At 39.3% G+C, this 65,672-nt stretch overlaps 1 protein-coding gene across 1 annotated transcript; it reads left to right on the forward strand.

Moving 5' to 3' along the window:
* Nucleotides 1-11,778: 11,778 nt before the first annotated feature.
* LOC102915984 (cysteine-rich secretory protein 1-like) lies at nt 11,779-32,887 on the forward strand. The gene is made up of 7 exons (XM_076556993.1): nt 11,779-11,850; nt 14,410-14,526; nt 16,214-16,301; nt 24,072-24,217; nt 25,776-25,870; nt 28,724-28,812; nt 32,255-32,887. The coding sequence occupies exons 1-7, from the start codon at nt 11,779-11,781 to the stop codon at nt 32,380-32,382; spliced, it is 735 nt and encodes a 244-aa protein (XP_076413108.1). The 3' UTR covers nt 32,383-32,887.
* The last annotated feature ends 32,785 nt before the right edge of the window (nt 32,888-65,672 follow it).

Raw genomic sequence — 65,672 nt, forward strand, 5'->3', positions numbered from 1 at the left:
GATTTGGGGGAGGTGGGGCTTGGGTTACAGGGTCTGATAAACTGATAAACTCTTTCAGTAAGGTAGCAGGATACAAGATTAACTAAAAAAAAAAAAAAAAAAAAAAAAAAGTAGCCCTCCTGTGTATAAATGAAAAAGGGGCTGAGAAAGAAATCAGAGAAACATCACCATTTACAATAGCCACAAATAATATAAAATACCTTTGGGTAACTCAAACTAAGCAAGTGAAAGACAAATATGATAAGAACTTTATCTGAAAGAAAAAAGTCTGAAGAAAGAAATTGAAGAAGATATCAAAACATGGAAAGATCTCCCATGCTCATGGATAGGCAAAATCAACATAGTAAAAATGGCAATCTTACCAAAAGCAATATACAGATTTAATGCAAACCCCATCAAAATACCAACACAATTCTTCACATCTAGAAAAGAACAATACTTAACTTTATATGGAAAAACAAAAACCTAGGATAGCTAAAAGAATCCTGTATAATAAAGCAACCTCTGGAGGATTCATGATTCCTGACCTCAAACTCTACTAAAGAGCTATGGTAATAAAAACAGCTTGGTCCTGGCATAAAAACCAACATGTGGATCAACGGAATTGAATTGAAGACCCTGACATTAATCCACACACCTATGGACATATGATTTTCAACAAAGAAACCAAAACTGTACCATGGAAAAAAGAAAGCATCTTCAATAAATGGTGCTGACATAACTGGATTTCAACATGCAAAAGATTGCAAATAGATCCCTATCTGTCACCATGCACAAAACTCAAGTCCAAGTGGATCAAAGACCTCAACATAAATCCAGTTACACTGAACTTGATAGAACAGAAAGTAGGAAGTAGTCTGGAACACACATTGTCACAGGAGACCACTTCCTAAATATAACACCAGTAGCACAGACACTGGGAACAACAATTAATAAACGGGACCTCCTGAAACTGAGAAGCTTTTGTAGAGCAAAGGACACAGTCTTCCCCAACCCCACATCTGACAGAGGGCTGATATCCAAAATATATAAAGAACTCAAACAGCTAGACATCAAAATACTGAACAATCCAATTTAAAAAATGGGCTACACAGCTTAACAGAGAATTCTCAATAGAAGAATCTCAAATGGCTGAAAGGCATTTAAGGAATTACTCAACATCCTTAGTCATCAGGGAAATGTAAATCAAAACAACTCTGAGATACCATCTTACACCTGTGAGAATGGCTAAGATCAAAAACACTGAAGACAGCTTATGTTGGAGAGGATGTAGAGCAAGGGGAACATTCCTCCACTGATGGTGGGAATGCAAACTTGCAAACTTCCAGCAACTCTGGAAATCAGTATGGCGGTTTCTCAGAAAATTGGGAATTAGTTTTCCTGAAGACCCAGTTATACCACTCTTGGGCATATACTCAAGGAATGCTCAATCTTACCACAAGAACACATGCTCAACTATGTTCATTTCAGCATTATTTGTAATATCCAGAACCTGGAAACAACCTAGATGCCCCTCAACTGAAGAATGGATAAAGAAAATTTGGCACATATACACAATGGAGTACTACTCAGAAGTAAAAAACAATGATATCATGAAATTTGCAGGCAAATGGATGGAACTAGAAAATATCACCTTGAGTGAAGTAACCCAGACTCAGAAGGACAAACATAGCATGTACTCATGCATAAGTGGATACTAAATGTGAGGGAAGTGATGGCCAGGCTGCAACCCACAGCTCCAGAGAGGCTAGCTAACAGGAAAAGACCCTAGGATGGACACATGGATGACCCAGTAAAGTAGAAGTAGATGAGATCTACATGGGTGGACTGGGTGTGGGGAGGGTGGCAGAGAGCGAGGAGTGGGGGATGAGACCATAGAGAAATGGAAGGGTCAAGCTGGAAAAGGGACAGAGTGGGAGGGCAGGGAGGAAGATACCATGATAGATGAGGACATCATGGGAATAGGAAGAGGCAGGATACTGGGGAGGCTCTCAGGAATCAACAATGTTGACTACACCTTGGTCTACTGGCAGTGATCTAGGGGGTGCCTGGACTGGTCTACTCTGGTGACTAGCCTTGCAAATAACCTAGCTGTCATCATAGAGCATTTGTCCAGTGACTGATGGAGGTAGATTCACGGCCAGGCACCAGGCTGAGCTCCAGAAATCCAATTGATGAGAGAGAGGAGAGATACTGCAGGTGTGGGATGTCCAGATCATGACAGGAGGATATGCAGAGATGACTGGCCACACTAGTAGAAGCCTATGAACTCTGGACTTGTGGCTGTGGATCCCCCATGGGACTGGACTAAGCCCTCTGGATATGGAAAATGGTTGTTTGGCTCGAACTGTTTTGGGGGGCACTCAGGCAGGGGGATCGGGATCTGTCCCTGGTCTATGCACAGGATTCTGGAACCCAGGGCCTGTGGTATGACACCTTGCACAGCCTTGCTGCAGTGGAAAGGGGCTTGGACCTGCCTAGGCTCAGTGTTCTGGGCTCTGCTGACTCCCCATGGGAGACCTCGATTTGAGGGATGTGGGGATGCGGGTGGCTTGGGAAAGAGAGCTAGGAGGTGGGAGGAGGGAAGAGGGGGATCTGTGGATAGTGTGTGGAGTGAGTAGAAAATTTCTTAATAAAGAAAAATGAAAAAAAGAAAAACTAATATCACTTTGATGCTTGAATGCACATGTGTTATTTCATGAACAAGAACATGCTTATATTTCATAACTTATTTAATGATCATAAAGTATTAAATTTAAGAAAATTCATAAAACAGGAATTGTAATCCAGAATATCTTTGCCTTTCAAAAAGTTTTCATCCACTTCTTGTGGGAATTTCTCACAAAAACAGCTACTCCCTATTGGTTAATAAAGTCATCTAATTCTCAAATAATTCACAGATGGATGGAGTACTTTTATTTAGGTAAAAAATAAAAGATGCATTAAACACAGAGAAAAAGGCCTTGAAGATACCTGATACATGGCAATGGATGAAATGCACTCTATCATCTTATCACAAGTAAACTAAACAGTATATCCCCACACATATATCAATGTGAACACCATTATAAACATTTCACCAATATTCATGCAAACTGAAATCTCGAGCTTATGACAATTTTGCACATCAGGGTGAGGATAGAGACTGTTCTTATCATGCTCTTGACATATTCTTCCATAGAAAGCTAGAGTCAGAGACAGCAAATCCAAAGGTAATGTAATTCAGGAATGTTATTTACTTACTTAGAGCTCACATTTCACTTATATATCTATTTTTATTTATTATTTGTTTGTGTTTTTTTGAGACAGTGTTTCTCTTTGTGTAGCTCTGGCTGTCCTGGAACTCACTCTTTAGACCTGGCTAGCCTCAAACTCACGGAGATCCACTTGCCTCTGCCTCCCTAGTGCTTGGATTAAAGGCATGTACCATTACCACCTGGCTCTCGCTTGTATATTAAAAAAATTCACATGAGGAGGTGATTAAAGAGAGTTAAGAAACCTGTGAACCTTTAATTTCTTATGGTCAAGTCTATCCTGAGCTTTAAAGGTTGTCTTATAAAAGTGTGCAATAGGTAACCATATTATTAAATACAATTAAAATATGTATTGTCTAGATTTTGTTCTCTGTTATATCTTTTTCACATAAATCCATGAACTTAAAGGTAAATAAGAAATTGAGAAAAGATGATTGAATTATGTATGGCATAATTTAATGCATATGACAGCATGAGCCTCCAGAAATGCCTCTCAGTGCTTTGTATGTACTACTTGTGATTGCTGAATTTATTCTTGCTTATTTATAAAAAAAATTTTCTTAACACCATTGCCTAGGAAATTTGTTGTTGTGAGTCCATCCTGCTTCATTTTTATGATGTGGAGACAAACTTAGAAATCACAAAGCCTTGTGTGGATCTACACACTCAAATGACAGCAATTTGATATGTTGTTCAATATTGTGATCAGTTTTGTTCTACCAGAAAATGAAAGCTAATACTAGGCTCCTTAAAAATACGAGAGGACTCTGGGGTTCTATGCCAATATAGTCTATAATGCATTATCACATTGAATTTACAAAGGCAAAGGACACAATTTTCTAAGGCAATATGGTCCAACAATTAGTAATGGATGCTTTGGATTTCTGTGAAGACATTGTGAATTCTCTGGAGATCATGAAAAGTATAATCTAATACTTATTCTCAAAGAAATTATTTTTTAATTATACATATATGTGTATATATTTGCTTATGTGTAGAGGTATATGCATGTGAATAAAGTGTTCAGGGAGACTAGATGGTGTCAATTACCCTGGAGCTGGAGTTGCAAGCAGTAGTGAGACAAATGACATGGGTGGAAGTGAACTCATTATTGTCTGTTAGAACTTAAGTTATTCTTAACCACTGAGTCGCATCTACAGCCCCCTTAAAAGAGAAAAAGAAATACAGCTCTGATAAGATGAAAATGAGTTGGTTATGAGTGTCTACTGACAAATATATAGATACCTTATAAAACTAGGTAAGCACTAAAGAGCTAGTAAACTTCTCTAATAATTTGTTTCTGATAGCCATATACAGAGTCACCATATGATGTCAAAATTTCAGTTAGATGATCAGCAATAAAATCTGCCAAGACAGATTTTGTGCCCTACCTTTTAAATCAAGATGTGCTTGTGTTGATGTTCTGGCTCTGATAGCCTGGGTACCCTTGGAGGCAAGGGATGAGAAGATGCAGAATCAATGACACAGATTCTGAGAGTTGCAAGCAAGTTCCTTTATTAAACAAAGGGTGAGGTATTCATGTGTGAGCTGCTTGGCAAGCTTTGCTTCTATGGCTATTTTGGCATTTCTTGACTTGCCTGGGTCTTAAGTCGGCAGTTGTCATCTTGGGGGTCCAGTTTTAGACTCCTCTGGGTCAGGGTACTACTATGCATGTCACAGATTTTTTTACTTAAAGCTTAGCCTACTCATCTGGCATGTGGGATTTATCTGCCTCATTTCACCCTTTTATTTTAAATTTTTTCAGGCAAGCAGTGGGAATTCGGGTCTTTGGTTCCAATCTTGTCGTCCTTACCTCAGAGGGCCCACAACATGACTGCTGTGCCTGTCTTAGGTTGGTCTGCCTAAGGGATTCTTAGCTATCTTTGACTACCAGCCCTCAGAGGGTGGCACCCCTGGAGTCTGCCATGTTTGTGCTGGACACGTGACCTATATTGGATGCTATAATTATGATCATCCCATGAGAACTTCCCATGTCACCCAGGGCCATAGGCTGTGCCATTCTTTATTGCATCAACAACATCTTTGTCTGCCTAAAAAAATAAAAGCTAACAATTTTTTTTAGCAATATCATCATATGGCATTCTGGTATTATAGGTACCCCCTGATTCGATTGGTGGGATTCTTTGATATCTCACTCACATAGCCTGGATTTCAATCAATGCTATTCTTTTCTGAAAAAGGTCATGGCTCTTAAAGTGGCAGGGCACAAATGCTAGCAAAGGAAATATGATCATAAGTGGTCCCAGCAGTGTGGAAATCAGCATGGTCAGCCAGGGTGATGAATAGAATAAAAAATCACACCAGCCCTGGTTCACCTCTCTTTCCCTTTTTCTCTTGTTGAGTCCTTCTCTTAGTTTTGCCATGGAATCTTTCACTACACCAGAGTGATCTATATAAAAGCACATTTCCTCTCCTAGGGCTACACATAAACTACCTTATTTGAAGGTGCATTGAATCCAACCCCTGCCTTTTTATGCAAGGGAGGATAAAGATTCCTGAAGGTGGGAGACAGAGCTCTCCAACCTTTCTATATCACATCAATGGCTGTGCTAGGGCTGACATAGTGTTGGTTTTGAGTAATTAATGAGGCTGTTCCTGTCCTGACTCCTGGCAGGCTGGATCCCAGGAAGATAGTGAGTGTAAGGGCTGTTAATGGCTTTCTTTTTATGCTGCTCCTTGAGGTCATGTTCCATCTATTGAGAAATTCCTCATTTGAGTGATAGAGGAGTCTGGGGACCAGTCATACTAGCATGCAGAACCCTTTTATATTTAGGAGCACTATAGTGTAAGCACAAGGTGTCAATCCTGTAGAATAGGCCCATCAGATATCATTGTGGGGAATAAGGTATTGCAAACTATTGGACAGTGCATGGGTCTGGTTGCAAATGTTTAGATGAGCAGAGAGAACTGTTCCCACACAAAGGCCTTACACATTACTTGCTGTAGAGTAAGGGATGCTCTGGAGTTCTAGCGAAAAGAGTTTGAATCAGTACTAGTAAAAGAGCCCACTGTTTCTATTCCCTAATAATACAGTGGGCCTGTATTATAACAGAGTCAGCAAAAGATGGTTATATTAGGTATAGATGAGTTTAAGACTCTGTACACTCTCTTTGCTGGTTAGCAGAGGGTCAGTATTAGGGGCTTCTGTAGAGATTCTTTCCAGGTTGGAGGTTTTGGGGGTTACTATGGTATAGTGGTAAGTATCATGTACGAGACAATGGTAGAATTCTCTCCTGCTGTGGTTAAAGATGTGGCAGTAGTACTTGGAGGCTGGGAGGTTCTTTTGAGGGGGGCAAGGTTGGTGTCAGGTCCAATTGTCATTCTTATGGGCTTTTGGAGGTGTATTATGGTAAACAATAGTCCAGGATTCTACCCTGAGCAATATAATCTGGTTGCCTGCCAACCAGTCTTGCCTTTTTCCCACCTCTGTGAATTTGATAACTAGTTGATAGCATTTTTCTTTTGAGTGGCACATGGGTGATAGGGGAACCTCTCCTTGTCATAACAGGGACCACAGTCCACTTGGTTCCCTCCAAAGTGCAGGTGCCAGTACCTGCTGTTTTCATGTTTCCTGCATGTTGTACAGTAGCTTGATGTTCAAGCTATCCCACCTGTGGACTCAAATCCACAGGCCTTGCAGAAATAGTTACTCATGCCACCACATTGTGTCATCTTTTTCCCTTGGTTTGTTAGTGCCCCAGACACACATAGAGCCCAAGACCTCTGGTTTTACTTCAACCCCTGGGGGGATTACAACCATATCCTGGAAATAGCTTTTGATTGGAGAGGTCCCAAGATTCTACTACCAAGTCACATATGTCTGCATAAAGAGAATCCAGTCCCTCCAGGCTGATGTAAAGATTTGGTTCTATTTGCTATGTCCCCTGTCTCTGTGTTGGTAATGAGCCATGTCTGTATGGTTGGAATATGGCAATTGCCCAAGGTTGTACCCATGATTACATGAATTATACCAAGGATATAGGCAAAGGTGTATCTTCCTGGTCAGGTATATTCTGGTCTGTGGCAGGCCTGACATCTCAGATAGGTACATATCAGTTTGGTACAATCCTGTGGAAAGACACAGCTGTAACCTTGCCTACTTGTCAACAAGGGGAGAGCTGGCTGCCAGATATTGGTGAAGGGGTCCCTTTATCTTATTATAAAGAGTAAGGTCTCCCTGTGGGTGGATTAGCAGTGTTTGTATGCTGGGCTAAGGCCTCCATCACCAAAGCCAAGATCTTTTTTAAAATAATCTCCACTATAGCCAAATGTGGGTCTCTCTTGAATTCTGGTGGTAATTTAGATAGCTCCTCATTAATTGAGCAGTATTTTTCTGTCCACAATTGCTTCTCATTGTGGGTTATAGGAGATCCTCATCATGTGCTAGATCCCTCAATCATGCAGAAATTTCTTGAATGATTGGGAGGTGTATGTGGGGCCATTATCTGTTTTAAGTACTCAGCATACTCCCATTACCATCATGGTTGTTTTTAGAGCTTTGATTTTCTGTGATGCCTTTTCTACCATTTGGCCTATTACGTAAACAAAGGTGGAGCAGGTATCAAAAATCACATGCATGTACCTAAGGTTGCCAAAGGGACAATAGTGAGTAATATCCATTTGCCATAGTGCATTAGTAACTAGGCCTCTGGGATTTACTCTCATTTTATTCAGGGGCCCCAAAGGTGCTAAGAGGTGCATGCAGAAAAAGTAAATGCTAGGTGCTTATAGCTTGACAGGGGCAAGTCAGGCAGAAGTTTATGGAAGTTGTGAAGTGACAGGTGGAATTGTTGGTATAAGCACCTGTCCTGTTCCAGCACTGGCAGCAACACTGTCATGTTCATTTTATCTACATAGTGGTTGCCAGCAGCCAGCATTTCTGGCAGTCTTGAGTGTGATCAAATATGGAATACATACCAGGGATGCCTCCTATTCTCCAGCATGTCTTGTATTGCTTTCATGGTCATGAAGGTGGGATTTCTAAGAGTTTTTAGTTTAGTATAGGACAATAGCTTCCATGCCTGGGTCATCTATTGGCTGTCTGAAAAAATGTTTATGGGCATTAACTGGCTCAACTCCAATACTTTAAGGATGGCCATGAGTTCTCCCATTCAGATGAAGCCTAGGTTGAGTTGGGTGTGAGTTATTTCTTTAGCATTAGGCATGGTTATTATTAAGCTGAAATTGTTCTTATTGGCATGTGTAAAAGCTATAGCCACTTGAGAAAGAGGGACATTTGAGAGATTAGCAGAGGTGTGACAAGACTGACAAATGTTCATCTTGGGGAAAGTCCATATGCAAGGTCCCTAGAAAACCCATCATTTTTTGGAAGGGAAGAGAGCCTACCCATAAGGGCTGAGTATTTTGGAGGAAGAAGGGGAGAACAAGCTTGTTTGGATTGTGGCCCACGCTACTCTAATCTCAATAATACCTATCTCAAAGACCATATCAAATTTTGAGGTGCGGCTATGGGATAGCTCAGAATATGATAGGTGTATACAGATTAGGGGGCCTAATTGCCACAGTGCTCCCAATATGATGCCCTTAGTTTAAAGGACTAGTGCTATCTGAAGAACATTTGGATCATGTCTCCTCAGGGAGGCATTATAGGCAAGTTCAATAGCCTTTTTAAGAGATCCCTGGCCCCCTTTGCCAATCATATTTTTGTAGAGGGGGAGGTATGCCCCTTGAGAAGGGAAAATAGTTGTTTCATGTCTTCATCAGGAATTGAGATAAAGTATTTGAGCCAATTTATTTGTTATCCCGGAAATGCTTTTGTATAAAGATGCAGGGATGGATTTCTTTATTCTAAAATTAGAAATAATGTTTGTGACTTATCAAAGTAGCTATATTAGAGGTATGATGACTAGAACTATGATTTAGGAGTGCAGGGATTTTTCTGTGTACTAATGCAAATATTATTAGATTATGAATAAGAAGGTAGCCTTACTAAAGATTTTAAATGGTCCAACTCAACATTATAGATCTGAACTTGAAATAAATGTGTTATTGGTGATGATCAGAATATATAACTGGTCCATAAAATACATCAAGGCAAGCAGAAAACAAAACATGTCATTTTTCTGATCATAGGTGAATATATTCAGGTAACTTGTAGGTTCTCTACATGTATAAAGTATTTGTATATCTTATATGACAAAGCAGTTTCCCTCATAGATATTTATGTTTGGGGCAGACAAGAAATGATTCTGGAGAAAATTAAGATATTATGATACTATTTAATATCAATTAATTTAAATTTTAATATCAATTAAAATATGACTTTGGAGAAGATTATAATTCCAAAAGGAATTTATTAATACTTTTCTTCATGTGTTTAAATGATGTACTCGACTAGTCAACATCTGAACCTACAGTACCTGCCAATCTGGCTAAACTTCTGATGTTGGATCAAAATCAAAGTTATAAGTGTCAATTCCGTGAGCTATTTGATAATAGACTACTTTGTGGTAAATTTCAGTCCTTGAGGTGAGGTGAGACAGCTCATTTTACAAAAGACAAGGGTAAGTGGCATAAGTGAGTAGTAGAAATTTCAAGTATTGTAGATCAGGCACAGCTCAGAATTTCAGTGCCAATGCTTAGCAAATTCAAAGAAGCAGGGGTATTCACTCTTATAAAATGGGGAGGGGGATGCTTCTCAGGAATTGACAAGGCTGTTTTTCTTACAGGATATTTATCCAGATTGTGTTCATAATGACTTCTAGCTGTTCTGTAGAATTTATGCTCTGTGCTGACTGCTTCAGAGCTCAGAAAAACACAACAAAGCAAACTGAGTGATGAGTGAATATGACACTGGAATTTAGAAACTATTACAATAGATACTCAGGAGAATGTGACTAGTTATCATGTGATTCTTCCAAGAATGCACTCACCTCAGGCATCTCTTCTGGGGTTTGATTAACATATTTCCTTGTCTGCATAATCCTCTAAGCACCACAGTCTCTGGCTCTTGGAATTGAAGGCTTTGATGCCACAGAGACGGTTCTTAGATTTCAATTGTGCTCCCAAAATTCTTACGACGTGTCAGTATTAAATCTCAAACACTGAGATTGCTCATGTGTAAAGTGGGCTATTGAGTCACAGCATCTCACTATTAGGTTTTTATGAGTTTTAAACGAAGCCCATAGAGAGTCACATAACAAGTGACACCAAACATAGCTTATGCTATTTTGTGTGTCTAAATTGCTGTGGCAAAGGGTGCTTTGGAATGTTTCATGGAAATTACCTATTTATGCATTGCATCCATCTGTATAGGTCTTTATTAATTGTAGAGTAAGAAAAACTTTTCTTACTGGTTAGGAGAAATCATTAAAAGCAAGGTGTAGATGCTGCCAGTTTGTCTCAGTAGAGAATGCACTTGCTATGTAAGCATGGACACCGTATTTTAAATCACCAGAATCCATTTAAAAGCCAGGTGAGTGTGGTTGTATGCTAAAAACTTCAGTGCAGGCAGAAGGTAGAGACAGAGAATACCCAGAGCAAGCTATGTAGCCAGACTAACTGAAATGGTGAGCTCGGGGTTCCCTCACACATGCTGTCTCAACTTATAAGGTCGGGAGCAATTGAAGACACCTAATGTCTGCCTCAGGTCTCCACATGCACGCATATATATAGACATGCATACCAGCACACATTCAAATACGTATGTTTGTGTGCATATGTGTTTTGCTTAATACCCTTATCAAGAGAATGTGTTCCAAATTATTTAAATGGTTTCCCTATTGTTGAACATGGCATTAGTTTATCATACACTTACCATTATATGTAAAATATGATGATGAAATTCCAAGATTATCAAGGTTCAGTCTTGGTATTATAGATCAGACTTTGAGAGTGAATGTGTTAATATGTTGGACACATGACCAAGTTAAGGACATTGATTTAAAAATATGACAGAGTTTTGGGTGGTAACGTACAGATATGTCTCAGCACTTGAGACTCTGAGGCAAAGTTGTAAGTTTGAAGCTAGACTGGGACACATAGTGAAATCTTGTCTCAAAAAGAAAAGAAAAACTTTTGAAGAATGAATAACAAAGAAACATCATATAACAGAGTAGGCAGAGCTTAAAATGTCCAACAAGGGTTAATCGCATCATAGTAGTGCCCCGCCATGGTAATAGTTGGGTGATTTTGCAAATCTTGAAAGGACAAACGAATAATTCCTAAATTCCTAGAATCTGAAGAGAGGACCTCCATGGATTAAAGTGTGACAAGGCAGGAGAATATAATCGTCCAGATTATTCATAGGTATATGCTTCGGGGAGTTTCAGTTAGGCACTTTGATTTATTCCTTATTGCACCAGCTGGCAAAGGCTTTTTGAGTTCATCACTTTGACAATATAAACAGTGTGTACTCCTTGTTACAGTGCTAGTAAATGTAGGAAATGGATCGCGTTACTTCCCCCATACCTTCTTTGTTACTCAGAACTCCTAGTAGTAAACATTCAATGCAGATCGTTTTTCTCTTCTTTGTTTTCTAGACATGACATTATTCCCATTGTTGTTGTTCCTGGCTGCTGTGTTATCCCCATCCCTTCTTCAAGATGACTATGAGGTATGGGTAAGGTTTAGTATCTTATCAGAACAACTGAGGCAACAATGAAGGCTAGAAAGCTATCAGATCACTCTTTAAAATTGTAAAAGCCCAGAGTGTAGAGTAAGTCACATTGATCCTCAGCAATTACCATCCCCCCCACACACACACACCAGAGCAGTTAAGTACATCTACTATGCAAACAATAAGTGTGTACATGAGCCAAATATTTATTATTGGTAATATGTTCTTATGCTTAGATAATCCCAGATAAGACTCAGTCATCTTTAATGATGGGGTGTGTAGTACCCACAAAGAATCTCTCCCCTTAGAAAGCTACTAAAAGTTAGAAACATTGGGCATTGCTGTCCCCCTCATACTCTTATTTGGCCTCTGCATTGAAGACTACTAGAATTCCCCCAGAGTAGGGGGTGCCAATAACTGGTAAGCCTGTTTTAGAAGATAAATTATATGTCTTTTGTTACCATAATCAAATTGGTAATCTGGAGACTATTATCTAGGTGTTTTTTCAAATTGTTTGCATTCTCATTTCTTTCTAAAAATGATTGTATTTTATACATTTTTGAACTATCTATTCTTCTTCCCTTCGTTCCTTCCCCCTCCCTTCTCTCTTTGGTCTATTGGTACATTTTTTCTTTTACAAATTTTTAAGATCCAAATAGCAGAGAGATTCAAGCCATGTTTTATGAATGAAGGTTTCTTTGAAAGTTACCATGGAGAACTGATTCATCTCTCGGTGTCATTTATTGTTGTTTCTCTTGGTTTTACTTTGTGGTATTGTAATTACTAGGGCTCATTTCTATCCAAAACAAACCCTTTAACATTTCATTGTCACATTTCAGTGTTTCTAGTAGGTTTTTCTTTATATCTGTACAACTTCCTATTAAGAGAATACAAGCACATTTACTGTTTTGTGGCTGTCAGAGATCTCTTGGCACAAGGCTTTTCATTAGTGCCTTCAGAACATAAAAAATTAGGGAAAGATGGGCATGTAGCAGCCACAGGCAATGCAGTGTGATCAGATCCATGGGTGTAATGTCTCCAGAGACTCGAGGGGAGTAAAAATGTAGGAAGGAGCAACAACTGATCCCAGCACTGAGATAAAATGTGAGAGTCAGTCCATCAATAGTTATGGTGTAATATCTTGCTCTGTAAGATAAAGCAGCACAGTCAGGAGTATGTTTATATAAGCAAGTGACTCTTATCTTGGCAATTCACAAAATAGCACTCCATCTACCTGTCCCACACAAATGCAAAGATGTATATTTAAATATGAGCATCTGAATTAACTTAGCAAGCTTATCACTGTCCAATGAAATGTAAAGTCAACTATGCTCAACTATTTTCAAACACCCATTGACTCTAAATTGAAGGATATTCTATTAGATAAACATGTCTTTGAAGTGATCACAAAAAACTGTTGCATATAAAATTCTCTAATGTACACATGTACTGGCTCTGGGCCTATACATTATGTCACAAGCTTCCAAACTCAGATGTCTGTTGCCTACTAAGGTCTGTAAGGAATTATGTGTCTTCATCCTTAGCATTTCCTTGCTACAGCCTAACTGAGTGTGAATGACTTAAGGCTCTCTAACATTCATGGATATTATTATAGATCTCTCTTAAATCAAAATTGACATTTGTAGCCTCAAAAGAGTTTTTACTTTGACATGCCATAAATTCATTCAATTCTCAAAATTTCTATTTAAAGTGTTTCTAATAAAAACTCATAGATTTTCTTAACATTTATTGTCAAGGCTTAATGAGTAACATGGGCATGAGTACTTTAAAAAATGACTTTCCATCTTCACTACAAAAATACAATTTTCCATGGCTGTCTTATTGTATCACAGCTTGAGCATTTAGTGTCTCAGGCTCTGGCAAAACAAATTTTCTTTCTCTATTAGTAGTAATGCTTTGTTAGTCACAATGGTTGCTATTCACAACCATATGCTGCGGAAAAATGAAAAAAATTTCAAAAGACAGAACTTGAAAGAAAACCTTCAGTTCATATTAAAATATTATCTCAAAGCAGACACAGTCATTCAAGGAAAACTGGGTTTTGTTTATCAAAATTTTGTATTTAAAAATTCATGTAGATGCCGGGTGGTGGTGGCGCACGCCTTTAATCCCAGCACTCGGGAGGCAGAGGCAGGCGGATCTCTGTGAGTTCGAGGCCAGCCTGGACTACCAAGTGAGTTCCAGGAAAGGCACAAAGCTACACAGAGAAACCCTGTCTCAAAAAACCAAAAAAAAAAAATCATGTAGATATACTCTGTCAGCATACAATGTCTAAACTATTGCCCTCAAATATATTTAAAATGTATATAAGCAATTGAAGAATGCTATCACAGAATCATTTGTGATTGTAAAATATTGTAAATATAATTACAGTACAAATTTGTATCACAATCATTGTGTATCTATTTAACAAAGTACTATGAAACTATTAAATTTTTTTAATTAAAAATGACCTTCATTCACTTTAGACAACTTATTCACATTTTTATGCAATCTTAACAAACACTAACATGACTTTAATTTTTTTCCCTTTAGAATAAAAATTTTGAGGATTTGTCTACCACTAAAGAGTCAGTCCAAGAAGAGATTGTAAACAAGCACAACCAACTGAGAAGAATGGTTTCTCCACCTGGTAGTGACTTACTAAAGATGGTGAGAGCTCACAACAGGACAGTTCATTTGGAGAGCTGTGTTTGGAGCTTGTAGATAGCATCTGGCTTCTCTTGTGTGCTTGAGGAGGGTTGGTCTCTATTCTAGCTTCTGTAGCTTGAGTTTTTTCGCCTTGCCCACAGTCAGGACAAATCTCTGTCACCCGCCAGTCCCACAGCCGCTCAGACCCAACCAAGTAAACACAGACACTTATATTGCTTTCAAACCGTATGGCCGTGGCAGGCTTCTTGCTAACTGTTCCTTTATCTTACTAACTGTGCTTTTATCTTAAATTGATCCATTTCCATACATCTATACCTTGCCATGTGGCTGGTGGCTTACTGGCGTCTTCACATGCTGCTGGTCATGGCGGCGGCTGCAGCCTCTCTGGTCATGGCGGCGGCTGCAGCGTCTCCTTCTGCCTTTCTGTCCTTTTATATCTCCTCTCTGTTAGTCCCGCTTATCTTTCCTGCCTAGCCACGGCCGATCAGGTTTTATTTATTAACCAATCAGAGCAACTTGACATACAGACCATCCCCCAGCACAGCCAAGTGCAGACCATCTCAAACACCTGCACTCAGGCCCATGGTCCTAATCATCCTCTATACGGACCTGCTGGGTAATGCCACAAAGAACCTGAGAATGGGCTCCCACAGGACATACAGAACATCCCACAGCAAGCTTCTCTTTTTTTAAAAAAAAAAAAAAGTATTCATTGTTTTGTATATGTGCATGGGAGGGTGTTCATATCTTATGTCATGCACATAGAGATCAAAATTTGTTCTCTACCTCTATGTCTTTAGCTGTTCAATGATCAGAGGAGAAATTATTAAATTTCTTTTAAATTTAATTGATATTAAATTACTGGTATTATGGAGCTATATCAATTATAGTGACTGAACTAAAATCAAATCTTTTGACTCTAGTCTCCAGTGAAAATTTACCATGTTATTTTGGCTTACTCTTTTCTCTCTTAATCTAGGGTCAGAAGATTTCTGCTTTAAGGTCCAATGACCCTTCATCTAAATAATCCACTGTCTGGATCCAACCCAAAGTCAATGTGTCTCTTAAATTAATTCAGTGAGGGAAAAAATGAAGCTAGGATTTATGAGGCAACTTCTTACAGCTGTAAAAATAGTCTTAGTACTTCAACATGGTTAGTGTTATTCGCTCTACAGCAATTACTCAGTCTTTAATGATTCCTGTTTTGATTTCAGTAAGTCATTAGACCATTAAAGGTTTTAGTATTTTTTGTGGTCTTGGGAAGACAGACTACTTGTATTTATTTGGTACAGAAAAGGCCAAAAAAAGTTGAAGTAATTTTGGACATAGGTTATGAAACTAGTAAGAAGATCAATGTTGGGGGTTGGAATGGGAAGTGGAAGGAAAGAGAACATGTGTGACATCAAATGGAGGCTGTGGGTGAGAGGACATGCATAAGAGGATGAGCTGGATCAGGAAGAGGGGGTGGAAATATGCAAAAAATAAACTTATTTATAAATGTCACCATGAAAGCTGATAATATGCATGCTAACATAAACATTTCAACATATACTATATTATATATTGATTATGATGAAAATCAGAAGGTGCCTACATATATTTTGCAATGATTTTCAGCCTGTCTGAAAAGATCATGTGAGTTTGACATTTTAGTTATTCCATGGCTCTTCTTTCTTTTTCCTTTTAGCAATGGAGCAATGATGCCAGAGTGAATGCACAGAGATGGGCAAGCCAGTGCACTTATGAACATAGTTCTCCAGATGTCAGGACCACCAGTATGTAAACTCAAAATTACTTACAAATGAATGGAGAGTCACATAGGAAAGCCCATTGTAGATGTAACTGTCTTATTAAATAAGAAACACAGAGCCAATACAGAGATGAAAGCCAAGAGGTCAGAGCAATAGCTAAGAGCTAAAAAACTTATCCTTCACTAACGTGGTGGTCCTACCTCTCTGAAAGAGACCTACTTCCTGTGTGTTTGTGCTTTTTATTGACTTTCTATTCTGCCTTCTCATTGGTTGTAAATCCAACCACATGACCTCCTCATCACTGCCCATCTGTACAGACCTCCAGGTCTTCTATGGTTGGTATTGAGATTAAAGGCATGTGTCTCCATGCTGGCTGTATCCTTGAACACACAGAGATCCACCTAGCTCTGCCTCCCAAGAGCTGGGATTAAAGGCCTGTGCCACCAACGCCTGGCTATGCTATGGCTTGCTATTAGCTCTGACCCCCAGGCAACTTTATTTATTAACATACAAATAAAATCACATTTCAGTACAAATGAAATATTACCATATTTCCCCTTTTCTATTTTAATAAAAAGAAAAAAGGGAAAAGCTTATAACTAACATAAGAAAAACTATACACAAAAGTATAATAACTATATACTATATATACAAGTAATAAATACCTAAAAAATGTCTAGTCCATTTGTATTTGACAAATTCAGAGAAAATAATTCCATTATCTATCCTATTTTGGTAAGTCCAAAATGTACATAATTCACTTTCTATCCTAACTAATCTTCAACTATAACTAACTAATCTTCAACTACCTCAGAGCTCCAAGAAGGAAAATATTATTACCTAATAAAAATTAAAAACAGGAAGTGCATGTAAGCAGCTTCCAAAAAAAATGTGAATTGACAGAAACAGCCAGCTGCCTTGACAGTCACCTGAGGTTTCTCCGCAGTGTTGGGGCATCATCTTCAGCCTATAGGCTTAGTGTATCTGACAGACTCATTTGTGAACCAGGATGTACACAAGGTTAACAGTTTGACCTCACATTTGCTTAGAGCAGTCCATGTACCAGAAACACCTGAATTACACTAGTGTCCTTCAGGGTTTTAGATTCAGGGTTTTAAATTCTGGAAATTGTTGATGTTTTTTGAATTCAGCTGTCCATTCTTCTTGGCTATGTGTGTGTGTGGCTTCATCTCAGCATCCCCTTCTTCTCCACATCCCTCTATTAAATTCCAGTTTACTATCGAGAGGCATGAGCTTTCAGCTGCTGTTCCATTGCACAACAGAAGCCATCGGCCCACTGCCTGTTCTGCTGCCTTCGAAGAAAAGGGCACTGTACCTTTTTCGGATTGCCAAGGCCACTTCAGGGATGGTGCCATATTGTCCTGGCCTCAGAAGATGCCTTTTGATAAAGCCATAACCACACTTGCTTTGACAAGAATCATTAGTCCTTTGTTTCATGTCCTGTCTGTCCATTTTGTTCTGTTGTCAGCAGTTGATTTGAGGATACTTTGTTGTCCAGTGGCTAACTTTTGCCACAATGAAAGTTAACTCCATATGCAGTTTCTTCAATGCCTGTATTTTTTCTGAAGTAGATTGGTGCTGCCAGGAGCCGACATGTCTCATAGTCATAAAAAAAGAAAATTTTTCTAAGTTATTAAAACATTTTAAATGCCATATTCTGTAGATCTCTGAAGGGTTTGAAGATGACCTGTCTATCTAAAATATATCTGCTCAATCTTGAAAACATACTAATATGACTACAAGTTCTATTATAATGTCTAACTACTAACTTTCATTTCTTTATATCCTAATAGTTGGTAATAATAACATTCAAGGATCAGAAAATTGCATTACATTGTTAAATGAATGGTATAGGTACAATTAGAAATATACATATAGCATTTTCTAACAATATCAATTTCAATATATATAATTTGTATATAATATAAAACAATCCAATCCAATATAAAGTATTTAAAACTACTAATTGTCTTTTTCTTTTTTTCTTAAACAAGAACCTTAAATCTAATCTCCTTTGCTTAGCCCTTTTCCTAACCCTTGACAACAACTTGTAACCAACCCCCCTAAACAATGAAAATTATCCCAAACCCAAAACCCAATAAAAGACCAAAAAACCACCCACCCCACACCACCTCTTTGGGAATGTGGGCGTCATATTCTTAAAATTGCTTCCTGCTGGGTATGGGCAAAGGTATCTTTATCCTGAAAAGAAAAATTTTAGGTTAATTGTCAAATTCTAGGAAAGGTAACTATATCCTTTGTTATCCAGTCTGTGTATAATGCCAGAGTTCAGGGTTTATCTCAAGTCCTTATTCAAGTAGTCTTTGAGACTGGATCATCTCAGCTAGTCATCTCAAAATTGCTCTGAGCGCCTTGTAGTTCAAAGCTGATCTGTGGATGATGTTTGTCAGCTTAATGATATTATTATTGTCCATGTGAAATTGTTGTTATTGTGGGGCTCCATCTTCTTCCTGGAGACTTCAGTTGATGTTAAGCCTGGCCGTGCTTTCCTGCAGAAGACTGATAAGAGACTTGAACACAAAGACATATATATGCAGCTAATTGAAGCCTTTTTTCTAGAATTAGTTAGTACTCTAAATGCAGCTAGCCTTTTTTCTAGAATTAGTTAGTACTCTATATGACCATTCATATCTTAACAAAGTTTAAAATGTGTGTGTGTATCTTGTAAATTTTGATATAAAATTTATACTTTAAGAAAAGTTTAAAGAATCAGAATACAATCAAAGAGTTGAGATTAGTAATAGAATAGTTCCTTAATTAATTTGGTTTTTCTCCTGTCCCATAGCAGAAGATGCCTCTTTTCCTCTGGCATGATACAAGGAGTTTGCATTTTCCTTTTAACAATGTGCTTGAGTTTAAAGAAGGAGAAAGCCATTCTCCAAATCCAAAGTCAGCTTTAAATTTTAATTGAACTGGGACAATTAAAAGACCAATGGTGTTAAATGTCCTTAGAGAATAGCAGAAACAAACATTTAGGAAGACATAAATTTTTTTTAGATGATATACTTATAGGCCATTTCACTCTGTTTCCTTGGATAGATGATTTGTCCCTTTTCTTCAGTTGTCTTATTTGTCCAGTGTTGTTCATATTTCTTAACCTTCATTCTCCTAAAAGACAAAAACAAAAACCTTTTCCCAAGACTAATTTTGGGGAGGTTCCTTTTTGGCAAGTTATTATCTGATTTAATGAAAAGGCATGTGTTACTGGTACAAGTTAGTTTAAATTGGATGTTCAGGCTGGTTGATGAACTATCACCTCTTCTACTTAAGAGGTCTCTCTTGTTCAAATCGAACTTTTATCAATTTTGATGGTACCCACAGCTTATCTTCTCCAGTAGAAACAAAAGCAAACCCTCGTCCCCAACATAACACATATCCTGGTTTCCTTTCTGAGGTCAGCGCATCCTTAAAATATATAGACTGATTTAATTCTGTAGTTTTTTCTATTATCCAATGTCTCTCTGCAGCTGTTGTTCCTTTCTCATTGGCACTGAGAAAATTCAAAGTTAATAGAGCATTATGCAGTCTATTTCTGGGGGTTTTGTTACCCATTTCTGTTTGTTTAGCATATCCTTCGGAGTTCTGTTTGATCTTTCTATAACTGCTTGACCTATAGGATTATGTGTATAACTGTAATATGCTTTATATTGTCATAAGCAAAACAGCTGTTTCATTTTAACAGAGACATATGCTGGAGCAATGTCAGTTTTAATTTCTGCAGGTATACCTATGATGGCCATAACTTCTAGCAAATGAGTGATTACAGAATCAGCTTTTTCAGAACTCAAAGCAGTTGCCCACTGAAATCCTGAATAAGTATCGATAGTATGGTGTACATATTTCAATTTTCCAAATTCTGCAAAGTGAAACATGTCCATCTGCCAGATTTCATTCCTCTAGTGCCCTTTGGGTTACATCCTGCTGGTAATGGCATTTGATTTTAGAAGGAACAAGTAGGACATTTCTTTACTATTTCTTTGACTTGTTGCCAGGTTATGGAAAAATCCTTTTTTAAAACTTTTCTATTGACATGATGTTTTTTATGAAATTCTGAGGCCTCCAGCACATTTCCTATCAATAATTTATCAATTTCATTGTTGTCTTGTGATAGAGGACCTGGCAGACCCATATGGGATTGGATGTGAGTTATATATAATGGATGATGCCTTTTCCTGATTGTATCTTGTAATTGAATAAATAGTGAAGTTAATTCTGAAGCATCAGGGATAAATTCTGCAGTTTCAATATGTAATACCACTCTTTGAGCATACTGAGAGTCAGTTACTATGTTGAGAGGTTCAGAAAAATCCATTAATATGATGCCCAACGGGTTGGCAAAAGTTTCCACCTAAAGCCTGAGGAAAAAAAAAAGATACTAAAACAGAGCTAAAAACAGTTCCTTATTGTCTCTTTCAAGTTAGCAGAAGCCTGCGTGTTTGAGCTACTATGACGTGTTCCTGGCGTTTGTGCTGGACCTGTAGTATGGCAGGAATGAGGCCTCTGCAAATGGTACATTAAGCTGTGTGGTGGATTTAGCCTTTGCTAGTACAAAACAAAACAACAAAAAAAAAGGTTTCTGGGCTTTGATAGAAACATAGATCCACTATTTCTGAGAGTTGATGGATCCCAGAGCTGGTGGAAAACGTACCACTGCGATGTTGGGAAGCTGAAGTGGGCGGAGCCAGCAGCCACAGTGCAGTTTCAGTCTTAGAATGCTGCAGTTTAAAGCAATAGACTCAAGGTAATATAAAAAATAAGCCAAGTAAAGATGGCTACCACATAGAGAAGCTAGATTATATTCTCTTTGATATTCATAACTGAAGAAAAACATTTGATTGCAAAAGCTGGTGAGTTATGACAAAATGTATATTTTAAAGGTACCTTGACTTCAAAATTTGGATGTAAGGATATGTTGCTTTGGAAAGGAGGCTCTGCTGTTGTTTCCACAAAAGTCAAAGGCTATGAATTTGTTCCAGATTAAGATACATCAGGTTTGACTAGCCAAGACCCACTGAAAGGCGTCTGATGACATCAAGACCCAGATGATTCAATATCCAGAACCATTCCAAGGCAACTGGCTCAGATTATACACCCTCATGGACTACTCCATAATCCTAAAATTTTTTTTGTGTCCCATAAGATACAATGCCCCCCTCCAGCAGGAAGTAGTAAGAGAAGCTATGCCCAAATCCCCAAATATAACAAGCTGACTTTGGAGATGTGTAAAAGTTAAAACCTTCCTTTTAAAAAAATGAAAAGAAAGAAAAGGGAAAGTGCTGTGGGATGGTCTCTATGTGCTCTGATTGGTCAATAAATAAAACACTTATTGGCCAGTGGCCAGGCAGGAAGTATAGGTGGGACTAACAGTGAGAAGAATTGAGAGAACAGGAAGGAGGGGGGAGACACTGCCAGCCACCGCCATGACAAGCAGTGTGTGAAGATGCTGGTAAGCCACAAGCCACATGGCAAGGTATAGATTTATAGAAATGGATTAATTTAAGATATAAGAACAGTTAGCAAGAAGTCTGCCATGGCCATACAGTTTGTAAGCAATATAAGTCTCTGTGTTTATTTGGTTGGGTCTAAGTGGCTATGGGACTGGTGGGTGACAGAGATTTGTCCTGACTGTGGGCCAGTCAGGAAAACTCTAGCTACAACCCATTTTCTCATATTGTGCTAACAAAACATACATAAATAAACACATATTCTGCTGGTGCCTTTTTTAAAAGTTAAATATCTCTGGAGCAGAGATGATACTGTCTGAAAGGCTCCACTTTGTGCTTATTGGATGGTTTATATTTTATACAAACTGTCTTTCCTGATGCCAGCTTTGTGCCTTGAAACCAGATTACAATTGAAGCAAGGTATAGATCATCTTTTGCTCTGCTTTTAAGATGAGAAACTAATGTCTTGATAAAAAATAATTACTAATTTAAGCCTTATAAAGGAAATTTGAAATTAAAATCTCCTTTTTATTTTATCCTATCATGGTTTAATTTGTGTGTATGTGTGTTTCTTTGTATTTATGCACATGTGCATGTATATAAAAATGCTTCTACATGCCAGAAGAAGGCACTAGACACTCTGGACATCACAGGATACATGTGGTTGTCACAGTGCTGTTGTCACAGGTGGTGGTATGCTACACTGTATGGTTGTTAGGAGTTGGACTCAAGTCTGATGAAATAGCAAGATATACTCTTACATGCTCAGCCTTTTCTCCAGCACTCTGAAATTAGAATTTCTATCTAGAAATTAGAATTTCTATCTGAAATTAGAATTTCTATACCTAGTATCTTAATGATGTGGCTTATTGTATTTCTAATCTATCTCTTTTATTTTAAAAATATATTTAATTTTATCAACTAATTCCTCATTTTTCTCAAGAAACGTCAAATATCTTGGCATTTACATTTACTACTTCTTTTATTATTTTTGTTGGGGAGGAGATAGGTCTCAATGTATAGTCCAGGTTATCTTTAAATTTCTCAACTTCGAACGTCAGCTTTGTAAGTACTGGGATTTTGTGTGTAAGCTATCAACATGTGTGCACCCAGCTCTTCCTTCATTTTTTGGAAGATCAACTTTTGTACACTCTGAGTGCCTAAAAGGCATATTGTGTTAAATTAAAAATAAACTATGAAACATAATCTTTACATAAGGAAGTGTAAAAATAATAACAAAATAAATAAATGTCCCATGGGATAAAATATTTTATGAAACATTAAGAATGATCACATTTGACCCAATTTGAACCTAATAAATTAATCACCTCTTTTCAAGGTTTTACTCCTTAGACATTTCTAATTTAATAACATAGTGACTAAAAATTAATTTATAAGGCCACAATATTCAGTTAAAGTTTAAAGTAATTTTTTATTTACAGAACTTGATAAAAAATACCAATCTATGTGGGAGCATTAAAAGATGCCAGTTCCTCATTCTTTGAAGAAAATCTGGCCCATGAAATTTTAAATTTCTAATTAAGACATGGCTTATAAACTTTGAAAATATAATTCCTTCTGTTTATGTTGTGTTACACTTGTAATTTTTTTTTTCAGTTTTTCGAGACAGGGTTTCCTCTGTGTAGCTTTGCACCTTTCCTGGAACTCACTTGGTAGCCCAGGCTGGCCTTGAACTCTCAGAGATCTACCTGGCTCTGCCTACCGAGTGCTGGGATTAAAGGCATGCACCACCACTGCCCAGCTATACTTGTAATTTTTAAAGAATGACTGTAAAGAAGGCTCATACAGAACAATGTAAATATGTAAAAGTATTATACAAATATCTCTAGCTACTCAGGAGAGAAATGAAAGGAGTCAGTCTTGGTCTTTTTTAAGACTGCAAGTCCACATTTGCTACACATAAGGCACAGGCATGCACACACACATACAAATGTGCACACAGATGTGGAGAATTTAATGTGTGGAAGAATGAGGTCGAGGAGAGAAGCTACTGAAGAAAAGACTTCTCTATCTACTTAGTGCTCATTGTTTTTAGGGCACACATATTGAATACCTATGGCTACTGTGCAGCTAAAGGTTCATCAGGTCTGAATCATGCTTCTTAAGCAATATTAAAAAGGAACTATGAGCAATGACTTTAAAAAGCAGGGATTCTGAGCACACACACGAGCATGAGTGTGTGTGTGTGTGTGTGTGTGTGTGTGTGTGTGTGTGTGTGTGTGTGTGTGGTGTGTTCCTCTTTTTTTCTTTGTTGCTCTCTTTATGAATGGTTTGTCTTTTTCCTTAGATATAAGATGTGGTGAGAATATCTTCAGAGCAAATTACCCAGCTTCATGGTCTCATGTAATCCAAACCTGGTATGATGAAGTCAATGATTTCAAGTTTGCCTCAGACCCAAATCCAATTGATGCATCAGTTGGACATTATACTCAGGTAAGAAAAAGTACTCTCTCTGTAAATGCTAAGCAAGAAAATATTTTTAATTACTTGACTGATTTCAAAGCAGAATGTTGGTGCAAAGATTTTTTAATTTCTTTTTGAGACAGGATCTCATTATGTAGCTAAGATTGGCTTTGAACTTTCTATCTTTCTATCACAATCTCCCAATTTCAGGGAGTATAGAGAGAGTGCACATCAACCGTACACAGGGGGAGATCTTGAGTGGTTGGTTGTACAATGGTCTTGTCAATTATTGGCTATTTGAGCTTCCATCTTTCAATGGTTTAATCTAATCTTTGTAAGGGAACATCCTTGATTTTCTTCTAACCCTAATTTCTTGAGTCAAGTCACCAAACAAGGTTAATGGCCTATATTGTAAGGCACCTCCACAGATTTTAGCAGGGCTGCATATCAGGTCTGTGTGGCTCCTGAATGAAAAGTTAAATGGCACTTCCTGGACTTTTATTATTAGAAACCTTGACAGCTAGCTTCCTGCTGGATCTAAAGGCCAGTCCCTGGGCCCTTTCCTATCCAATAAAAATGACTCTTTTAGCAAGAATTATAATATTGCAATTCTGCCCTGTCCACTGTCAAAGAGGGCCTACCAAACCTAGGAAGAAAGTGATGTGAGGATCCTGCTTGGTTGGGTAGGGAGAAGATCCAGATGTGGTACAGGCATGTAGTAACTCCAAATCCCTGGCCTGATCAGACCCTGCAGGCTGAAAGACATGAGCTGAAACACAGTTTCAGGTGGGAACCAGAAAATCCAAGGCCACAGCTCCATACAGAATCTCCTACCACATATAACATCTAGGAAACATGCTGAGTGGCAGCCTTCCACTTGGCTGGAGTAGCAAGGCTTTGCAAGTCATCCATGATCTCTGCCCACCCAGGAAGGAAGATACTCATTTTCACAGCTTAGCATCAAACTAAACAGTCTCTTCTATGATGCCGGGAGGAAGTTCTGGTTCATCTTCCAAGGCCAGAGCTATATGGACACAGGACACTTATTTTTGCAAAGCATTTCAATGTACCTACCTGCAGAGTAGTCAACAGCAACATCTTGGTCAGTTTGATATCTGACCAGGAATTGAACTGATATTCAGGTTACTCTCTAGCTGTTTATAGTCACATGCCTGTAGAGTTGGAAGCAGTGTCAGAGAAGTTCTACATCACACGAGGGTTCTCCTGGTGTCCATAGATTCTTTGATACCTTTCATTTTGACACAAAGCTCCTTGGCCTCAGCCAAGCCTTCTGTATCCTCATCATCTTGGAAACTGCCAAAGGTGACAAAGAAGAAGAAAGCTTCTCTGAGATGGGGCTGAAGCCACTGCCATGTTTTTTAAACTCCACTGGGTACTTCCTGAAAGTTTTGCCAAACTAGCTGACCAACAGCAGCTCCTTAGGGAGCTTCCCACATATGTAATTTGAATCAATCACTTAAATGTGTCTATAAGGCATATAGAAACAAAGTATACCAGCAGTGTTTTAAATTTTTTTGTGTGTGTTTTCTGCTCTGACCTGTGCCCTTCTTCATCTCTGGGTGTATAGATTGTTTGGAATTCATCTTACCAAGTTGCATGTGGAGTTGCTGAGTGCCCTGACCAATCATTGAAATTCTTGTATGTTTGCCACTATTGTCCTCTGTAAGTATCTACTTCAAAGTTCATTTTCAACAATGTCAAATGCAATTTGACATTTTAAAATTATCATAGTATAAAAACAAATTAAAGATATATTTTATACCTGGAGAGGGGAGTAAAAACTTCTAAATGTTCCCTAGAGTTGAAACTTATTTAATTAAATCTTTGAAGTGTTCATCTCATCACTTCCATGAATCACACTTGGAAGCATTTTTCCTTATCTATAAAATGATTTCTCTTCCCTCCTCCATTGCTGTTTTCTGGACTAATGGTAACATCATGAGGACCCAAGTGTAAGGATCGTGAATTCCTATTGTCAATTCATGCTATGTTTGTAGGCTACAAAGCAAACTTTTAATAGCAGACCAGGAGTGAACATGAGTAAATGACACAGGTTAGGATTGTGTGGCTTCTATTTAAATTGATCCTATCCCTGATTATATATTTTGTTGAATCTCCTTTTTAAAATTTAATTGTTTAGGGGAGTATTGGTTCATACCTTTAATCCCAGCACTTAGGAGGCAGAGATAGGCATTTCTCTGTGAGTTTGGGGCTAGCCAGGGCAACACAGAGAACCCTTGTCTCAAAAATCCAAAAAAAAGTAATTGTTTTATTTTTGTGAATTTCACATAGAAGTACCATATTTCCATCATTTCCAGACTTCCCTCTCCTCCTCCAAAACTTCCTACCCCAAATCATCTCTCAGATTCATGATATCAGCTTTGTTTTTATACACACACATAGTCACACATGGACAAACATAGACACAGATGTAATTAAAATATTTCTAAAGAAAAATTAGGTTTACAAATTATGAATATACATTCATTTTTCATGGGAATTTTTTTTAAGAGCTCAAACAAAACATAGAAGGGAAATGGGTTTCTGGCTTTAAATCAAGATCTAGTGAATGGGTTTTTCATATTTTTGGGGGGAAATTCTGAAGAAAAAGGGCTAAGATTATAGCTTTCTTAGCTATTTAAAATATATTAAGGACCTCTCAAAGAGCCTTTGAAGTTTAAGACTTAACAAATTCTTATAGGTATAAGGTAGCAACAGAGGGCTGTAAAGCTGACTCAGTGGTTAAGAATTTTTGCTGCTCTTGCTGATGAACCAAATTTATTCCCAACAACCACATCAAGTAGGTTATAATTATTTTTAACTTTAGGACTAAGGACCTTTTCTAGCCTTTGTGGGTGTATGAGTGTTTACATGCATAAATAAAGCAACAAAAATTAGGTTTAGAAAATTAGCAAGCAGGCTAGTCATTGTTATGGTTTTGGAGAAAGATAACTATTGGTTATTTTCTCCCTTGGCAGCTTACATAGCATCTTCTAATACTATTAAAGCTAATCTGCAGGAAGGAGGCTTCTATGTCAATTCTATCTCAATTCCTCTAACTTCTGTGTCTGAAGTTGGTGATGTTTTTAATAATAGGCTCTTATCGTCAAGTTCAGGGAGACAACCAAAGGTGATTTAAAAAAAAAGCCTATATTGCCCTGGATAACGAGCTATGGGTAATTAATGGGTGTTGAAAAGGAATCAGTTTTCTTCTGGGAGGAAACTCTTGATAGGATATCGAGTCCCAGGTTGTCAACCCTAAACACTTGTGGAGACCAAAGTCATCAAATCCCCTGGAACTGGAGTTACAGACAGTTGCAAGCCACTTGAAGTAGATGCTGGAAACCAAACCCAAGTCTTCTAAAAGAAGAATATGAGCCCTTAGCTGCTGAGACATCTCTCCACCTCTTTATCCTTTTAATGCAAGAAACTTATACAAGAGGCTGAGAGTCCTCAAATCAAGCCTTTTAAATGATTCATTTCTAATATGTGTATGGGTTGACTAGAAGGATCTTCAGAGAATTTTCAAGCATGTTTCTGTTGGCATTAGTAACATAGAGAAAAAAGCCATTGAACTCCACCCAGCTGCCTGGTCAAGTAAGCATCTAGAGCCTGGTACCTAGAAGTGTCAGAGGAGTAATGAAGAGGAGCAAGTGACAGATCTTGTACACTGCTTTATGACTTCTTCATTCTTAACATTGTTCATACACCTAGAGCTGTGTTCTGCATATAGAGGAGAGATTCTGCTGCAAGCCCTTGGGCATTGCACACACACCCCTGCCACCCTCAGTGCAATGGAGAATCTGACTTTTCTAATTTCCTGTGATGATCAGGGAAGTGATGCTCATACTGAGGGGTAGGCTGGGCACTTTCAGAATACTGAACACTTCAGATTTTTCATAAAGTGTTTTTCTCATTGCTATTCTCATTTTTGATAAGCATAGGAGTCACAAACCCACATACTACCTTCAGAAAAACCCAAACATTCCTAATCATGAGGTCTTTCACAATTATACATTTAAATACCTGAAACTCACTACATCTTCAATGGGACCTCCTCCACACTATAGGAATCACAACATATACCTGTATCTAATTCTCTTTATAGGAAGTATCTTTTATACCTAAGTAGCATTCGTGACTAAAGTATTTTCCAGGTTTATCAGGAATTAAAGAGAGTGTTTCAATATTAAAATATTTCTAAACCTTTAGATTCTTATTTACTCTATTTCAGTTGCTCAGGTTCTGAGATGATAGTTGAGGGAATGAGTGAATGGATTAATTATCCCATTATTTCACATCTATATCTGAGTACTCTTTGGAAATGTTATGTTTTATATGGCATAGCTAAAGCTTTTGATAGGAACCATGTATATATGTATGTAGATAGATAGATAGATAGATAGATAGATAGATAGATAGATAGATAGATGATAGATAGATGTAAATATAAGCAAACATTAGAGTGTACAGAGAAAAATTAAAAGTATTTGATGTTTTCCATTTCAATTTCAGTGGTAATACTGTAAGAAGGCAATACATCCCTTACTCAATTGGAAAACCGTGTGGACTTTGTCCTGATCACTGTGAAGATGGACTATGCAGTAAGTTTTATTAACATACAAATATAATAATATAAAATGTCGATTTGTTTTAAGATTTAATGGCTTGGCCTTATTTTCAAGAGACAAAAATATACTTAACATCATTTTTGGAATTACAACTTTTCCTTTGTTTAGGATGTATGTACTTTTGACATTGAAAAACATGATACTTCTTGGTGTCTATGGTAACATCTAAACTCAGTGCATGCTTGTAACTATATTGGTATTATTGCTATTGGAGTCTACAGAAATATTCCTGTGGCTAAAATTCATTAAAATTTAAAGTGAATTTTCTTATCCTCAATGACAGTAGGGTCTTAAGGTTGGATTTTAAGAAGAGAACGCAATACAAATCTAAGTGGTTGAGATAATAGTACACAGGTCAGCCCAGAAGGAAGAAATATGCTACAATTCTTTGCCCACCATGGAGCTTAGCATGATAAATTCTCAAGCTCCTCCAGAGTATCATTTGAATTTTGTGTTACATTTATATTTATTTGTGAATGGGTATTTGTGTCTCTGTGTATATGTACCAACACATGCATGTGTGCCATGGTTTCTGTGTGTACTTGTATGTTGACACTAGAGAACACCTTGTTAAATTGGTTCTCTCCTTCCATGATAAAGGTGTGAGAGTTTGACCTCCAGTGGCTGAGTGGCAAGTATCATTATTTTGATCCATCTCAATGACACTAGGTTGTTATTTAAATGTCCTTCCATTTAGTCATCAGTTACATGATTTTTTTTTTTTTTGCTTTTTAGCAATTTTCTATGTCTTTTTAGAGTCTAATCAAATATATACATATTATGAGTTCATTAAAAATGCTAGTGTTTCATCACAGAAAGAGACTGAAATGAATGTCATAGTATCTCATTTTTAGTATTATTATGACGATAAGTACAAAGAACAAATGTAATCCCAACATTCTGGGTCCCAAGGAAGGAGCATCAGGAGTTCAAACACAGGTAGGAAAATTGATCAAGCTCCAGGTTAACCCAGGCTATATAAAGGAACTGTAACAGCAATGATGTAATTATAAAAATGGAAAATAATATCAAAATTAATGTGAAAAATTCTGGTGGCCATTCGCTGGAAATTTTGTGCATTCTCCACTGAATTGCAGAATTCTTTGTTGTATATTTGCTTAGATAAAGTTCAAAGTACTAATGATATTAAGATCATAAACAAAAAAGGGAAAGCCAAATATTCAGAGCTCTGCTGAATGTGCCTTTAAAGGAGTAAGTCCTAGCATTAACAAGCAGCCAACTGAAAGACTTTAAGCAGAAATAGAAAGGAAAAGATCTTCATTTTTATTTAGTAGTTTTTAAATTTACTTATTTGTGGTTTGGGTTGTTGTTAGTTTTGAAATAAGGTCTCACTACATAACCAAAGCTCACCTAGAACTCATTATGTAGTCTAGTCTGAACGCAATCCCCTGGACCTTCATGTATCCATCTCCCAGGTATAATGGAAATTATATCCTCCAAAGAGCTCTTAGAAAAAGCAGGATGAAAGAACCATGCAGGATATATAGATTCAGAACTAGTCATTTTGAGTTATTAATGCAAAAGTTCTAAAAATGGGTGGCAGAGAAGAGGAGGCAGAACAGTACTATTTTGTTAACGGTGCTTGTTCAGTGATGATGACTATATACAAGTATGTGGAGAGGCGTAAAGGGCAAAAAGGCCCTGTGCACACAGATAAGCACCAGGGAAGTCAGGAAAGTTAAACATATATCCTATCTCTTCAGTGGAGTGAGATGCATATCTGCTCTTTCTGGAATGTCAGGAAATACAAGGTTTTACATCCTGGTGATCCTTTGCTGTCTGATGAGACAGGCTCCACCGTATCTCCCAGAATTTGTTTTACTTATCCTAGACCATTTATCTGTAAATCTTCAGCAGTGATATTAGGTCATAAAACCCATTCTTACGAGTGATGTCACTTGTGCTCTTCAGCAGCCTAAGTGACTTCTGTGTCATCTTAGGGCCTGGCCAATCCTGACACCCGCAGGGGTTATGTTTACTTAGTCATCTTCCTAGACCCTTAATCCTGGACACTATCTTTGAATCAACAGTACCCATTCTTATGAAAGAAGCCAGATGTACTTTGTAAAGAATCTCAATGTAAACATGTTTTCAATTGCTGTGTATTTGGGACTGAGTTAAATGCTATCAGGAAACGTTTTTGTTTTTGTTTTTGTTTTTGTTTTTTCAAAATTGTGCTGGACTTAAACATGGCTAATATAAAATGGTCTGGACCAGACTCTAGAAATCCTGGCCCACTACTGTTACCAAAGAATCAGGCTGACTTTCATTCTTATCTCTTCATGGATCATGTTTCTTTTCCCTCCTGCTGGCTGTAAAGCCTGCATAGAACCACCACACAAAGTGAAAGAGGACTAGCCATGTGCCTGTAGTGGTGCTTCTCTGGAGGTAGAATTAGCAGAGGTCTGTGATTGCATGGGCTAGATTCTAGACTGGGCAACAAATAAGACTCTCTCTCAATAAACAGTACCAAAAGTACAGAGGAATAAACAAGTTATTTTGAACGATTTTGTAATTATGAGTTTCCAATTCTCTGGGACTGCGTTCATGAGCTGTCGATATACATCAAAGACATGACAAAGATTGTAGGGTCATGAATTTCAAGTGACTTTTATCGGGTTTGTGGTCACTGCTGGACATTTGAATATAAATATCTAGTCATCAGAACAAAATTCTCTACTACTTACCTTTCCAAGTCTCTATTTTCAAAAATTAGCTCCTCTGGTATAAAAAACAGAATCAAAGTCTAGGGCAATCATGGTCAACAGAACATTCTGGAATGATGTAATGGTCAGTAGTTTTACATAAGAAAGCTGGCTGCTAGGCACAGTATAGAACATGTTAATGAAACTTGATTTGTTGAGAATATAGATTTTAAATATTAACCATATTCAAGTTTAGAAAGTACTTGCATAATGACTGACATTTTAAATGGTGAGATTCTTTTTTAGTATTTATGTTTATTTTATGTTTATAAATGTTGGTGTACACGTATGTATTTATGCACACCATATTTGAACACAGTGACCATGGAGGACAGGAGAGAGCATTGGGTCCTATGGAACTGAAGTTACAGGTGGTCTTAAGCCATGATGTAGATTCGGAAAATCAAAACCAGGTTCTCTGCAAGAAGAGCAAAGACTCTTAATCAAGGAGCCATCTTTCTAGTCTCTAGATAGTTTAGTTCCTCAAAGAATCACCAAGTTAATTTTCTCAAGCCTTTTGTGAGTGAAGAAATTCATTAATTCATCTCAATAACATCTCATAAAGCTCTAATTTAAAGGACATTCATTCATTTGCTCAATCCCCTTCTCCCAATTTATGTGTTTTATTTTGTCACTGTTAATAGAGGAAATTAATAAACAAATAATGAATATCTTTGTTCTTTTTTCAGCAAATGGTTGTGAACATGAAGACAGATTTTCTAACTGTGCAGAAGTGAAGGCATCAGTAATGTGTGAAGACCCAATTGTTTTAAAAAACTGCAAAGCTACATATTATTGTGAAGGCAAAATTCATTAATTTTCTGAAACAAATGAAGAGGGCCATGTGAAGAAAGAGCACCTCCTCTACTTAGGCTTGTCACATTCCATCAGGAATTTAGAAGTATAGGTACATTCAAATGATTCCAAACAGTAAACATTCCTTTCTTCTGTATTATCTCACTTAGCAGAATTAATTTACATCCAAAGATTTTAAAACACCATAATGAATAATACCTTTGGACCTTGACTTATGAATTGTGTGACACATTTATGGAGTTGAGTCAAGACCAAGGTTATACAGTGTCTGTATGACTAAGGTCACTGAAACTCCATCCTGAAAATAAGAATCAGGTTCCCAGAGCACAATGGAGTAAAGAACAGCATATACTTCCACTGTAACTGTCAGTCATCTTTCCTAGCTCTACTTAGCTAACTATATCTGAAAACAAATCCCCATTAGCTTTCTTTGATTTCTTCCCACCATTTGCTCTTCTTCACATGTGCTGGAATTAGTGGTTCAAATTTTAAACTTCAATTTAGATTTTAGTTGTTGAGTTTTTCAAGCACCATAATAAAGTGAAACTTAATGAACATAATTTGTATGTCCAAGTGAGTGTACTGACATTGATTGTTTCAAAAAAGTTAAATAAATCTTACTATTTGGATATTAATTCTCCCTTAGTATTTGTTTGAACTGGTGATTTGGGGTTTGGTTATTACATGTGGTATTACAATATTTATGATACTATTTACTTAATTTTTATTTACATTAAGGTTCATAGCCTTCACAAGAGTTTGTACTAATCAGTACACACTTCAATTAATAAGTAATAGTGTAGTCCAGTTTGATAAATATTCCTGACCCTACCCTGGCATATCCTACCTCCAGGCCTAGCTCAGATCATATATTCACTATGCTCACTTAGACTGGTGAGTCCAATAGACCCTAGATCACCTGTATAATCCCAAATGTAAGATATCCTGTGTGCTGGTATAACTCTGAGACACCCTAGAATCTAACATCAGATATACAACCAATGAAAGAATTCCACATATCCTGGTCTTATTGCTAAAACACAGTATGTACAGCCCCAGTGGTGTGACCCCATCCCACCAAATCCACTACAGTTACAGAAATGTTTTACAATGAGAATGAACCTCAGGACACAAAATCTTTAAAAAATTGTAAAATTTTATCACGGAAATTGAAGATTTAAGGAAGACATGAACAAGCATCTCAACTTAAAATAGTGCCTAATAAAATAGTGCCTAAGTGATGTCTAGTATAACATATGAAATGGTGAAGACAATCCAGAATTTGAAATCCATATTTAGGAAGAGAAAGAAATATTAAAGGGAACTCTAGTTGAAACGAAGATGGAATTGAAAAGTCACCAAAGCTCAGGGAAAGGAATGGATGGAATAGATGATAGAATATCAGGACTTAAAGAAAAGTCAAAACAACTGAGCCATTCAAGCAAAGAATATAAAACATTAAACAGTCACTTACAGGAAAGCAACATGTTAAAGTGTGGTGTGCCATGAAAACACCACATCTTTTACTTTTGGCATAGAAGAAGGAGAATATTTTTTTCTTTCTCAGCTATTCAGAAATTTTTTCTGGGATTAATATTCTAGGTTGACGTTCACGGTCTTTTAGAATATGAACTGCCTTGCTCCAGGCTCTTACAGGTTTTTACAGTTTCCACTCAGAAAACAGCTGTTAATCTGGTGGGCTTTCTTTTATATTTACCTGTGGTTTTTGTATTGTCGCTCTCAGGATGCTCACTTTGTTCTGCTTATTTGGTGTTTTAAATATAATATTTTGTGAGTGTCTTTTTTCTAGTCTTGTCTCTTTGGAGTTCTGTGTGCTTCTTCTGTCTATTGAGTACATCTGTCCTCAATCTGTGGAAATGTTTCTATGATCTTGTTGGAAATACAGTCTATGACATTGAGTATAATTCTTCCTTCCCTTATGCCCTCTACCCCACCTACCAAGTCCCTCCTATGTGCTATCGACTTGCTTGCTTTCAACAAAAATAAATAAATTCCCTTCAGAATAGGCTCTTTTTATATAGATTACCTTATACTTAAGACTTAGGAAACTTGCCGGGCGGTGGTGGCGCACGCCTTTAATCCCAGCACTCGGGAGGCAGAGCCAGGTGGATCTCTGTGAGTTCGAGGCCAGCCTGGGCTACCAAGTGAGTCCCAGGAAAGGCGCAAAGCTACACAGAGAAACCCTGTCTCGAAAAACCAAAAAAAAAAAAAAAAAGACTTAGGAAACTTTATACTGAATGTATGTAGCTGGAAGTTTTCTCCAGTCCTGCCTGGCCCTGCAGTCAGGACAAATCTCTCCCACCTGCGTCTCTCAGCCACCTGGTCCCAAGTAAACACACAGAGGCTTATATTATTTACAAACTGTATAGCCTAATGGCTCAGGCTTCTCACTATCTAGCTCTTCAAACTTAACCAATTTCTATTAATCTATGCATTGCCACATGGCTTCATGTCTTCCCAGTATTTTCACATTTTGCTTCTCCTGGCAGCGACTTGCATTGGCTCCCCTACTCTCCTTTCTTCTCCTCTTTCTCCAGCTTGAATGTACTGCCTCACCATTGGCAAAGCAGTTTTATTTGTTAACAAATCAGAGCAACACATATTCACAGCATACAGAAAGACATTCCATAGCAAATGTATGGTTAGGTCATTCTGATGAAGACCTAAATCCTCTGTTTTTGTGAAACTGGAGTCAGTGTTTTGTAAGTGCTTTCTACTAGAAAAATGATCAAATGTTGCATCTATATTTTTAAATATGTCTTCTATTAAAGCATCAACAATAACAGTTGGTTAATAATAATGATAATAAAAAATTATATAAAATTATTTTCAAATGTGCTACTGGAAATAAAGACACAGATTAACACTAACCCAATAATGAGAGGTGATGTCAATACCCCACTTTCTCCAATAGAAAATTCATGTAGAAAAAAGGTAGAAACATCAGAATTAAATGACATCAATATCAAGTAGAACAAGTGTATTTCTATACAATATTTATTTTCTCTATCTATGGTGATTAATAGCTTTGCTGGATATAGTAGTCAGTACTAACATCTGTGGTCTGTCCAGGACCATCTAGCTTTCAGAGTTTCCATTGAGAAGTCAGGTGTAATTCTGACAGGTCTGCCTTTATATGTTATTTGGCCTTTTTCCTTTGCAGCTCTTAATATTCTTTCTTTATTTTGTATATTTAATGTTTTGATTATTAAATAGTGAGGAGATTTTTTTGGTCCAGTTTATTTGGTTTCTGTAAGCTTCTTGTACTGTTATAGGCATGAACTTCTTTAGGTTGGGAAAGTTTTCTTCTATGATTTTGTTGAATATATTTTTTGTGCATTTGAGCTAGAATTCTTCTTGTTTTCTATCTCTATTATTCTTAGTTTTGGTCTTTTCATGGTGTCCCAGATTTACTGGACAAAACTGTGGTAAGAATTTGCAGGATTTAACCTTTTGTTTGATGGATGAATCCATTTCCTCTATCATATCTTCAATGCCTGAGATTTTCTCTTCCATCTCCTTCATTCTATTGGTTATGCTTGCATCTGTAATTTTTTGTTTGTTTACTCAGATTTTTCTCTTCTAGAATTCCCTCAGTTCATGTTTTCTTTATTGCCTCTATTTCGATTTTCAAGTCTTAAACTGTTTCCTTCACCTGTTTTATAGTTTTTTTTCCCTTGAGTTTCTTGAATTTTTTTTAAATGAGGGATTTATTGATTTCTTCCAATTTTTTGTTTGTCTTTTCCTCTATTTCTTTAAGTGAATTTGTCATTTTTTCTTTAAGGGCCTCTATCGTTTTCATAGAGTTACTTTTGAGGTGGTTTTCTTCTGCTTTATTTATGTTAGAATGTTCAGGTCTTGCTGTTGTAGAACCACTAGTTTCTGGTGGTGTCATATTGCTCTTTAGGCTGTTGAATATATTCTTATACTGCCATCTATCCATTTCTTCCTCTAATCCATACAGGTGGAGCCTGTGCCTCCTGGAGTTCCCCTTCCTTTAATTGCTGCAGGTAGGGCCTGTGGCTCCAGGGTTGCTCTTCTTCCAATTGGTTCAGGTGGGGCCTGTGGCTCTGGTGGTTTCTGGTTCCACAGGTGATAGGTGGCAAGGGGGCAGGGGAGGATGCTGCTACCTGGTCTCTGGGGCTGCAATGGATAGGGAAGGGTGAATGCTAAGAGCTTGCTTTTAAAGGGAGCTTAGTGCATGCATATAGAGACTACACAGCCACATAACACATTCACAAAGATTACATAGTGATGTATGGCCATAGAACCCTGGGCTGGCTAGGCATCTGCCTGAATGCTGACAATGTGTGTACACAAGAAGTGCTCTTAGTGGTTACAGGTTGCTGTGGATATTTCTCTGTATGCTGTGAATGTGCTGCTCTGATTGGTTAATAAATAAAGTGCCTGATTGGCCAGTAGCCAGGCAGGAAGTATAGGCAGGACAAAGAGAAAGGAGAATTCTGGGAAAAGGGAGGCTGAGTGAGAGGAGTCACCAGCCAGGCACAGAGGAAGCAAGATGTGAAGACAGAACTGAGAAAAGGTACCAAGCCATGTGGCTAAACATAAATAGGAATTATGGGTTAGTTTAAATGTAAGAGCTAGTCAGTGGTAGGCCTGAGCTAATGGCTGAACAGTTTTAATTAATCTAAGCTTCTGATGATTATTTTATAAGCATCTGTGGGGTCCTTGGTGCCAGGCGAGCAAAGGAAAACCTTCAGCTACATTAGGTGATGTCTGAAATGCTAACATTCCTTTTTTTGTTTGTTTCTTATAAAAAAGTGAGTTAGGGGTAGCATGTAGGGTGGGAAATAAGGGTGCTGAATTCCTGAGACTGCCTCCTGCTGGCTTGAGAAACATTGGTCGTCTTTGGGGGACTTGAGAAAGCTGGGGTCCTGATCAAGTCCTGGGGTAGCTGGTTGTTTTACTTCTGTCCAGCCTCTGTGGAACTGTCTGGTGCCATTTGGGCCTGGTAAGATGCTGACAGGGCAGAAGATAAAGTTAAGTTTAGGGGAAATTTTTTTTTCTTAGGTTCAGGTAATTGAGGGAGGGAGAGTCTCAAGACCATGGAAAGATGGGATAGTACTGATGTGGAGTGAATCTGACCTGTTCATTTATATCCCAGTCAACTCCTTGGAGCTTACAAGAATTTTTAAGTTTACAAAGAGAGATACATTTTAGACACATTAAAAAACAACCAAAGGGAATTTAAAATCCTGAGCCTGTGACTGTAATATAGTGTTATAGTATAATGGGCAGTATAGCCAGATAAATCTTTTCTACCTACAGGTACACAAATAACCAGTCAGAAGCTTAATATTAATTACAAAATGTTTGCTCTATTGCGGCGAGCTCCTCGACCAGCGAGGAAGAACGACCACCACGCGAGGATCCTTCTCAGATCACACTTTATTGGAGCGCCTCTTGATTAAGGGAGAGCGGGAGGTGAGGAGCCCCAAGGACTAAAATGCCGCTGCTTATATAGGGAATCAGGCAAACATGCCGTACTGCAATTGGGTCCCGCCAGAATGCAAGCACGGGGAGCCACAGGATAGGCTGAGGACATAAGGTCGATTACCATACCCGCACATGCGCAGGTCACAGGACACGTAGTCCCGAGAGCATAGCCAAATATGGAGTTGTTTACAACTAGGCTACCATGAAGGCAGTGCCATCTTTGAATGGCGGCTCCCTACACTCTATGGCTCAGGCTTCTTGTTAGCTAGCTTTTTCATCTTAAATTAACCTATGCTATTTCTATTAATATTTCTATTAATCTATGTATTGCTGTTTGGCCATGGTGTTACCAGTCTGCTGGCATTTTGCTCTTTGGGCAGTGTGCTGGTATCTCCATGACTCCACCTTTCTTCTCCCTATATCTTTGCTTGGATTTCCCACCTGGCTATACACTGTCTTGCCATAGACCAGAGCAGCTTCTTTATTAACAAGTGGTGGCAACATAAAGTCACAACATAGAAGAGCATCCCACAGCAGGGTAGTACTCTGCCAGAGCTAGATTAACAGCTTATCAGAATTCTATCAGTTAATGTCAAAGTTATGGACAGTAACACAGCAAGAAAAAGGAATCTGAAGCATGTTTCATTCTTTTATACATCTCAAAACACTTTCTCCTTATCATCAATTAAGCTTTCCTATTTTCACATAAACAAACCTTAAAGCACCATGACATCACCTTGACACCCAGAAGACACAGGTGGCCAATTGCTGAGGGCCATTAATTGTAAAAAGTTACATTGAAATCTGTTCTGTGTGTCTTCTTTTTGAGTCTGGGGTTGTGGATATCTCTGGGGTGTTGTTGTTTCTTAACACCTGGGCAACTTTGATAGTCTTTATGCTTCCAGCTTTGTGTCCACTGAAACTTAAGGTAGCAGGGCCATGTTGAAGTTCCTGTGTATGAAGAAAAATTTTCTTGAGGTGGGTGGACTATGGGTTTGAGGTAGGATAAGTAAATCCAATGAGGGGGGCCCTTAAGCTTGGTCACTGTTGGAGTTAATATAATTACCTTGAAGGGGCCCTGCCATTTAGGGGGGAAGGCATGAGTATTGGACCTGATCCACGATGTTGATTGGGGGTGGACAGGGGTTGGTACATGGTCAGGGTAGGGAGTGGTCAGTAAAGTTCCATAGGAGAGTATGGAGATAGAGTAAGGGGGTGAGTAAGTGATCAGGGAGAGGTAAGGGTTTGGATGGGAGGCTGGAGGTTAGAACTGGCCTCCCACACATGAGTTCAAATGGCACAACTGAAAGGTGTCACTTGGGGAGAGCCCAGAGCCTGAAAAGGGCTAGAGGCAAGAGCTTTACCCAGTGAAGGTGAAATTCCTGTGACGTTTTAACAAGTGCTTTTTAAGGAGCAGTTAATTCATTCTATCTTTCCTGAGGACTGGGGGTGATATGGAATATGAACATACCAAGGGTTGTTGAGAGCTTGAGATAAGGTTTGGGAAATCTGGGAGGGAATTTAGGACCATTGTCTGCCTGTAGGGAGGCAGGGATTCCAAATTAGGAATAAGCTCCTAGAGAACGATGTCAGAGACTTTCCTAGCCCTTTTGTTAGTGATTGGGAATGCCTGGGGATGTGTCCACTAGAACCAGGAGATATTTAACTCATGCTCATCTGACTGTGGGCATGTGATAAAGTCAACTTGCCAGTCAGTCTCCAGGAGGGAACCTCTGGCTTGGTGGGTAGGAAAAGGGGCAGCTGCTGTATCTGCAGTTGGGGTATGACATTTGACAGATATGACAAGAGGTAGTAGTAGTTCTTAAGAAATGCAGGTCCTCAGGGGTGGGCTGTAGGTGGGTCTTGACACAATGAGACAGAGACTGACTATTAGGATGAAAGAGCTGGTATAGACAGGACAGAATTTGTCAAGTGTCAGGGGGTGATGGTGGTGATGTGGATTTTAGTGTATGGATTCCCTGCAGTGGGTGAGGTGAATCTGGGCCCTGGAGGACTGCTGCTTTGTCAGCTCGATTATTTCCCTTAGAGATGATGGAATTGTCGATCTGATAAGACTGGCAGTGAATAATATCTATAGCTTTGGGGATATGGGAGGCTTTTATCATGGCCATAAGTTGACCTGAGTTAATTATGGATCCTCCTTTTGTTGTAAGTAGCTGCATCCTTTCCAGATGGCAGTGTGGGACAGGAGGACATAAAAGTATATTTGGAGTCTGTGTAAACATTTAGGGATTTTTCTTGTGCCAATTGGAAAGAATGGGCGAGAGCTATTAGTTCAGCCTGCTGATCAGTAGTGTGGGTGGGGAGTGCCTGTGTTTCAACCACTCCAGTATCTGACACTATGGCATAGCCTGCTTTATGGGTCCGCTCATGTAAAAAGGAGCTGCCATCTGTGTACCAGGTGTAAGTGGCCTGAGACAATGTGCACCCCCTGTATATGTAAGGGATGGGGCAGTAGCTCCTTTAGAGTTTCCGTGCCAGAATGAGATGGGGAGTGGTCAGTGTTGGGTCAAGGAAGAAGATTTGAGATAATGAAGGATGGGCAAGATTAGAAAGTAAGTGTGACATCTTCTACTAATGATACCTGGAGAGAAAGAATCTGGGAAGGAGGTAGAGTATTTAAGCCTTTATAAGTTAAGAGCTGGGACAGGTTGTGGGAGAAGAAGATAGTGGTGGGTGAACCAAAGGTTAGTCTCTTTGATTCATGAACGAGGAGCTCAGCAGCCGCTATAGCACTTATTCAAGGTGCCCATCCCTAGGTGATAAGGTCTATTTTCTTGATAGGTATGCTACAGGTTCAAAGGAAGGTCCCAGCTGGTGGTATAGGACTCCAAGAGCATATTCCTCTTTTTATGTTACATAGAGGGAGAAGTTAGGTCTGGGAGATGAAGGGCTGGCGCCTGGAGGAGGGCCTACTGGAGCTTCTGAAAAGGCTTAGTAGTGAGATTGATAAGGGGTTCATGTGGGGGGCCAAGGGCTGCCTCATATAAGGGTGAACAAGGAGGGGGAAAAGAAGGTATCCAGGAATGTAATAAGCTACCTATTTCTAGAAATGATAAAATATTCTCTTTATTAGAGGGTAATAATCCAGCAAAAGACTGGATTAAGTGTTTTCTATCTTAAGTAATGGCTTTGTGGATTAGGGTAATGGTTAGTCCCAAGTAGGTGACCTGAGGAGTAGACAGTTGGACCTTGGAGGGTGAGACTCTATAGCCCCAGCTGGACAAGAAATTTCAAAGAGCAGAGCTGTTAGTTTGGATAGTTTGTAGGGATGGACTACAAAGGAGAATGTTATCCACATACTGTATGAGTTTAGTTTTGAGGAAATACAAAGAGAGTAGGTCAGAAGCTAGGGCCTGGCCAAATAGGTGTGGCACTGTCCCAGTACAGCTGGGGTAGGACAGTCCAAGTGAGCTGTGTGGAGAGGTGGGTGTTATTGTCAGTTCAGGAGAAAGCAAAGAAGTTTTGAGAGTGAGTACTGAGAGAGAGAGAGAAGAAAGCATCCTTGAGATCCATAACTGAGAAGTGGGAGGTTCCTAAGGCGACAGTGGAGAGGAGTGTGTAAGGGTTAGGCACACAGAATAGAGAGGGATCACTGCAAAATTAATAGGCCAGAGGTCTTGAACAAGACAGTAGGTCCCATTAAATTTTTAAACTGCAAATGTAGGGATGTTAAAAGGAGAAGATGTAGGATGAAGTAGGTTTTTTGTTTGTTTTTTTGTTTGTTTGTTTTCTTAGAAGGTCAGAGATGATAGGTTCAAGTCTCCTAAGGCTCTGGAGTGAGAGTTGGCACTGGGCTTTGGTAATGTACTGAGTAGGGTCCTGTAATTAGATGATAATGGGGGAAAGGTGTCTAGCAATAGTGGGGTTTGGGGCATCCCAGACTTGGGGGTCCACCTGGGAGGCTGGCAGTAGAAATGACATGTTGGAACTAGTAAGGTGGGTGGCTAGGAGGAGGAGGAGGAGGAGGAGGAGGAGGAGAGGGTTGATGGTGAGTCTGGGGTCAAGCAAATGGAGAGAGCAAAAGAAATAAAAAGATCCCTTCCCAGTAAGGGTACAGGATAAGTTGGCACAACCAGAAATGAATGGGTGAGAGGAACACTCCTGAAAATTCAACTGAGTGGTGGGGTCTGATGAGGTAGATAAGAATGTCCCCCTACCCTGACAATAGGGAGATAAGGAGAGGTAAGTCCCCAAACCTCCCTCAGGACTGAGTAAGTGATCCCAGTGTCCAAGATGAAGGAGATGGACCGCCCTGATACCATGATGACTACCTGGGACTGAGATGACAGTGCTCAGGTCAAGAGAGCCCAGGTCCCCTCAGTTGTCCATGGCATGGCCTAAAAGGTTGGCTGGAGGCTGGTCTGCTTTTGATATCCTCATGCCACAAGGTATACAGGAATAGTCAACAGACCAATGTCCCTCTTGGTGGCATTTGGACATGGCCTGAGTGGCCAGAGTGGATTATGGCAAGCCCAGACCCAATGACCCTCCTGACCACATTTGAAGCAGGGATCTGGTGGTCCTCAAGCCCCAGGGGGCAAGGGAGCCCAGATAGTCCCCAAGGCTGGTCAGATGTACTTGGCAAACATTTGGCATTATTATTTATGGTCTTTCTCATCTCTCCCATGGTATACCTTAAAGGCCAGTACTAAGACTTCTGTTTGTGGGGTTAAGGGCCTTCTCCAGATGCTTAAGTTCAGCCTTAATGTTGGGAAAGCTTTGGAAAAAGAAATAGGTCATAAGGAATTGTCTGCCCTCTGGGTTTTAGGTATCTAGATTAGTATACTATAAAATGGCCTTTGTGAAGCATTCAAGGAATAGAGATGGATTTTTCTGTTTGTCCTACATGATTTCTTGGAGTTTCTCATGGTTAACTGGTTGGAGGGAAGCCTTATGGAGACCCACCAGGAGGCAGGTTTTAAACTGAGCTCTAGTTAGAATGCCCCCTGGGGTATTATAGTCGCATTGGGGATCCTGATCAGGGACTGCCTCGGCCCTGGCTGGGTGTGCTGCAATAGTTTGATGTATTTCACCTGCCTGTACTCTGGCCTGTTCCCATACTCATCTACATTCCTCAGGAAGTAGGTTGTTAGCTAGAATTATATATATAGAAATATATATATATATATGAATGTAAGGCTATATGATTGAGTTATATAGTTATATACTGGGATTCTTTAATGAAAGAGGTAGAGTTAGAGGTTTAGTGTGGGCCCCGGCCCCTGACTGTGAGTGGCTGCCGCCTTGCTTGCTGACCTTGACCAGATGTCCCCCCTATTCAGATTCTCTGCCAGTTTCCTTCTCACCTAACAATCACCAGAGAGATCAGCGGAGGTTCTTTGTACCTGTATCCTGCATTTGGTGTAAACAGACTTAGATACAAGAATGTAGAACATTCAGTAGCAGGTAGCGAACTTCTGCCCTCCAGGGATCATCTATTGTGCTGTAAGACTGTATTTTAGGTTTCCTCCCTCTTTCAATTAACAGCATTCGGCGTTTGGCATTTGGCATTTCAGCCATGGTGAATGACTCGCTGTCTCTTGTCTCTATTTTTTAATCCACAGCCCCTCGCTCAGACATGGTGAATGGGTATTGGTAATGCGGGTGTTACCGCTACCGTTTAGGACCCCAATTTTTTTCTTTATTTGAGAAAGTCCAGTTAATATGAAGGGGGCATGTACCTTAAATAGTCCATCCACTCCAGCAACCTCTCAAAAAGGGAGGATGGTCTCTGAGTTGGGTTGGATGGGGGAATGTGTGGGGTTCCCTAGCTGCACGAGAATGAGTAATTGGAGGGGTAAAATTAGGTATGACAGTCAGATGGTTGGAACTACTGGAGATGAGGAAGCGGCAAGAGGAGCTAAAGGAACAGTTGTAGGTTGAGGTCAGAATATTGGGGTATTTGTTAGCAGGGTCCAGAGTAGTGGGAAGGTCCCTCTAATTCAGATTGCATAGCTAAGAGGACATGAATGAGTGAACAGAAAGTGCAGAGAGAGTTTGGAGCTGAGGTAAGAGAAAGATTGGAAATAGGGCACCCTCCTTCCATCTACCTGTCCACTGGCAGAAAAAGTTGGAAAGGGCCCGTTAAATATTGTAGTCCAAGTTGCTATTAGGAAGCCATTTGGACTGCTTATCTAATGGGTATTTGGGCCACGTCTGAGTACAAAGGTAAATGAGTTTAGAAGCCCTTAAATCAGGCCAATAAGCATCGAGGTTTGAGGTTTTCTAAGATGCTGTGGATATCACTCTATATAAACAAAACACTGATGGCCAGTGACCAGGCAGGAAGTATAGGCGGGACAAGGAGAGAGGAGAATTGGGGAAACAGGAAGAAGGGGGAGAGACACTGCAGCCAGGGCCAGGACAAGCAGCATGTAAAGACACCGGTAATCCACCAGCCACGTGGCAAGATATAGATTTATAAAAAGGGTTAATTTAAGATAAAAGAACAGTTAACAAAAAGCCTGCCATGGCCATACAGTTTATAAGTAATATTAGCATCTGAGTGATTATTTTATATGTGGATGGTGGGACTGCGGGGCTTGGTGGAACCTGGAGAGAAGCCCTCCAGCAACACTAAGATATCCCAGAGGAGATGTTGGGCTTTTGTTGCTAGACACATTCCCCTTGAATGAGGCAGAAAAAAATGAGATCCAAAGCCTGGAATTTTTTAGCATCCCAAAAAATTCAGGGAGGATCAGTTGAGAAGGCACAGAGCAGGGGCCCGGGCTCTGAGCCCAAGAGACACTTGGGGTCTGGTTCTAGAGAGAGCTTGTGGGTAGGATCAAGAGGTAAGAAACGATTGTCAAGAGATGAGGCCTCACTCATGGGGAATGGCCGGAGGTGGTTGTTGGTGAAGGGGGACAGCTGTAGACTTGAAGACAGTGGTTGGTGGTTTCCCTGCCTCCAAGGACACCAGTGGGGTGCCTGAGGATCAATGATCACTCCCACGGACCCAGGAAAGCATTTAAGCTGACCAGGAGAAGGGAAAATCACCAATTTTAGCAGGTGTTGTATGGAGGGCCCAGAGGTCAAGTAGTTGAAAAGTGGGCTATCATAAGTGGACCAGTTCCAGGGTCCCTGCATGCCTCAGGGCACCAGGAGGGCCTGCTGAGTTTCACAGCACCGAATGTCATAGTTTAGAGGCAGCAAGATCAAATCACACTATATAATAAACCCACACTGGAGGTTTATTAAAAGGGTGTGGATGGAGAAGGGATGTGGAGACAGGCCTCTGAAGGAGAAGTGACAGGAAATGGAAAGGGGAAATGGGCAGAGATCAGTTTTAAAGGAGGCTTAGCACATGCATATAGAGACTATGCATGTGCATAGATTACTTAGTGATGCACAGTTGTAGGACCCTGGGCTGGCTAAGCATCTGCCTGAATGTTGACAATGCATGAGTGAAGGAGGTGCTCTTATTAGTTATGGCTGAAGTCCCTGGGAGTAGGCTAGATGATTCCTGAAATGCTAACATACAGTGTGTACCCCTGGGGCCTAGGGGCTAGAGAGCTGGGCTATCTAGCCAGGAGCTCAGAGATTCACCTCTTCTTCCAATTGGTGCAGGTGGGATCTGTGGCTCTGGTGGTTGTTCGTGCCATGGGTGGTGGTTGGTGAAGGGCCAGACACTGTCAATTTTCATTGGCCTGCAAGGATCTTGTCTGCTGGACCTGGGATCTGAGGACCTGAAAGAATGGGGCGGACTATGGTCTATTACTATAGACGACATTACTTGAGTTTCAGTGTACTTTTATACATGAATGTGGCCTTCTGACTTCCTTTCTTGCTTTCTTGGATATAATCTATAATACATGCCAGATAATTGTGTTTGGGAGGCAGGAGGTAAAACAGCTTGATTACACAGCTGCCATGACAGGCTTAAAGGCTGAGGCACAGCTTCTGGCAGGTAACACCTAGACCCAGGAAGAGCCATAAGCTGACCCCACTTAGTGGGGCCTGCATCTCAGAGGAAATACCTGACATTCCCTATACCCCTACGCAAATGTCAGCCAATTGGAGTCCTGAACCCTGGAAATCTCCTCACCCCAACCTCTGCTATGATAAAAACCCCACCTTGCCTGGGCTCAGGGCTCTCTCCTCTCACTGCTGTGTCGGACAGACAGAGATACCAAGCCCCAGAGCTTGAAGATAATAAAGGCTCTTTGCGTTTGTATACAGGATTCGGTCTCTGTGTGGTCTTTTGGGGGTCGCTGTGATCTGGGCATAACATGTTTAAATTAGTCTGTCCAGAGAAAGTTCTGGAAAAGAGCTACCCTGTTAATATTTAGTATGTTCTCTCTGACCTGTATTTATGTTTTCTGAACGTTTCTTTGGGTCATTGTTTTCTTAGTGACGTTAATGTATAAAAGTACACTGAAACTCAAGTAATGTTGTATATAGTATTAGACCATAGTCCACCCCATTGTTTCAGGCCCTCAGATCCCAGGTTGGGTTCTATAGCTATGTTCTGACATCCAACAAAAATAAATGTTTCTTATAAATTGAAATGTAAATGTTTGTCACAAGAGGCACTAAATCATGTCGTGTGGGTCTCCTTTTCCTAGGGGGTCATTGGCTACCAGCCCATGAAGGCAAAGGGAGCAGGATTCAGACAGCTGTGATCATGATGGAAAGAATTTTCTGGAGTCAGCTTCAGAGAGATAGCTCATTTTATTGTTCCAGGGGTAAGATATAATAAGGGTTCATAGGGCTGTGAGTGGGAAGGGCTTAATTGGTCATGACACAGCACCTATCATATGAGCAGGAGGAAAGAGGAGGACTTACAAGGTAAGTCGTACAGAGTTTGCAAGGAGCTCTGTGCAGGGTCATCCTCCAAATAAGGTCAGGTACCTGAGCTTAGAAAAACTCTCCAAATAAGGCTAGTCAGAGAAGAGGAGGCCCCACTGAGAAAAAGGAGTCCTCCATTTTGTTCTGAGCTCAGAGAGTTATTTGGACATGGTGAATTGCAACCTTAATAGCAGGGTTCTCCAGCAATGTCCAAGAGCAATCCAGGAGGAAAGTGCACTTGAGGCAAAAATGCCCTCTACCTTTTTGCCTGTGAGCCTTTCTCACAGTGCCCCAAGGCACTGTTCATCATGGACCATTCTTTTGACTGTGTTCTGACAGTAACTGTGGCCTCATCAGATGAACTGACCAGTGTTCCTTCTATTTCTATTTTGTGTAATAATTTGAGGATTATTGGTATTAACTCTTTTTTGAAAATCTGGTAGTATTCTGTGCTAAAACCACCAGGCCCTTGCCTTCTTTTTTGGTGGGAGACTTAATTAATGCTTCTAATTCACTAAAGGTCATATCTATGTTTACGTTACTTATCTCATCTTGATTTAACTTTGTAAGTGGTATCTATTGAGGAAATGTTCCATTTCTTTTATATTTTTCAGTTTGGTGCTGTACAGGTTTTTTGCATATATCTTTATGATTTTCTGGATTTCCTATGTGTCTGTTGTTATGTCTTCCTTCTCATTTCTTATTGTGTTAATTTGGATATTTTCTGTGCCTTTTACTTAGTTTGGATAATGGTTTGTGGATCTTATTAATTTTCTCAAAGACCCAACTCTTGCTTCATTGATTCTTTGTCTAGTCTCCCTTCTTCTTGTTTTATTGATTTCAGCATTTAACTTGACTATTTCTTCCCATTTACTCTTTTAGGTATGATTTCTTCTTTTTTTTCTAGAATTTTCAGATATGCTATTAAGTAGCTAATATATCTCTCCTGTTTTTTTTTACATAGTCACTGCTATGAAATTTTGTTTTAGCACCAATTTGATTGTGTCCCATAATTTTGAGTATGATGTATATTCATTTTCACTCAATTCTAGGAAGTCTTTCATTTCTTTCTTTGTTTCTGTATTGCCCATTTTTCATGCAACAAAGAGTTGTTCAGCTTCCATGAGTTTGTAAGATTTCTGTTGTTGAAATTCAGCTTTAATCTGTGATGGTCTGATAAGACATAGGGAGCTATTTCACTTTTCTTGTATCTGTTAAGACTCACTTTGTGACAGAGTTTGTGGTCAGTTTTGGAAAAAGTCCTATGAGGTGCAGTGAAGAATGTGTCTGATTTTGTGTTTGGGTGAAATGTACTATAGATATTTCTTATGTCTACTTATTTTGTAATATCTGTCTACTAACTAGCTTTGGTACTTCCCTGTTTAATTTCTGTCTGGATGACCTGTTTATTGGTCATGGTGGGGTGTCAAAGTCTCCCACTATCAGTTTGTAGGGGTCAACATATGATTTAACTGTAGGAGTGTTTCTTTTACAAATATGGGTGCCCTTATGTTTGGGACATAGGTGTTAAGAATTGAAATGCCATCTTGGTGGATTTTTCCTATGATGAGTATGTGGTGTCCTTCTGCATCTCTTATGATTACTTTTAGTTTGATGTCTATTTTTTTTTAGATATTAAAATGGTTATGTCAGCTTATTTCTTAGATCCATTTGCTTAGAATACTTTTTATCCAATCCTTTACCCTGACTTAATCCCTATATTTTGTAATTCAACTTTTCTGTCAGACTTCCTCTTTGGGACCACTAGCTTGAAAATAATGATGTAGAGATATATTATTAATTATGAAAGCTTAGGCCTAGCTTAGATCAGTTTCCACCAAGTTCTTATAACTTAAATTAACCTGTTCCTATTAATTTATATTCTGCCATGTAGTTCTTTACCTCTCCTCTATTCTATATGTCCATTTCCTTCTGTGTCTTGCTGGCATCTCCTCAGATTTTCACTTTCTCCCCAGAAGTCCCACCTATTTTCTCCTGCCTAACTATTTGGTTTTTATTAAACCAATCACAACAACATATCTTCAAACAGTGTGAACAAATATCCTACAACATTTTCCCCTGTGGTCCCTAAATAAAAAGGAAAGGTCCCAACTCTGACACAGTATATATATATATATATATATATATATATATATATATATATATATATGTATGTAATTATTGGGTAAAAATTACATTAACAATTTCTAGTCCATTAGTATTTGGCAAATTCAGAGAAATTACTCTATCGTCTATCCTATCTTGATGAGTCCAAAGTTTTAGACCTAAACCACTTTCTATCATAGCTTGTATTACCAACCTAAAAATATCATTTTAGGCCTTAAAATATTTTCTTAGATAAACAACTTTTTTTTTTTTTTTTTTTTGGTTTTTCGAGACAGGGTTTCTCTGTGTAGCTTTGCGCCTTTTCCTGGAACTCACTTTGTAGACCAGGCTGGCCTCGAACTCACAGAGATCCGCCTGCCTCTGCCTCCCGAGTGCTGGGATTAAAGGCGTGCGCCACCACCGCCCGGCTAGATAAACAACTTTTAAGCGTTTATATTTCTCAACCTTATAAACTTTACATTTCCTTTTGTAAGTTTCTTTTCTGAATTTGGTAACAAGGAAAATTGTATAACTGTATCTATTCGTCAACCTTATCAGAGACCCGAGAAGTATATAATATTACCTGAGTAAATGGCAAGTTCAGAGCAAGCAACTTACAAAGCTATAGAAGTGACGGAAACAACCAGTTGCCTGGAAAGGCACCTTAGGTTCTTCTACAATGTTGAGGCATCCATCCTTAGCCTACAGGCCTATAATATCTGACAGACTTTTCTGTGAAGCAGGAATTTTGAAGGACTGTTCTACCATGTCTTGGCAAAGTTTTGGTAGTGTGTCCTTTGTGTATCCTGATTGTTCAATTTGGACAGCATACTATCAGCAGTTGAGGCAAGGGCAGTTAGTTGCCCAGTGGTTAACATTGCCACAATGAAAGAAAACTTTACATGAAGGTTCTTCAATGCCTATCATCCTTTTTTTAATTGGTGCTGCCAGAGGGAGATGTGTCTCACTGTCATGAAAAGCTTTATGTTATAGAAACATCTTAAATGCCATATTCTGTTGGTCACTGAAGATTGTCTATCTATCCAAAATATATCTCTGTTTGACCTTGAAAACATACCTAAAATGCCACAAATTTGTTTCAGATGACTAACCTGTATTTCTTAATTATCCTAAATAGTTTATAATAATAATTTTCAAGGACTGGAACTTTATATTACATTGTTAAATGAGCTGCATAGGTGCAATACCTTAAGCAAGAGTAGAAACATATATACAGTGTAACAAAAATAACCTTAAATTTGTATCAATTTTACAAAAAAAATACCTTGAATAAGGGTAGAACCATATTACTGTATGTTGTAACGAAAATTCCCTTTAATTTGTATCAATATACAAAACTTCATACCAACATAAAATATCTGAAATTAATAGTGCTTTTTAGTTTAAAAGTAGATTCGGTAATCTACCTTTTCATCCTATCATTCCTATATCCTCTGTATTTTTCTTTCAGAAAGAGATCCCTGAATCTAACCTCCTATAGGTACTTTTTTCCATGACCATTACCAGTAACAACTTGCAACCAACCACCCTAAATAATAACAAACACCACAATCCACCAAATAACCAAAAATGACCCACCCCACCTCTTGGGAATGGGAATGTTGTATCCTTAAAATTACTTGGTGTTGTCTGGGAACAATGGCATCTTTAAGTGACCCTGAGAAAATTGAGATAATGACCAAGTCCTGGGAGAGCTAGCTGTTGTCCAGTCTCAGTGTAATGGGAAAGTACAAGGCTTATCTGAAGTCCTGGCTGGAGCAATCTGTAGACTGGACCATTTCAACTCCCAGCTTTGAAGTTGTTTTGGATGCATATTTTTGAGGAAACTGCAACAGAGGCATTCTGAGAGGCTGGATCAGCTGGGCTACTTGTCTTCATTGGTGAATAGTTCTTTCTTCTGAAAAATATACAAACTTTTATAGGTAATATACATATCTACATTAACACAAGTATGGTATATGCAGTGTGAACAAATCAGCTAAAGATGTTCTCTGTTCTATGTTTGAGCCGGTAAAAGGTTTCTGCCAACCTTATATATCCCTTTGGACTGCATAACCAAACTATAATATAAATCTCCATCCATGCCATATGAAAGGATTGTATATAATAATAAGTCATGAGGACTCTGTAGCTAACAAGATTTATCATGTCTCATCCAGTCTCAGATCTGTTTCCATATTGAAAGATCAGCTTATATGTTATTTGTCTTGTAGTTTTTCTTGTTTTCTTCCTTCATGACTGTAGCCAAGGTTTTTTTTCTTTTTTTCCTTTTATTATTATTATTATTATTTATTTTACAATACTATTCAGTTCCACATAATAGCCACAGATTCCCTTGCTCTCCCCCCCCCCCCGCCCCCCTTCCCTTCCCCCCAGCACACCCCCCATTCCCACCTCCTCCAGATCAAGGCCACCCACCACCGACAGACTCAGTCCAGGCAGGTCCAGTCCCCTCCTCCCAGACTGAGCCAAGCATCCCTGCATAAGTCCCAGGTTTCAAACAGCTAACTCATGCAATGAGCCCAGGACCTGGCACCACTGCCTAGATGCCTCCCAAACAGATCAAGCCAATCAACTGTCTCACCTATTCAGAGGGCTGATCCAGCCTTTGTTTCTTAGTTCATGTGTTTCCATTCATTTGGTTATCTGTCCCTGTGCTTTATCCAACCCTGGTTTCAACAATTCTCACTCATATAAACCCTCCTTTTACTCACTAATTAGACTCCCAGCGCTCCACCAGGGGCCTAGCCGTGGATGTCTGCATCCAGATTCCTCAATCCTTGGATGGGGTTTATGGCACAACCATTAGGGTGTTTGGCCATCCCATCACCAGAGTAGGTCAGTCCCGGCTGTCTCTTGACCACTGCCAGCAGTCCTTTGTGGGGGTATCCCCGTGGATTTCTGTGGGCCTCTTCAGCTCTTTGCTTCTACCTTTTCTCATGTGGTCTTCATTTACCATGGTCTCCTATTCCTTGTTCTCCCTCTCTTTTCTTGATCCAGCTAGGATCTCCCGCTCTCTTTCCCTCAACCCTCGCCCTTCATTGCCCCCACTCATGTCCAGGCTGTTCATGTAGATCTCATCCATTTCTCTGTGTCTTTCTTGGGGTCCAGTTTTCCAGGTAGCCTCACTGGTGATGTGAGTAGCAGTCCAGTCATCCTTGTTCCACATAGCATCTTCCTATGAGTGAGTACATACCATATTTGTCTTTCTGGGTCTGGGTTACCTCACTCAGGATGATTTTTTTCTAAATCCATCCATTTGTCTGAAAACCTCATGAAGTCATTGTTTTTCTCTGCTGAGTAGTATCCCATTGTGTATATGTGCCACAATTTACTTATCCATTCTTCAGTTGAAGGGCATCTAGTTTGTTTCCAGGTTTTGGCTATTACAAACAATGCTGATATGAACATAGCTGAGCAAGTGCTCTTGTGGTATGATTGAGCATTTCTTGGGTATATGCCCAGGAGTGGTATAGCTGGATCTTGGGGGAGATTGATTCCCAATTTTCTAAGAAAGCACCATATTGATTTCCAAAGTGGTTGTACAAGCTTGCATTCCCACCAGCAGTGGAGGAGAGTACCCCTAGTTCCACATGTTCTCCAGCATAAAGTATCTTCAGTGTTTTTGATCTTAGCCATTCTGACAGGCGTAAGGTGGTATCTCAGAGTTGTTTTGATTTGCATTTCCCTGATGATTAGGGATGTTGAGCAATTCCTTAAATGCCTTTCAGTCATTTGAGTTTCCTCTGTTGAGAATTCTCTGTTTAGTTCTAAAGCCCATTTCTCAATTGGACTGTTGGTCGTTTTGATGTCTAATTTCTTGCATTCCTTATATATTCTGGATATCAGTCCTCAGTCATATGTGGGGTTGGTGAAGAAATTTCCCATTCTGTAGGCCGTCGCTTTGCCTTGTTGACCGTATCCTTTGCTCTACAAAAGCTTCTCAGTTTCAAGAGGTCCCATTGATTGATTATTTGTCTCAGTGTCTGTGCTACTGGTGTTATATTTAGGAAGTGATCTCCTATGCCAATGTGTTCAAGACTACTTCCTACTTTCTCTTCTAGCAAGTTCAGAGTAGCTGGATTTATGTTGAGGTCCTTGATCCACTTGGACTTAAGTTTTGTGCACGGTGACAGATATGGATCTATTTGCAGCCTTCTACACGTTGATATCCAGTTATGCCAGCACCATTTGTTGAAGATGCTTTCTTTTTTCCATTGTACACTTTTGGCTTCTTTGTCAAAAATTATATGTTCATAGGTGTGTGGGTTAATATCAGGGTCTTCAATTCAATTCCATTTGTCCACATGTCAGTTTTTATACCAATACCAAGGTGTTTTTATTACTGTAGCTCTATAGTAGAGCTTGAAGTCAGGGATTGTGATGCCTCCAGAGGTTGTTTTATTGTACAGGATTCTTTTGGCTATCCTGGGTTTTTTGTTTTTCCATATGAAATTGAGTATTATTCTTTCCAGGTCTGTGAAGAATTGTGTTGGTATTTTGATGGGGATTGCATTGAATCTGTAGATTGCTTTTGGTAAGATTGCCATTTTTACTGTTAACCCTGCCTATCCATGAGCATGGGAGATCTTTCCATTTTCTGACATCATCTTCAATTTCTTTTTTCAGGGACTTAAAGTTCTTGTCATATAGGTCCTTCACTTGCTTGGTTAGTGTTACCCCAAGGTATTTTATGTCATTTGTGGCTATTGTAAAGGGTGTTGTATCTCTAATTGCCTTCTGAGCTTCTTTGTTCATTGTATATAGGAGGGCTACTGATTTTTTTGAGTTAATCTAGTATTCTGCTATGTTGCTGACAGTGTTTATAAGCTTTATCAATTCCTGGGTGGAATCTTTGGGGTCACTCAAGTATACTATCATGTCATCTTCAAATAGGGAAAGCTTGACTTCTTCCTTTCCAATTTGTATCCCCTTAATCTCCTTATCTTGTCTTATTGCTCTGGCTAGAACTTCAAGTACTATATTGAATAAGTATGAGGAGAGTGGACAGCCTTGCCTCATTCCTGATTTTAGTGGAATTGCTTTGAGTTTCTCTCCATTTAATTTGATGTTGGCTGTTAGCTTGCTGTAAATTGCCTTTATTATGTTTAGGTATGTTCCCTGTATTCCTGATCGCTCCAAGACTTTTATCATGAAGGGGTGTTGGATTTTGTCAAATGCCTTTTCTGCATCTAGTGAGATGATCATGTGTTTTTTTTCTTTGAGTTTGTTTATATGGTGTATTACATTGATGGACTTTCATATGTTGAACCACCCTTGCATCCCTGAGATGAAGCCTACTTGCATGGTGGATATTGTTCTGATGTGTTCTTGGAGTCTGTTTGCCAGTATTTTATTGAGTATTTTTGCATCAATGTTCATGAGGGAGATCGGTCTGTAGTTCTCTTTCTTTGTTACACCCTTCTTTGGTTTAGGAATCAGGGTAATTGTAGCCTCATAGAAGGAGTTTGGTAATGTTCCTTCTGTTTCTATTAGTGGAACAATTTAGAGAGTATTGGTATTAACTCTTCTTTGAAGATCTGGTAGAATTCTGCGCTGAAACCATCTGGTCCTGGGCTTTTTTTGTTTGGAAGACTTTTAATGACTGTTTCTATTTCCTTAGGGGTTATTGGACTATTTAAATAGTTTATTTGGTCTTGATTTAACTTAGGTATGTGGCATCTATCCAGAAAAATATCCATTTCTTTTAGGTTTTCCTGTTTTGTGGAGTAGAGGTTTTTGAAATATGACCTTATAATTCTCTGGATTTCCTCAATGTCTGTTGTTATGTCCCCCTTTTCATTTCTGATTTTGTTGATTTGGATGCTCTCTCTCTGTCTTTTGGTTAGTTTGGATAAGGGCTTGTCTATCTTGTTGATTTTCTCAAAGAACCAACTCTTTGTTTCATTAATTTTTTTGTATTATTCTCTTAGTTTCTAATTTATTAATTTCACCTCTCACTTTGATAATTTCCTGGCATCTATTCTTCCTGGGAGACTGTGCTTCTTCTTGTTCTAGAGCTTTCAGGTGTGCTGTTAAGTCACTAGTGTGGGATTTCTCCAACTTCTTTATGTGGGCATTTAGTGCTATGAATTTCCCTCTTAGCATTGCTTTCATAGTGTCCCATAAGTTTGGGTATGTGGTGTCTTCATTTTCATTGATCTCTAGGAAGTCTTTAATTTCTTTCTTTATTTCTTCCTTAACCCATTGGTGATTCAGTTGAGCATTATTCAGTTTCCATGAGATTGTAGGTCTTCTGTAGTTTTTGTTGTTGTTGAAATCTAACTTTAAACCATGGTGGTCTGATAGAACACAAGAGGTTATTCCAATTGTTTTGTATCTGTTGAGATTTGCTTTGTGGCCAGGTATGTGGTCGATTTTAGAGAAAGTTCCGTGGGGTGCTGAGAAGAAAGTATATTCTTTCTTGTTAGGATGGAATGTTCTGTAGATATCTATTAGGTCCAATTGGGTCATGACATCAGTTAAGTCCTTTATTTCTCTGTTAAGTTTCGATTTGGGAGATCTGTCCAGTGGCGAAAGTGGGGTGTTGAGATCTCCCACTATTAATGTGTGGGGTTTTATATGTGGTTTAAGCTTTAGTAATGTTTCTTTTACATATGTGGGTACCCTTGTGTTTGGGGCATAAATGTTCAGAATTGAAACTTCAACTTGGTGGATCATTCCTGTGATGAGGATGTAATGCCCTTCTTGATCTCTTTTGATTGATTTTAGTTTGAAGTCTATTTTGTTGGATATCAGGATGGCTACAACCGCTTGTTTCTTAAGACCATTTGATTGGAAAGTCTTTTCCCAGCCTTTTATTCTTAGGTAGTGTCTGTCTTTGAATTTGAGATGTGTTTCTTGTATGCAGCAGAAAGATGGGTCCTGCTTTCGTATCCATTCTGTAAGCCTATGTCTTTTTATAGGTGAATTAAGTCTGTTGATATTAAGGGATATTAACGACCAGTGATTGTTCATCTCTGTTATTTTTGGTGGTAGTGTGTGTGTACTTCTCTTCTTTGGGGTTTACTGTTGTGGCTTTATCTATTGCCTGTGTTTTCGAGTGTGTATCTGACTTCCTTCAGTTGGAATTTTCCTTCTAGTGATTTCCGTAGGGCTGGGTTTGTGGATAGGTATTGTTTAAATCTGATTTTGTCTTCGAATGTCTTGTTCCTTCCGTCTATGATGATTGAAAGTTTTGCTGGGTATATTAGTCTGGGCTGACATCCATGGTCTCTTAGTGTCTGCATTACATCTGTCCAGGTCCTTCTGGCTTTCGAAGTCTCCATTGAGAAATCGGGTGTTATTCTGATGGGTTTACCTTTATAGGTCACTTGGCCTTTTTCCTTTGCTGCTTTTAATATTCTTTCTTTATTCTGTACATTTAGTTGTTTAATTATTATGTGTTGAGGGGACTTTTTTGGGGGGTCTAGTCTGTTTGGTGTTCTATATGCTTCTTGTATCTTCATAGGCATTTCCTTCTTTAAGTTGGGAAAGTTTTCTTCTATAATTTTGTTGAATATATTTTCTGTGCCTTTGAGTTGGTATTCTTCACCTTCTTCTATCCCTATAATTCGTAGGGTTGGTCTTTTCATGGTGTCCCAAATTTCTTGGACAATTTGGTTCATGACTTTGTTGGCTTTAGTGTTTCCTTCGACTGATGAAACTATTTCTTCTACTGTATCTTCAATGCCAGAGATCCTCTCTTCCATCTCTTGCATTCTGTTTGTTATACTTGTATCTGAAGTTCCTGATCTTTTACTCAGGTTTTCTATTTCCAGCATTTCCTCTGTTTGTGTCTTCTTTATTTTTTCAATTTCCCTTTTCAGGTCTTGGACTGTTTCCTTCACTTGTTTCATTGCTTTTTCATGATTTTCTTTCAGTACTTTATTGTTTTCTTCCAGTACTTTATTGTTTTCTTCCAGTACTTTATTGTTTTCTTTCTGTACTTTATTGTTTTCTTCCAGGACTTTATTGTTCTCTTGCAGGACTTTATTGTTTTCTTCTAATTTGTTTGCCCTTTCCTCTAGTTGTTTACAGCGTTCTTCCAATTTTCTTGTCTATTCCTCTACACAAGCTTCTACCTTCTTCATGATGTTACTCATAAGGCTACTTTCTTCTGCTTCTTCCAATTTTTGATGTTCAGGTCTAGATATTGGAGGTGGGCTAGGTTCTGGTGATGCTGTATTGCTCTTCATTTTGTTGTATGTACTTCTGCCTTGACGTCTGCCCATCTCCTTGTGGTTCCTTCTTGGTCTTATCAGTGTACTTGGTTCAGAAAGAGCTGACAGATTCAGGAAGTCTCTCTCTCTCTTGTCCAGATGGGAGTTCTCTAGTCCAAATGGGAACTCTGGGGCAGGATGGAAGCTCTTATCTGGATCAGAAGTCTCTGGTCCAGAAAGGAAGTTGAGAGCAGGATGCGAGCTGGGGGCTGGTCTCTAAGTCTCAGGAGGTGGCTGGGTTCTCAGGCAGATGAGCGTGGGGGCAGGGCCCAGAGATTGCAGGGGCTGCCGGGGGGGGGGGGGCGGCTTGGAAAAGGGGATCCCTCCCGGTGGGGCTGGAAGGGGACCTGCCCAGTGGCCAGAACCTGGGGCCAAGTTGGGCAGGTCTTCCCAGAGTGGCTGGTGCCCAGGGATGGGGTCTGGGTTGGGCCCAGATACTCACCTCTGGTCCAGAAGGGAAGTCGGGGGCGCAGGATGGGAGCTGGGGGCTGCTCTCTAAGTCTCAGGAAGTGGCTGGCGTTTCAGGCAGATGGGGGGCAGGGTGCGGAGATTGCAGGGGCTACGGGGGGGGGGCTTGGAAAAGGGGATCCCTCCCGGTGGGGCTAGAAGGGGACCTGCCCAGTGGCCAGAACCTGGGGCCAAGTTGGGCAGGTCTTCCCAGAGTGGCTGGTGCCCAGGGATGGGGTCCGGGTTGGGCCCGGATACTCACCTCTGGTCCAGAAGGGAAGTCGGGGGCAGGATGGGAGCTCTGTAGCCAAGGTTTTTAGGAGGTCTCCCCCAATCAAATCTGGTCTGTTCTTTTTTAATTTTGAAGAAATCCATAGCTTTCTGTTTCCTATAAAAACAAAGGTATAACCTCTCCCACAATATAACACATTTTCTGACTTCCATTTTCAAGTTAATACATTGTTAAAATATACAGGCTGGTCTAATTGGGTGTTTTTCCCCAAAAATTTAATATCTTTCAGCAGTTGCCATATTTTATTCACTAGCATTTAAAATTTTTTAAATTAACAAAGCACTATATAGGATCCAGATGCCTTGTGTATTTCTCAATCTTCTGTAGCTTATTCTTTTTATATTACTTTACTCTTTCTTTAAAGACTTTATTATTTGATTTTGGCATCTTGGGATTATTTCTTCCCTATATTTACATGTTTGTAGTTAACCTTTTTAGTTTTTTTTTCTAGCACCTTCCCTAGGCTGGATTTTTAGATAGATATTGCTTAAATTTGGTTTTGCCATGAAATTGCTTATTTTCTCCATCTATCATGATTGAAAGTTTTCCTGAGTATAGTATTGTGGCTGGCATCTATGGTCTCATAATCTGTAGCATACCTTTCCAGGTCCTTCTGGTTTTTAGGATTTCCATTGAGAAGTCAGGTATAATTCTATTAGATCTTCCTTTATATGTTACATGTCCTTTTTTCCTTACAGCATTTACTATTCTTTTTTCTGTTCTGTAATTTAGTGTTTTGATTACTATGTACCATGGGGACTTATTTTCTGGCACAATATATTTGTTGCTCTGTATGTTTCTTGTACATTCTTTAGGTTAGGAAAATTTTCTTCTATGATCTTGTTGAAAATATTTTCTCTGCCTAGGAGCTAGGTTTCTTCTCCTTCCTCTATTCCTGTTATTCATAGATTTAATATTTTCATACTGGTACAGATATCCTGGATGGTTTGTATGAGGAAATTTCTCATTTAAAATTTTCTTGAAGAGATGTATCCATGTTTTCTATCCTATCTTCAATGTTTGAGATTATTTCTTCCATGTCCTGTATTCAGTTGGTGAAGCTTGCCTCTGTAGTTCCTGTTCAAATTCCTCAATTTTTCATATCTAGCATTCCATTAATTTGAGTTTTCTTCATAGATTCTACTTCTGTCTTCAGTCTTGAGCAGTTTTATTCATTTCTTTTTACTGTTTACTTGTGTTTTCCTGGATTTCTTTAAGGGATTTATTCATTTCCCTTTGAAGGACCTCTAGTATCTTCATATAGGCTGTCTTTTAGGTCTTTAGCTATGGTGGGATGGTGGGATATTCAGGGCCTGTTATTAGTAGAGTTCCTGGGCTCCATTTGTGACATATTGTCCTGGCTGTTATTGATAGTTTTTTGTTTGTTTGTTTGTTTGTTTGTTTGTTTGTTTTTGCTGATGTCTAGGCATCGGGGATTGGTAAGATAATAGGTCTAGGTGATTATATCTGGTTTTATCTCTGTTAGGTGAGTGTTTTGTTCCTTCATTTTTGCTTCTTCCATGAACTTTAGGAGTGTGTGGTGCCTGTGTTACCTGGCAGCTATTTACTGTGGACCTACTTCCCTGGCCTGTTCAGTTGATGTGTTCACCAGTGAATGCCTGCTGCTGCTGGAGGCTGGGATAATGGGATAAGTGGGGGAAAGGTGGAAAGAGAAGATCTTTGTGATCCATTGTGGGTAGGTGTAGCCATAAGTTTCTCTGGTCCCACCTGGCCCTGCTGTCCCACATTCCTCCAGTTCTGCTCACCCCCTCAGCCACTTACAAAATAATCATTCAGAGGCTTAATATTAATTAGCAATTGCATGGCTTATGACAGGCTTCTTGCTAGTTAGCTCTTATAGTTTAACTCAGTCCATAACTATTAATCTATATATTGCCACATGTTCCATGGCTTTACCCACATCCTATTACATGTTGTTCCTAGGATGGCAATCTGGCATCTCCCCCACTCTGCCTTTCTCTTTCCTGTCTCTCTTTTTGGATTTCCCACCTGCCACTAAGCTGCCTTGCCATAGGCCAAAGAAGCATTATTATTGTCTGATGGGAACAACATATATTCACAACTTACAGAAGGATATCCCAGGTAGGTTCAGAGATTTAAAAAAAAAAAAAAAAGTGTTCTGCTGCATACCAGGGATGAGAGTGGGGGAGGAGGTGGATCTGGAGGAGCGGAAGGAGGAGAATCCACCTTCTGTCAGCCTCCGTGTTGACTGAGGGAGAGGCTCTTGGGTTAATAGGGAATACCTGCTGGGGTTGGGGGCTGGGGCAAAGTAAGGAGTGTGGGGAGTGAGGTTAGAAGGAGAAGATCTGTGGGATCCACGTGAATAGGGTAGGAGGGTGGAATGGGGTGGGGACAGGAAAGGCTGCCTCATGTGCTATGCTGCAGATCTGGGGATGAGAGTGAGTGATTGGATCTGGGTGAACAGAGGAAGGAGAGTGAATTTCTTATTTTTTTAGTTGAAAAAAGAAAATTAATACTGCCTGCAGGGATGCATTATATAAGCAGAAAGAATAATCACACATTTGAAATTAAAAGGATAAAGAGAATTCCAAGAAATGGAACTGTCTACACTTCATTTAAATATCAAGACATCACTATGTTGTAAGGTTTATGTGTATACCTACATTCATACCCACTTATCCCCACACTCTCATGAAAATATGTAGAGGGCACACATACAGAAAGCACTAGAAAAATCAGAAGTGTTAGACATGTGGGTTTTTTTGCTTCAAGGGAAGGAAATGGCTGACACTTGTTGACCTGGAAGGCTGGACTCGATGTTGTCTAACAATCTGGTGATCTTTCGCTATTCTATGGGGGCCAGCCTTCAGCTGATTTCCCCAGAACCTGAGCATTGTTCACACCCTTCTCCTGAGCTCTGTCTCTCGGTGAATAGAATCCCCACGTACTTTTCATCCTGTTTGTTTTTTGAGACAGGGTTTCTCTCTGTAGCCCTGGTTGTAATGGAAGTCAGTCTATAGACAAGGCTGGCCTCAGACTCAGAGATTTGCCTGCCTCTGCCTCCTGAGTGCTGAAGCTAAAGGCCTGAGCCACCATGGCCCCAGCATACTTTGCATTCTTAATCAATAGAACCTATTCTTATGTTTATTACAAATGCCACCTCAAGGCCCTTATCTACCTGCTGTTTCTCTGCCAACAATAGCCTGCTCTTAAAAGTCACAGGTGCTTCAAATATTTTGCAGAGGGATTTCTATACAGCCATGTCTAATGCTTTGTTGTAATAAAAGGGAAAAATCAGTAGCCATCTTGAGAGACGCTCCCCACTCCCTTCCTCCAAAGGTATTTGCTGACCAGCAGTTTTAAAAGTGATCAGATGTTGAACTTAAGGCTGGGACAATAAATCTATGTATCCTGGACTTGGCAAAATAAGATATGTGGAGTAATGGACTCAACTGACTAGAAATTGAACTCATGGGAAAATAGGACTGAAACAATAAATCTGAATGTATATATCTTGGGTTCAGGACATAGTGAGTAAAAAAAAAAAAAAAATGTCTCTGTAGATACCCTGAATCCTGTTAGTCATCAGTAACCTCATGCTTATAGTTCAACCAGTAACTTCAAAGAACTACTTCATCCCTAGCCCCCTCATCCAATCCCAAACTGCATGTGAACTTTTCCTATATAAACCCCTTAAAATGAGTGCTTGGGGCCATTCTTCTCCACCCGCTGTGTTGGATGCTAGATGTTGGATGTTGGACCAAACTTGCTTGTCTTGTTAATAAAAACCTCTGTTTGCTTGCATCAGATAATGGCTCTGTGGTGGTCTTGCTTGGGGGTCTTGCGACCTGGGCACAACATTAATAATTGTCATGTGGAATTCTTTTTCTAAAGTTTTTCTGTGTTTAAATGTGTAAGGAAAACAAATTGCTTGGTCAGACTCCAGAAGTTTCAACCCAGCTAAAGTTGTGCTGACCTAAGTTTCTTTCTTAATTCCATGTGGGTCTTTTCCGTGCAGGCAATGATGCTTACAGGTGTCATGGCATTGAAAACCAGGAGCTAAACACTAAGATATTGGAGGGTAAAATTTGTTCAAGGCCGGGCCTGACCTACTGTCCCCTCCTCGCTACCCTAAGTCGCCCTAAGTAAGTGGCCCTAAGATACAGCAGAGAGAATCTTATATAGATCTTTCATGACCTTAGCAAGCAAGCGAAGCTCAAACAAAAGCAGAACTTTTGCTCTTAGCATTTAGCACAAACACATTGTCAAAGTCTTTGATGTCATGGTGATTGGCCAGTTTCAGAAAGCCATGTCAAATTGATCTGCTGTTATAATTCGTAGCCACTTCCTAGCTGCATGATTGCTCATGAGCAGTCAGGCAAAATGCGTAGTCAGCCCAGGGCCTTATGTCCTCAGTAATCCATGTACCTAGTGGTCACATAATCTAGGCACATGCATGGCATAGCTACGTAAGCCCATGTGCACATGTTCAAGGTGACCTATAAAAGTAGCATCATCCCATTCCCTGATCTTTCTCCTACACTATTTCTGGTAGGCCCATTCGCCTTCTTATACTTTCCCCTCCCTAATAAAACTCTTCTAGTGGGTTCCATTGTACCTTGTGTTTCTCTCTCGCCTTGTAAAGAGCACCACAAATAAATAACTTTGGTGCTGTGACAGAGCAGACTGTCCCAGTGCCCTGAACAGGGATTCTGGACCCAGGTTGGTTCATCTACAAATGTTCACTTTCCATCTGCCCTGCTGCCAACTTGCTTTGCACAACACCGGCTGCTTTGGTTGGTGAGTTTTCCCTTTACCAGCTAGTGTAAACAGTTCCCTAGACCTGTGGGAACGACTGTCGATCATCTTTGTGGCTTGTTGATTTGAAAAAACAGTCTACATAAGAGGAACATAATTCTTATTTCAATTAAGACAAGAAGTACAAACTTCAAGATTCTGGGAACAGGTCTGGGAGTTGAATAATAAGAGGAATGCAGCTTTTTTTTTTTTTTTGTCTTTTTGTCAAATGAAGTAAACTATTTAACCCATACTGAAATTAATAGTGGAAGCAGAAGTATGGAGTCAGCCTCTAATAGAAGGGACACCACACCTCAAAAAACACATGCATACACATATGTGAAACACACACACACACACACACACACACACTCACATACACACATTGGGAGGTGCAGGTGTGCTATTTAGGGTTACTATTGCTGTGATAAAACACTATGATCGAAGCAACTTGGAGAAAAAGGATTTGTTTGGCTTACACTTCCACATCATTGTTCATCACTTAAGGAGGTCAGGACAGGAACTTAAATATGGCAGGAAGCCTAAGGAGAGAGCTGATGTAGAGGCCATGGAGCGGTGCGGCTTACTGGCTTGTTCCTCTGGCTTGTTCAGCCTGCTTTCTTGTAGAAGCCAGGATCACCAGTCCCGGAGTGGTACCACCCTTCAATCAACAAATTAAGAAAATCCCCTGCAAATTTGCCTATAGCCTGAAATTATGGAGACATTTTTTGAAACTGAGGTTCTCTCCTCTCAGATGACTTTAGTTTGTGTTAAGTTCACATGAAACTATCCAGGACAGTATGTAAAGAGAAAATTAAGAAAATTATACACGGCTATACACTCCAAAACATTACAAATTAAATGAAAATGCAGTTCTTTAAAATATTCTAATGACTCAGAGGAAGTTAAGGAATGAGAACAGAGGAAGGAAACACAGTCTCTCTCTCTCTCTCTCTCTCTCTCTCTCTCTCTCTCTCTCTCTCTTTCTCTCTCTCTCTCATACACACACACACACACACACACACACACACACACACACACACACTCACACACATGCATACACCATACACACATACACACCAATTAATATAATAATGGACTTAAAACGGCAGTAATGTTTTGAGGTAAAACAGGGACAGTGAATCTCTGGGAAGTAGTGACCTAGTTTAGCCAAGGACTGCATTTGAAACTTGGCTACAGTGTAAGCTTTGCTAAGATAACACCACCTAATACATTACATTTAAACCTGTACTAGAGAAGTCTCAAAAAAAAAGCTTCTGACCGATGAACTTGGTTTGATAGCAAGGTACTTGACTAGCAGGCTCTGACCCTGACAGAGAAGCTTCCAGTGAGGGCAGGCCAAGGTTTCAGATACTCTTTCAAAACCACAGGCAGTACATTTGCAGCTCAATGTGTTTCTCAGAGAGAAAAAGTCCACAATAGTCCTGTCTATATAGGGTTAAAAAAGAAATGAAAATGAAAATAAGTCTGGGACCCAAAGTTCAGGCACCTGCTTTAAAAAAACAAAAACAAACAAACAAACAAACAACGACAACAACAACAACAACAAAAAAAAAAAAACAAAAAACAAAAAACAAAAAAAAAAACGGCTTAAGAAACGCAACAGAGCCCTCTACTGGTGCATTACATCAATGCTTCTAAATTTCCAAAGTGGATGGTTTTGCTTTAAGGTTCGTTCTGGTGTTGACTCGAAGAAGCCCTTTAAAATCCATGTGTCTCTGCCTTCATAGTGGAGATAAACCTCATCTCCAATCTTTTGTATACTAGAAATAACGTGTCGCCTAAAATACACCAAGTATCTTGTAAGGAATCAAATGCTTCTTTGAAAGAAATCAAATCCTACTACAGAAGAGTGAGTCTCAGATGAACGATATCAAGCTTGGAATGCCAATGCAATTGACTTTTGAATCAAAATAACTTCTGTGCCCATTTCACACTTTGCTTGGCTTTATTTATTTGTAGAATAAACAAATAAATGAACAAACTGCTTTGAGATATTTTCTATTAAATAATTTCTCAAGTTTTTTTTTACATAAATTCATTTTATCTGTTTAAAGAAACTCTGATATTTGCAAAATCTTATGAAAAAATAAGAGGCTTTTAGATACATGAACGACCAAAACCACCATCAGATAGCACACAAAATAAGTGAAATCTAGACAGATGAAGCCCTTTGGAAGGATTCCTGAATGCACTGTATATAGTCTGCCATCTAGTGGTCCTGTGCATTAACTGGCCTGGAAGATTGCTGTGGTTTAAGAGGTTGGAACCCTTCCCTTTATGAGGCTACTGGCTTCACAGTAATAAATTTCCCATGCTGTTTTCTCCTCCCCTCTCCCATAAAAATATGCAAACACTAAAGGTTCATTTAAGAGTTGGAGTTGTGCTACCTCCGCGTTATAATAGTGGCTTCGGATGAATGATCTCAGAATTATACGAGATCTTAGAAATGGTCCCTTTGCAGGGATGCAGTAGTATCCTTCTATGTTAAAATAAATAAATAAATAAATAAATAAATAAAACAAAATGTGAACATGTAGAATTAATTAACATCACTGTGAATCAGTATTTTCTCCAGACATATGAAAGATCCCATTGTTCTTGCCTCCACATAAAGTGTGGAGAGTGTGCTACTGAACTGTAGTAAATAAGGTAAGTGACACAGGACATTCTTTGGCTCTTGTCTGTAATTTCTGTCTTCTGCATCCTCTCCTCTCCCCCGCTGCTGCCTCCCTCTTCTTTGCTGTGATGAAACACACTCCCTACTGGGTCTTTATCCTGAATGTTATTGTTTCCATATTGCTTTATATTTCTCCTGACTTTCATTAATATACATACATGTGTTCATAAACACCCACAAGTGTCGGATGCTGGAAACACAGGATGGTAGTCTTCTCCTGAAGCACCCCATAGCATTTATTGGTGTAAATGCTCTAGTATACTGCTGAGGACATCAGAGCCCTGCATGGACTGTGACCCTAGAAGTATGTAGAAAAGTACTCTACTGATTGCCTCACATTTTTGTGGGAATATTTAGCCAATAAAGCACATTTGGGATTACATAAAACTCCCATCTTTGAAGCTAAACATGGTTTCTATTCACTTCCACTTACA

This window comes from Peromyscus maniculatus, chromosome 21, assembly GCF_049852395.1.
Source record: "Peromyscus maniculatus bairdii isolate BWxNUB_F1_BW_parent chromosome 21, HU_Pman_BW_mat_3.1, whole genome shotgun sequence".
NCBI classification, from domain to species: Eukaryota; Metazoa; Chordata; class Mammalia; order Rodentia; family Cricetidae; genus Peromyscus; species Peromyscus maniculatus.

Excerpts from the sequence above, each read along its gene's own strand:
- LOC102915984 (XM_076556993.1), top strand. The coding sequence starts at position 11,779 with ATGACATTATTCCCATTGTTGTTGTTCCTGGCTGCTGTGTTATCCCCA. Across the intron at positions 14,527-16,213 it reads GTAGTGACTTACTAAAGATG|CAATGGAGCAATGATGCCAG; the intron begins GTGAGAGCTCAC and ends TTTTCCTTTTAG. Across the intron at positions 16,302-24,071 it reads TCCAGATGTCAGGACCACCA|ATATAAGATGTGGTGAGAAT; the intron begins GTATGTAAACTC and ends CTTTTTCCTTAG.